Genomic DNA, 72089 nt, shown 5'->3' with positions numbered 1-72089 from the left:
CGGCTCAGCCCCCAGCACAGCCACCTTTGGAGCTGTGAAGGTGCAGTTGTGACTACCCATTGGTGGGGACCTCAGTCCCACTGTTACCACTAGAGGGCTTGTGGGCTTCCGATATCCCAACACTCTTCCCCATCAAGGTGTTTACCCTCCACATGTGTCATATAATGCCCCTGTATGCTTGTGTGTCTTGGCTATTAACCTACCCAACCTACCTCAAAAATATACCTACTACCCCTCCCCAACATCGCACTCTCACCTGAAAAAAAAGGCAATCTGTTCCCACAAAAAAATCTCGCCCCATACATAGCTGTCCATTTTGCACACATGTCCAATGGATGCATGTAATCCAGTCTAATTGGCATCACAACTTATTATTGTGGTCCTCACCTCTCTCTCAGGGGTTTGAGTGTCCAAATCTACCTCCAAATTCAGTGTATATGCACAACTGTTGCTGTAGAAGAAATGGGCAGCTATGGACCTTCCCTACACCCTTCCTGCACATACCTAGCTATTTTCCCTACTGCCTTTCTCCCTTTGTGCCCCTTTATCACCACTTTCCTATCAACCCTTTTTTCTTTTCTTTTAAGGAAATTAGTGCAGAGTTAAGTGTGAGTAAGCACTTTTAAGCAGTAAATGGGTCTAAGCCTGTTTGCGCAGGGGTAAGCACTGCCTACACAGATTAAGCAATTTATAAGCTGAGTATAAGAAACTGTAACTGGAAGTTAGCATTGCTTACCTCCACACAAACCCGTGCAAACCCACAAACCCACTTACAACTACTTTAAAGTGCCTTAATCACACTGTATCCAACAGCCTGTGTTCTGCCCAACAACAAAATAAGCAGACTTTCAAGTCTCAAACACAGGACCCCGCACACCATAGACAATGTGATTTACCACTAAGCCATGCCAGATATACACAAAAATCTGATGTTTTCAGAAACATATCATCCAGCCCAGTCATGCAACAGTTCAGAGAATGTATGTGTGTGTGTGTGTGTGTGTGTGTGTGTGTGTGTGTGTGTGTGTGTGTGTGTGTGTGTAAATATATCAATATCTACACAGATATAACATATCTATATATGTATATGTATATATATATATATATTTAGAAATATATACATTTATATAAATATATATGAACATATATACATGAAAATGCCTGCATTGACACATATATATGTCTACACCTATATGTCTACATATACACAGCAAGCTACATACATGTAAGCAGATATATATCTATGTAGGTGTATACGGACATACTTATATATATGTAAGCAGATATATATATATATATATATATATATATATATATATATATATATATATATATATATATATATCCATATAGGTATATATGGACATACATGTGTAGATATCAATGGGAGACTAACTAAATCATAAATGTCCACATGCACCATTAATCGGGTTGACAGGCCCCAAACAATATACATCTTGTACGAATAGGTATATGCACCCTCCCCCCCACAGCCAAACACGTCCGCCCTGCAGTAAACTACCAAGTGTTGCAGATCCCATAACTAGGTCCTGACATGACATGGGCACAAGATGTTAACAGTACTACATCCCACCTGTATGATGTCAGGCTGGTACTGGTAACATATCATGCAGCTGAACTCAAGCCGCTGAATCACTTACAAATGCCTTCTACCAGCACCTACAGGACTGCATGGATCAGGCAATCCCAAACAAAACAAAGACTCTTTGTACCAAAGGCAAGTGTCCAGTCTGGTGGACCCCAGCCATAAACAAGCTCTACAACAAAAGGAGGAAGCTACTACAAGATAGAGCAAAATCCTTAAAAGGGAAGACACCTTTGATCATTATAAGTAAAAATCTAAGATCTCTCATAAAATCATCCAAGGCAAATTTTGAGAGAAAAGTCGCTAAGGACTCAAAAGACAATCATAAGGCCTTCTTTAGCTATATTAGAAACCTGGGAGGAAACTCCCAGATATGCTCAGAATTAGTTCAAAATGATGTAAAAATTACTGAACCTACAGACATTGCCAACATACTGGCTAACAGGTTCAGTGCAAACTTCTCCCCCCCCCCCCAAAAGGTGAGATATCTATACCAGAGGATTGTAGCCCCCCAAACATCTCTAATGCTCAGGTGAGAACTGCTCTCTCCAAGGCAAAAAACACAGCATCCATGGGACCAGATGGTGTCCCCGGTTGTGTGCTCCACGAACTCAATGAGGAATTAAACCCGCAGTTAGGGCAGCTGTTTAATCTTAGCCTCACCTCAGGATACGTGCCCAAGGAGTGGCGTATGGCAACTGTGGTCCCACTTCACAAAGGCGGTGCCTCCACTGACCCTGGAAATTACTGTCCCATCAGCTTGACAAGCCTGATCTGCAAAGCTATGGAGAGGATCATAATGGAACTCATAAATAAAGACATAGGGGACTTGCAGACTTTGGATCCAACCCAGTTTGGCTTTGTCAAAGGCAGATCATGCCTTTTAAACTTGGTTGACTTTTTCGAAACAGTCACCAAGGCCATTGATGAGGGAAAGGCAGTCCACACAGCCTACCTCGACCAGGCAAAGGCTTTCGACACAATACCCCACTCAGGTATCATTGAAAAACTCATCAGCTTAAATGTAAACCCATACGTCACAAGATGGGTTGCAAACTGGCTAAGTGACAGAACCCACAGGGTCAGAGTTGCTGGCGCCATGTCAGACTCAAAGCCTGTCACAAGTGGTGTCCCACAGGGCTCAGTCCTGGGCCCACTCTTGTTCGGCATCTACTTTTCAGAAGTACAAGCAAACACAGGAGGGTTATGGCTGACAAAATTTGCAGATGACTGCAAACTGGGCGCCATAGTTGAGAACACATCTGACACAGATATCCTTCTGAAGGGTCTTATAGAAATGGATAACTGGTGCCAGAGCCATGGCCTAAAGTTAAACGCCAAAAAATGCATAGTCATACCCTTCGGGAAAAACAAGGTTACCCCTAGCTACCATATAGGCGGCAATCCACTAAGCACAGAAGAGGTTATCAGGGATCTGGGGACCCAGGTTGACAGTAACCTTTTGTTTGACACTCACGTTGCCAAAGTAGTTAGGAAGACCTTCTACATTGCCCACCTGATCATGAAGGGATTCACATCTAGATCAAGGGAGGTCATCGTCCCCCTGTACTCATCACTCATCAGACCAATGATTGAGTACAATGCCCCATTCGGAATGTATCTGACACAACACCTGCAGCAACTGGAAAGGCCCCAAAAGTTCCTCACCAAAAGGATAAAGGGTCTCAAAAATATGTCTTATGCTGCTCGACTGAATGAACTCCAGCTCTATTCAGTCACCGTGCCTGCTCAGAGGTGACCTGTGCCTGACATACAAGGCCATGTCCAACCCAGAATTGATGAACATGCTTCACCTCAAAAAATCTAGATCCCTCAGAACTACAAGGGCGGGAGACTTAAACCTTGACACGGTTATTAATAGGACATGCTGGAGGGACAGATTCATCACCCAGAGACTCCCTATGCTGTGGAACAAAATCCCGGTACATGTGAGGCAGAGCACCTCGCTGGTTTTCTTCAAGAGAAATCTTGACCAATGGATGGGAGATCGCAGATATACCCCAGGGATTATCTCAGTGTCACTGCTTGACAGAGGCACAGCAAAATAATGGGCATAGTATCCTTCAAACTAAAGGGGTGGCGAAAGCCAAAAAACTCTGGGCTAGGCTTATAAATGCCCTTGGGCAGATAGCCTAGTATGAACCTATGAACCTATGAACCAGTACAGTCTGGCTCCCATAGGAAATGTAAAATGTGTAAGCTATCAACATCCCCATAATATATATACACAGACACATATATGCAGATATAGATATACAAATATATATATATATATATATATATATATGTATATATATATATATGTAAAAAAAAAAAAAATATATATATATATATATATATATATATATATGTATATATATATAAAAATAAAAACAAAACAAAAAAACAAAATATATATATATATATATATATATATATATATATATATATCTATATATATATGTACATATATATATATATATATATATATATATATATATGTGTGTATACATGTGACTACACATACACATACACATGCAGAGATATGTACAGTAAGATACTCGTAGTAGGTGCACACAATATGGAACAGTCACTATGACTACAGTTAACACCCTAACAACTGGACACTGGATGAGCCACCCATACAAATGACATATGTTGTCTGCAACATATACCCACAGAGAGGTCATAGGCTAAAACATGTACATATAGATATATATATATATATATATATATATATATATATATATATATATATATATATATATATATATGTATAGATATACATGTGACTACACATACACACGCAGAGATATGTACAGTAAGATACTTGTAGTAGGCGCACACAATATGGAACAGTCACTATGCCTACAGTTAACACCCTAACAACTAGACACTGGATGAGCCACTCATACAAATGACATATGTTGCCTGCAACATATACCCACAGAAAGGTCATAGGCTAAAACACCCTACACAGGTTTGCAGAAATGGAATACCTTTATTTGTGTACTATTACATATGTATATGACATGTCATATAGCTGTTCAGACACTGACATCCATATAAACAGAGTAATGCAACTGTGGAACTGCTGGCAGGAATGGCAACGTGGTATATGTATATGTGCATATGTATCACTATCTGTGCATGTGTAAACATATAATGATCTGTATATGTGTATATCTGAGTGTATATGCATATCTATGTACACGTACACACCCATCTATATATGCCAATATGTCCATATGTAATTATCTATATAGATATCTGGATAATCATATGTACATATATATTCACCATATGTCTTGAACATGGGGTGTAGCTCTACCTCAGCCCTATAGTCCCAACTCAGTAGTGCAAGGGGATGTCAGTATGTATAGCAGGTATATTAGTAGATTATTGCTACTGTAATAGGGATTGTCTGCACAGATATGGTGTGTGTGGAAGGTCACAAATGCTTTTCACATGTGCGCCATTGGCTACTGACAGACATCCTAAGGACATCATAGTACAGTACCACTGCAAGCACATAATGCTCCTGTAAACTACAGCAGAGATATTGGCCAATAGATGTGAACATTCTGACACGCTCTGCACAGTCCAGAGGTATACACAGAACCTCTTAGTGCAGAACATGTGGACCAAGCCTGGCAGTATGGATGTTAACAGCCATGTAGATGGGTATAACACATAACGACTGGTATACATTCACCCCCATAAGTTATGCATTCACACACCCCTGTCTGTCCTGACACATAATAACTGCTAGCCAACAAAAACCACAAAAGGAAGACTGCTTCTGCGATAGCAAAACCAATATAATAAAATCACAAAATCCACAGCATATACATGAGCAAAAAGGCAGTCCACAGATGCAACAGTAATTAGTACAGTTCCAAGATACCGAAACAAACTCAGTAAGAGATACTGATGAAAAAATAAAAACTTTTTATTCGAACAAGCAGTAAGCGCTTTCACCCTGAGGCTTCGTCAGACTATAAAACTTTTTATATAGGAAAAACGAATCGTCAGTTACGTGAACGCATTAGTGAACATGTTTACCACATTAGGGTAGGCTCAGAACAGAATGCTTTGGCCAAACACTGTAAGCAATATGGGTTGTCACATAATTTTAAATTCTTTGTTATGCAAAGTTTTGCACCTAGTGGGAGAGGAGGTAATTTAACTAACTATACTGAGGAATGTGAAATATGTTGGATTATCCGCCGTAGAGCGGATAAACCACCAGGACTAAATGACAAAGTATGTTTATACCCTTTTTTACGCAAGAGGAGATTGTTTAAACCTAAGCATAATGCCTAGGTGTAGTTTTTAGTATTTTTATGTGTTTATGGTATTTGTTCAAGGCAGTTATCATATATTTTATTTTTATGTAAAAGTGATTTTAATATGTATATATATGTAGATAAGTTTGTCTGCTGCTTTAAATTCTCAGTTGTAATTATTTATTATAAGACTTCAATTATTCAATTAGCTGTACTGCTTCCTTTATAAGCACAGAAGATTTTGTTGTTTTATAGTCTGACGAAGCCTCAGGGTGAAAGCGCTTACTGTTTGTTCGAATAAAAAGTTTTTATTTTTTCACCAGTATCTCTTACTGAGTTTGTTTCGGTATCTTGGAACTGTACTAGTTACTATTGCATCTGTGGACTGCCTTTTTGCTCCTGTATATGCTGTGGATTTTGCGATTTTATTATATTGGTTTTGCTATCGCAGAAGCAGTCTTCCTTTTGTGGTTTTTGTTGGCTATTATTTATCATTTATTTCATTTTGATAACCACAAAGGAGGAATGGCAGTTATTCTTGAAGGTGACGTTGAACTGCCGTACACATTGGAACGCTCCGGCTGTTTGAACCGGAAATCCTCCAGGTTCCATGATTGTGTCTCTGGCGTGAACAACTTATTAATAGCGTTTGAACCTAATTTGGATAGTGACTCTGATGCTGTGGAGGAGGAGAATTTAGCTGGACTCAGTGATGACTTGAACAGGTTAGAGACTGATTTTTTAAAATTGAAAAAGTTACAATTGCAGCGCCAGCATTTTGAGGCGTGGATACAGAAACGGATAGTACCGCGTGGGCTACGTATTTTGAAAATGCCCACTTCTGGCAATTTTCATCCAGAATTGCTGTATAAATGGCAGCAACTCAATTTAGAACTCATTTTCAACTATATGAAACTGCTAAATGACTTTCATCGGTCGGAAGAGGATTCGCTGAGGAAAAGAATGACTGAACTATTTAGTTCCATTAGTACTAAGTATGTATCTCCGAAAATGGAGATAGGAATAGACAAATTATTGGACAATGTACTGCTTTTTGAGAAACGTCTTTTTGAACAGAAAAGGAACAAAATTGTGAGAGATGTAAAGGATTTTAAACTTGGCCATGTCTTTACTTGGCCGAGGCAGAACTCTAATACTGTCGTTAACAGTTATTCTGAACAAATATCTAATATTGTCATGAATAAATCTCTGGTTAGCTTAAATGTTAATGAAACTGTAAATGTTGAACTTAATGGGTTAGGAAATGATAGGCCCAGTATTGTGGAAGCTCAGGTACAAAATGGTGAATCAGCTAATTTGTGCAATGAAGCTGTTTTGGATAGGAGTATTAGTAATGTTGCACCTCAGTCTACTAGCTCTAAGGAAGAACCTGTTGTAAGAAGGAAAATAACCAATACAAAAAATTATGTTAACACTGATTGTCCGAGCCCTTTCCCAATAGATCTATTCACCCAACACGGAAGACCAAGATCTGCAAGCAGGGGGAGGCAGAAACGGAAGGGGTCGGGGGGCATCACTCAGGTCCCACGCTGAAAAAGATGTGGGAGAGAGTGGATCCTCACTAGTGGTAAATCTTTCTCATAAAGTTTTGAATGATCATGAACAACAGGTACACAATAAAGGGTTGAGTTTTATACCCAGTACAAGCAGTGCTCTAACAGATGTCATTTTAGACGTCAAAATGTATGTAAGGAAGGTACAGCTACGTTTAGAGTTTGGTAGTAATGATGAATTAAGTAGTGGAAATGAGCATTTGAATTTATTTTGCGTACCTAGTACCTTTACACCGATATTACATCCTTTATTGGATACTTTTTCAAGGTTAGTGGAGAATGATGTATATGAGTATTTTAACAAAGGTTATAGTTGTAGGAATAAGCATACAAAACATAACTTGTCATTTTTACAAAGGAGAGCACTACAGGAATTAACTCAAGATAAAACGATTGTGGTCAGACACGCAGACAAAGGAGGTCCTATTGTGTTGTTGGATCGAAGTAGATATAATGAGAACACGAGGAAAATGTTAGATGAAGGTATCTTCTATGCCAGGATTAATATGCAGGAAGTGACTAATAAAGTATTTAGGGTTTATGACCTGCTGGATGACTTTGTTAAAAGTCGCATCATTACTATGGACCTGTTTAAATATCTTAGGGTAAACAATCCGTGTATACCAGTAATTCAAGGTTTACCTAAAATTCATAAATCAGTTATGAATCCACCTTTACGTCCAATTGTGTCGGGTCAAGGATGGCTTACAGAACCCTTTTCGATCTACCTAGAGTATTACTTGAGACCTATTGTTGATGCCAATAATGTGATTCTTAAGGATAGTAAGCAGTTTTTATTAGATCTGTATAGCTATACGCGAACCCTTAAAGATGATGAGTTATATGTTATGGTAACCTTGGATGTGGTTAGTTTATTTACTGTCATTCCGAATGACCTAGGTGTAACCATAGTACAACGATATCTGAGTAGGAAGTCAAATCTGGGTGATGAAATCGTTGATCTCTTGGCATTATTTCTGGAAACAGTATTATATAACAATGTGTTTATGTTTAATGAAGATGTTTTTCTACAGAAAGATGGCGTAGCTATGGGCACTCCTTGTGCCAATAGCTACGCCAATATAGTAATGTCAGATTGGGAAGAAGAGTTGCTTTTTCCACTTGCCATTTTTCAAAATCATGTAGATTTTTATAAGCATTTCGTGGATGACCTCTTCTTGATTTGGAGAGGTGATGAAAGTAGCCTGTTAGATTTTGCAGAAACCATGAATAATCTGACAGAGTTCCTGAAGTTTACCTTGTGTTATTCCACTTCTAATATATCATTTCTTGATGTTAATATCATGAGACTTGAGAGTGGGCTATTGAACACTTCTGTGCATAGAAAAACATGTTTTAGGAACAGTCTTCTTCATAAACATAGCATGCATCCCAGCTATGTTTTTAAAAATGTTGTCAAGGGACAACTGATGAGAGCCTCTCGGCTGAATCCATTAGATGCAGGTTATGAGTTTGAGGTATTAGAACTTCAAAAAAGATTCAAGGAAAGATGTTATAGGCAGATAGAAGTGGATAAAGCCATTTCCATGGTAAATGATTTGCATACTTCTAGAGCTTGTCCTTATTTCTCGGAGAATGGGGTTGGTGTATTTTATACACCACCAAGAGAAGTAGATGGACTAAAAGTACCATTATATTTTACGAATGACATAGATGTTATTAGGAGTATAGTTATGAAGCACTGGGATACTCTACTACTAAATGAAGATATAAGTAATGTAGTGGGTCATCAACCTAGGTTTTTGTACAAGAATAAGATGAATTTGAAACAGAGGTTGTGTTATCGTTCAAGTGGTTTAAATATTTCACGCACTACTTATATATATAACACTGTCCCTTGTAACTCATGTAGGCAATGTCAGTATATTGATACTGACGATGTGTTTCAACATCCTAATACAGGCTACAATTATTATTTAAAAACCCAAACTAATTGTCGGAGTGAGAATGTGGTATATCTTGCCAGATGTGTACAATGTCCATCGTTTTATATAGGAAAAATGAATCATCAGTTACGTGAACACATTAGGGAACATGTTTACCACATTAGGGTAGGCTCTGAACAGAATGCTTTGGCCAAACACTGTAAGCAATATGGGTTGTCACATAATTTTAAATTCTTTGTTATGCAAAGTTTTGCACCTAGTGGGAGAGGAGGTAATTTAACTAACTATACTGAGGAATGTGAAATGCGTTGGATTATCCGCTGTAGAGTGGATAAACCACCAGGACTAAAGACAAAGTATGTTTATACCCTTTTTTACACAAGAGGAGATTGTTTAAACCTAAGCATAATGCCTAGGTGTAGTTTTTACTATTTTTATGTGTTTATGGTATTTGTTCAAGGCAGTTATCATATATTTTATTTTTATGTAAAAGTGATTTTAATATGTATATATATGTAGATAAGTTTGTCTGCTATTTTAAATTCTCAATTGTAATTATTTATTATAAGACTTCAATTATTCAATTAGCTGTACTGCTTCCTTTATAAGCACAGAAGATTTTGTTGTTTTATAGTCTGATGAAGCCTCAGGGTGAAAGCGCTTACTGTTTGTTCGAATAAAAAGTTTTTATTTATTCACCAGTATCTCTTACTGAGTTTGTTTCGGTATCTTGGAACTGTACTAGTTACTGTTGCATCTGTGGACTGCCTTTTTGCTCCTGTATATGCTGTGGATTTTGCGATTTTATTAACATAATAACTGCCGGTACAGAAGTGCCATGGCCACATACTACCCACTAGATATTGACATACATCTGTACAGCATCCCACTGCTCAGTCTGACATACATGACTTTTAAGGGAGGCCCAGCAGCAGTACATCTGGCAAGTATCTTCACATGACATCTCACTGGGTAAGTACACTAAGCTGCTAGGAATGTAACCCAGCACTGTGCAGGCTACAGGCAGACTGGCTCAACACTGGCCTACATCTCGTATGGGGGAATGCACATGTACCTGCATATATAGCAGGCTCTACAGGCATGTCATAGCACAGGGTAAGATACACCTTTGTGGAAGTGCATAACCACAACCAATGTGAACACAGTCGCAGCCACATATGGTAAGCTAGCATAATATTACAGTATATGGACTATCTGTTCAACACCATCCTCATATGTGCCACTCACACACTAACCCTACATATACTGGGCCGCTACACAGTGTGGTCTGATGCCTGTCTGTGGTATGGGGCATATGTGTTTGGCCCTACAAACATGTAAGCCAATACGGTAACATACAGTGGAGCAGCATGTAATATCAGATAGGATGGGACCTAGAACGATGACATCTACCACAGTCTGTACACAGGCCAAGGTACATATTGACAATATACACACTGTTGACATTCACCATAAGTATACAGACCTCAGTACTGTACCAATAACCACAGAATGTCCAGGTTATGTCATCAAATATAACCCCTACTGTACATAACATGTGTAGCAGTCTGATATCTCACTGGCTTGTTAATAGATATGATGACACTAATTATGGTGTACAGCACATATGCACCTCTTAATGAATGACATATGTACAAAGGTTGACAGAGTTGTGGCTGGAATAACATACACAGGGTCAATATTGACATGTTGCTGTGATAACATCTTACATTTACTGTTGTAACAGGGTTTGTCACAAAATATGTCCTATGAGGGATATGAAGTCAGTAACTGTCCAGGCTTTCAACATCTGCAGACTGCAATCCTCACACTACCTTCTGTAATTCACAGATACATGCACTGTGGGTAACACATGAAACCAAAGGCACCATACACTGCCTAGTCTGCAGATGACCCTACAGATGGGGAGTCCTCATAAACATAGAACTGACGTGACAGGTATTAATACATGTAGGGCAGCCATATCCGCACACACCCTGTTAAACCAACATTACTCCGAATGCAGTATAGCAGCACTTACAGTCTGTAGTCAGGTCAGACACATCCCCCGCCTGTGTGTTGGCCTGTTTCCACAGTGCATGTTGTCAGAGGTAAATCCCCAATCCATCTGAGTTGCTGTTTGCCAAACAACAAATCGAGTTCCTGCTCACAGTGAATGGAAAAGCCCAATACCAACATGATGTTCCTGGATATTGAAGTGTGTTTCCATGCAATTGGCTATGGAAATGTTACCACAGCTGTCCCACATGCACTCAGCTAGGGGAGGGCTGCAATTCATGCAGAGGCCATCAGCTGATCATGAGCATCACTTAAAATGCACATGCTGCTGCCTAAGCAAAGCAGGTGTAGGTCTCCACATCCACTAGTGAGGGAGTGAGAGAGGCAGACAGAGGCAATGACAAGTCAGGGAGGGGTGGGAGAGTAAAAATTAAGCATGCTTGTGTCACATACCTACCAGCACAGGGGTATCAAAACCGACAACTATGTAGTGCTATCACCAGTCCTATGCAGTTAATGGATGCATCACATGGGTTATCTGTTGTGGAGTCCTCAGAACACATATGTGATGGTGAGTGACATCTGCAACAGAGATATGGTAGCTATACAGTAGATGAAGTACACGTGCCTGTCCACATGAACAGGTGCCAGCGTCAACAAAGCCACACTCTCACAGGGACGCACACACATTGACACACTTTGCAGGGCCAGGAATACAGCTCATTACTAGTGAGATTGCCACAACACATTACTGTGCAGGTATCAAATGCACTACACGGGTCATACAAAGATTATATGGGCAAAGGGTATGGGGAGGTATCTGACAGACAGCATACTTCAGTATGCCAATGGGGGTTGTAGTGAGTGTGGATGTGATCATACGCATCATACAATGTACACACAGAGACACACAGGGTGCCGGTACTGACATGCATGGGTGCATTTCTGCACAGGTATGTGGTGGTCGACTGTGCTAGATGGCTATACAAGGCTAGGTGATGGGTATACCTAGGTATCAGGCCACATGACAATGGTCTGCATTGTGGCTCAGGGCTGTGGTTTCTGCATTTGCCCACACAGGTGAGTATTGTATCCACCATCCAATCACCTGGGTGACTATTGCATGTAGGTAATGCTGTGCATCGCTTTCCATGTATGTGTTCCTTAGTCCATGACATGGATGGTGTCTGGGATGTGCAAACCTCCCACATGCATGTACAGTGACATGTGGAAATGTATCTGGGGTGTCAGGCCCATGTTGTGTACACAGATTATCATCAGATGTGCCAGTCTTGGCCACCTTTGGCAAGAACTGGTAATGGACAGCAAGTTAACCCTGCACCTACATTGATAGCATGCTAACGGCATTCCCTGGTGTCAGTGGCATCTGTCCATACAGGGCATGTTTTCAGTCATGGTATGTCCTTTGTGGGTCACGTGATGGCACCACAGGTGTTGCAGATGTCCAGTGGGGAACATGGGGAAGGTGCACTGTCTGCATGTATGTACCTATTGGACAGATGGACAGAGTGCCATGCCCTCTGTAGGCCACTGCAATCACTCCATAGTTAGTATCAGTGGCCAATATGTAGTCTACTGCACACATATTGGCTGTTGCCTCAGCATATGTGTGTGTGCGTGCGTGTGTGTGTGTGTGTGTGTGTGTGTGTGTGTGTGTGTGTGTGTGTGTGTGTGTATATGAGGCATGGGTTGAGAGTGTGCTCTGGATAATACTGGGGTTGCTAACTGTGATTGCCTGGCCTTGATGTCACATGTATGGGTATGGATTTGCACCCCAGCCTCATAGCTATTCCATATCTGTTATCCCTGTACAGTGGACATTGTGATATATACTAGGGCCACCATATGAGAAATTTGCAAAACCCACTCTACATTGGGCCCAGGTGTCACACACTGACACCCACCTTCACACAGGATATGAGTCACAAACACACACACACACACACACACACACACACACACACACACACACACACACACACACACAAACCTATCTTGTCTGGGAGTAGAACCCCTACCTAATTTATTACACTACACAGTTATAGTACGCACCAAAGAGATTACTGGAGTACTTCTTCCCCAACAGTGTATATCACATTGGATGACACATCTGTGGGATTGCCAAAGTAGGACATTCGAATTGTAGTGAGTGTGGCTAGGCTAAAATGCATTGCTCCCTGCACAGACAGTGACACACACACAAACCATCCACAACCGACATGTGTGGGTATAGAACCCCTAACAGTGGTCTATATCACACTACAGCATGGAGCTGTTATAGGACTCACCACTGGGATTACTGGAGAACTCCTTCCCCAAAGGTGTATTTCACAATGAATGACATCAGCAGGATTGCCAAAGAAGGGCATTTGACATGTACTGAGTGTGACTAGCCTTAAATGCATTGCTCCCTACACAGACATTGAAACACACACAATCAACATGTGTGGGTATAGAACCCCTAACAGGGGGTCTATATCACACTACAGCAGTATGCAACTATGGCAAGTGCTACGGAAATTACTAGGATGCACCCTTCCCAGAGGTGTATTTCTAGGTGGATGACATCAGCAGCCTTACCAAAGTAGAGCATTTAAATTGTAGGGGGTGTGACTACCCTAAAAAGCATGACTTTCTACACAGACACACACACACACACACACACACACACACACACACACACACACACACACACAGCTGGAGTTAGAACTCGTACCTAGCTAGTTTATCACACTACAACAGTACGCAGTTATGGGACGCGCCACAGAGATTACTGGGCTGAAATTCTCCCAAAGGTGTATTTCACAGTGGATGACCTCAGCATGCTTGTCATTGTGGGGCTATGGGGAGGGCAGTGTGTGTGCATGGGCCATAACCCATTCATCTAGAGGTTGACATGCCACATGCGGGCACAACCTGGGTCATATTTCACAGGTACGTGTATACAGCTGCTAGATGACTACTTATTTGAACAGTCATGTTGCACAGCTGGCACGTGCACCACATACTCTGTAATGCTGATAGATACCAGTGGCTAGTATCTGCAGTGAGTGATATCTGACTCTCATGTAGTTGTGGCCCTTTGGCTGTGTGCTGGGTGGGACAGGCCTGGATGGCTCCTTGTCACAGTCACCCTCTAGATGAATGGGTTATGGCCCATGCACACACACTGCCCTCCCCATAGCCCCACGATGACAAGCATGCTGAGGTCATCCACTGTGAAATACACCTTTGGGAGAATTTTAGCCCAGTAATCTCTGTGGCGCGTCCCATAACTAGATCAGTGGCCATTTTGGGTCATTTCCTGCCTTTTCCAGCCCCCAGCTATAAAGCACGCTTTAGCATGCTTTAGCGCGATCTAGTGCGGAGTTGCACTAGAGCAGCATCGGGCAGCGCCGGTTTAACAAGGTTAAACTTTTTCTGGCTCCATAAAGTCTGTTCTTCATTTTTTCCCTTAGAACTGCTCTACTAGTAACCTAAACAGTATATCCCTTGACTAAAAAGCGCAGCACTTGTTCCTAAAAGTTTTTTTTTTTTTTTTTTTTTCTCAAAAAAAAAAAAGCTCAGCACTTGTCACTTCTATATTATACAAAGTCCCTCACTTGTGAAACCCCCCCAGGAGTACCCACTTCCTTACTAAGTCCTCTCTTATTCAGTCTCATACCTAACTTCTTAATTTTTCTAGCATGTCAAAGGGCCAGATGCTGGTGTCCTCTGCTGCCCAGTTTGTGAATCTGGGAATATTGAGGCAATGTTACAATTGCCTCATGTACACAGACAACCCTCTCCTCCTCCCACATAACACAAATACTTGCGAGAGATGCAGCTATTTAGCCAAACTGGAGGCTGAGCTCTCTCAACTCAGGACTAGCAAGACCAGACAGGAGGAGAAGGCAACTACACACACCACAAAACCAGCCTCACATAATGCTACCACACCACTGAATCAAACACATAAACACACAAAGACATACTCGGAGGCTCTGAGTAAAAATTTACCTAAACAGCAGAGGCCTCCAAAGCAGACACCCAAACAACTGCTACCTCAAGACACCCCACAAGCAACACATAAACGACAAAATCAGTGTGCAAAACAGTCACAGCCCTTAAGGCCAAATACAACACCAAACATACTTGTCATAGGTGACTCCATAGTCAGACACACTGACGTCCCACTCACCAGGCTGAACAAGGAGAGGGTCACAGTAAGCTGCCTATCGGGCACTAGAATCTGCCACTTAACACAAGCACTCGGGTCACTCCACGGCAAGTACAAATATGACACAGTCATTGTCCATGCTGGTGTGAACGACCTGAGACATACCTCCCTGGACTACATGAAAAGAGACATAGAGGAGCTCTCTGATTATGTAGCCCAGGCAGGTATGACCCTGACCCTGAGCAGTATCCTTCCTTCACCAAGAATGATGCCACAATATAGAGACAAGATGATCAGCTTTAACAATTGGCTTAATGTCTGGTGTCATTCAAAGGGGATCCAGTGTCTGTCTGCCTGGGATGACATGCTTGACAAGCCACGCTGTCGCAAGGGACGGCTTGCACCTGTCACCCTGGGATTCCGGATATTGGCTAAGGCTCTTGCCACCCCATAGTGCCTTTTTAGGCAAGGCTCAAATTCTAAACCTACCACCCTAGAAAACAAAAATGGGAAGAAACTGAGGGTAATGCTGCTCAATGCCAGAAGTCTAAATCTCAAAATGCATGCACTCGAGGCCCTTCTCAGTATGGAGAACATCGATGTCTGTGCTGTAACTGAAACCTGGTTCAAGGCTCCTGAGAGCACCCCGGCACTATTAGGTTTTACCTCATATCATGCGTTCCGGCCCCAAAACCCGGACCACACCACAAAAGGAGGGGGTTTATCCATATTCATAAAGGATACCCACACCTCCAGGTTGGTGGCAACGCACAAAGCTTCGGAAACCATCCAGGTGCAACTAACCATAGGCAAAACTGCTCTACAAATTGTAGCATGCTACAGGCCACTCTCTCAAACTCAGGAACCCCACACAGCCTTCCTGAAGACACTGGAGGGTATAAATGTATCTCCAAACACCATCATATTGGGTGACTTCAACTACCTGAATATAGACTAGGAACATTACTCAAGCCCTAACTTTCTAGCCCAACGGTTCCTGGAGTTCATAAATTCAAATGCCATGGAACAGCTAGTCACTGTTCCCACGAGAGGAGAAAATATACTAGATCTCATTATCACAAACATGGGGACAAAATGCTCCACACCGGAAGTATATCCCTCATTGGTGAGATCTGATCATAAACTAATCTCACTGGAAATCCACATCCGCCCCCACCCCAAGCAAAAAAGACCACAGTGAAGAACTTCTCTAAAGCAAACTTCACACTACTCAAGACTGGTGTGGTATCCTTCAAGGCCCCTGAGACAGTGGAAACCACAACCCAAGCTGCGGAAGCCCTTACAAATGCCTTCTATGAACACCTCCAGGACTGCACGGATCAGGCAATCCCAAATAAAACCAAGACTCTTTCCACAAAGGGCAAACGTCCAGTCTGGTGGACCCCAGCCATTAACAAACTTTACAATAAGAGGAGAAAGCTATTACATGATAGAACAAAATCCATAAAAGGGAAGTCACCCCTGATCATTATTAGTAAAAAAATATGAGCACTCATAAAATCAACTAAGGCCAATTTTGAGAGAAAAATTGCCATGGATTCAAAGGACAATCATAAGGCCTTTTTCAGCTATGTTAGGAACCTGGGTGGAAACTCCCAGATATGCTCAGAATTAGCCCAAAATGATACAAAAATCACTGAACCCACAGACATTGCCAACATAATGGCAGACAGGTTCAGTGCAAACTTCACCCCCCTCTCCCCCCCTAAAGGATAGATAACTATCCCAGCGGAGTGTAGCCTCCCAGACATCTCAAATGCGCAGGTGAAATCTGCTCTCTCTAAAGCTAAAAACACAGCATCAATGGGACCGGATGGTGTCCCCGGCTGTGTGCTACATGAGCTAAATGAGGAATTAAACCCACACATAAGGCAGCTGTTTAATCTGAGCCTTACCACAGGATACGTGCCCAAGGAGTGGCGTACGGCAACTGTGGTCCCACTCCACAAAGGCGGTGCCTCTACGGACCCTGGTAATTACCGCCCCATAAGCTTAACAAGTCTAGTCTGCAAAGCTATGGAGAGGATCATAATGGAGCTCATAAACAAAGATATAGGGGACTTGCAGACATTGGACCCGACCCAGTTTGGCTTCATCAAGGGCAGATCATGCCTTTTGAACTTGGTCGACTTCTTTGAAACAGTCACCAAGGCCATTGATGACAGCCTACCTTGATCTTGCAAAGGCTTTCGACACAATACCCCACTCGGGTATTGTAGAAAAACTTACCAGCTTAAATGTAAACCCATATGTCACAAGATGGGTTGCAAACTGGCTTAAGGACAGAACCCACAGGGTTAGAGTTGCTGGCGCTGTCAGACTCCAAGCCGGTCACAAGTGGTGTCCCACAGGGCTCGGTCCTTGGCCCCCTATTGTTCGGCATCTACTTCTCAGAAGTACAGGCCAACATGGGAGGACTTTGGCTGACAAAGTTTGCAGACGACTGCAAACTGGGTGCCATAGTGGAAAGTGCATCGGACACGGATATCCTTCAGAAGGGACTCACGGAAACAGATAGCTGGTGCCAGAGCCATGGCCTGAAGTTAAACGCCAAAAAATGTATAGTCATACCCTTCGGGAAAAACAAGGTAACCCCAAGCTACCATATAGGTGGCAATCCACTAAGCACAGTAGAGGTTATCAGGGACCTGGGGACCCAGGTTGACAGTGGCCTTTCTATTGACACTCACGTTGCTAAAGGGGTTAGAAAGACCTTCTACATTGCCCACCTGATCATGAAGGGATTCACATCCAGATCTAGTGAGGTCATTGTTCCCCTGTACTCTTCACTTATCAGACCAATGATCGAGTACAATGCCCCATTCGAGATGTATCTCACCCGACATCTGCAGCAATTGGAGAGACCCCAAAAGTTCCTCACCAAAAGGATAAAGGGACTCCAAAATCTGTCATATGCTGCCAGATTGAAGAAACTCCAGCTCTATTCAGTCTCATACCATCTGCTCAGAGGTGACATGTGCCTGACATACAAGGCCATGTCCAACCCGGAATTAATGGACATGCTCCACCTCAAAAAATCCAAATCCACCAAAACCACTAGAGCAAGCGACTTAAACCTTAGCACGGATATAAATAGGACGTGCTAGAGGGATAGATTTATCACTCAGAGACTCCCTATGCTGTGGAATAAAATCCTGGTCCATGTGAGGCAGAGCACCTCGCTGGCTCTGTTCAAGAGAAATCTTGACCTGTGGATGGGAGATCGTAGGTTTACCCCGGGAATCATCTCTGTGTCACTGCTGGACAGAAGCACAACAAACTAATGGGCACAGTATTTTTTCATATAAGGGGTGGCCGTAAGCCACAAAACTTTGGGCTAGGCTTACAAATGCCTTAGGGCAGATAGCCTAGTATAAACCTATGAACCTATGAACCTATGTATGTCTACCATTGGCTTATTATAGTGGGTTGTCCATACATATATGCCTGTATTCCTATCCACTGTGTGTGCAAAGCATGAGTGGTGCATACTGAGGAGTTTCTGCACTAACATCTGCGGCTGCCAGATATGTCTGGTCCACTGGTGTTTGCAGACATGGCCTTCAAAGTGTGTGAGCATGCCCAGTATGACCTTTCAGTATGTTGTTGACTGACATTGCCTTCATTTCTCTAAGTGTGTGGGCATGTCCAGTATGGCCGTCTGTACTGAATGTGTGGATCGAGTCCAGGTAGTTTTTACTGCAGTGCTGACCTTTGTGTTGTACACCTATAGGTAGTGTGCTGTCTCTGCAGGGTATCCATCGATCATTTGGCATTGACTGTTACTACATTTCTGCATAGGATGGGGGGGGCAGACCTGACTATTTCTACATTTCTCCACACGGTTGGGGGGCACACCTGACTGTTACTACATTTCTACGTAGGATGGGGGGGGGGACACCTGACTATTTCTACGTTTCTACACAGGATTGGAGGGACACACCTGACTGTGACTACATTTCTACGTAGGATGGGGGGGCACACCTGACACTTGTACACATGTGCTAGGACTGTACTGGTATGTCGGGTACTCCATTTCAGGCTGTAGTCTTACCTATCATGCTGACTAAGAGGCATACCATTGTACTACAGATCTTATCTTTTAATTACCTAAAATAGTTTCTGACGTCCTACCCTTCGGAACTGACATCCCACTCCCTGACCTGCTGTAGTTGTGTCTGTGTAGGCCTGGGGGGGAGGTTACCCATAGGCCTCATTCAGAGGCCATAGCACAGCCTTTGTTTGTGTTTGTCTACACCTGGCCTGCTGGCTGTGACTGTCGTTGAGTATTTGAACCCCCCCGTGCCTGGCATGTGTGACTCACTTACCTTGTGGGTGTCCCAGTACTGAGGGTGGTGCTGCAGGGCTGCCTATGTTGGATGCACATAGTACACTCCCTACACATGGTTAAGCACAGGTAGAGTAATGTTTGGCATCCCTTTTACTGTATGTGAGAGTCAGAGACAGGTGTTATTCCCTGGGCCCCATCTGTGTCAGTGTATGCGCTATGCGTTGGCTCTTTGCCAAGGTCAGGGCATACTGGGTATGCCTCCTTCTGCCTACTGGGGCAGGCCCAGGTTATTCCTCCTCCAAATCACTTTGTGCCTATGCAGGCCTTGGCAATGGTGGGAGGCTGTGTGGCCCTGCCCCGTGCTGGTCCTGCTGCAGCTGTTTCCACAGGATCATATTGTGTAACATGGCACATACAAGGACAATTTGGGTATATGTAGCTGGTGAGTACTGCAAGAATCCACTGGATGTGTCCAGGCACCTGAACTGTAACTTGAGCATCCCAAAGACATGCTCTGCTATAATTCTGGTCTGTGCGCGTGCCTCATTATGGAGTTCTTGTTCAGGTGTGTGTACATTTCTGATGGGTGTCATCAGCCATGGCTCCAGTGAGTATCCAGCATCCCCCACTAGGTGACCTTCAGGGATATCCCCATTGGCATATCTCTGGTACAGCTGCGTCATATGCCAGATGTGGGAATCATGATAGCTTCCAGGGCAGCCAGCACAAACATTCATTATTATGCCGTGGGTGTCGCACATGACCTGGCAGTTGATGAAGGGGAAGCCCTTGTGATTGATGTAGACCCTACCCCGCTCACCAGGTGGTGCTTTGATGTGTATGTGCGTGCAGTCTATAGCACCCACTACCTCAGGGTATTCTGCTATTTGATGGAACAGTTGCATATTGCTGGCCAACACTTCACATGTATTGGGGAAATATATGTGCTCATCGACATGTGCTGACATGGCATCCAGGAACTGGTGGAGTACCCTGGATGCTGATGTCTGTAAAATCCCAATCATATCCCCAGTTGGCCTTTGGAAGGTACCTGTAGCTAGTATTTGTAGGCCTACACATACCTTGGTATCCACTGGGATGGGTTTCCCTCTATTAGTTCTGTGTCATGTGTGGCTGGCAGAATTCAGCAATTCGCTGTAGGAGGTCCCTACCCACCCTATAGCACTCCACTTTCTCCTGTTCATGTAGCCCCTGGTAGGTTACCCTGAGTCTGTACACTCTTCTCCGTCTCCTCACTGTGGGTTGGTCGACAGCATTCACATCCTCACCACGCTCAGCCTCTTCCACAAGTTGTATTATAGCTATTGCAGCCCCTATCATTTTACTGTTGTGAGTGTTAAAAGTCCCCCTTTTGTTTACACCAGTGGTGTAGAGTTTGGGAAAAAACAGAGATTAAGGCATTTGCATAGTTTATAGTAGTGTTTCGGGCTGGGCTGGTCTGCTGCCTGTGTAATTGGCTGATTCTGATACATTTCACCTGCCAAAAAATGAAATAAGTAGAAAAACCCACAGCAGAATGAACAGGCACGGACCTTTATTGTTGTAAGCGCTTTCGGTCAAGGTATTACCTCAACCTTCTTCAGACATGAACAATTTTAACAACCACCCTACTTTACTTAAATACACAATACTTAATTACTAAATCGCTCCCTTAATTGATCCATTAATTGTCTTGGCATTTTAAAGCAACAGCACATTGTAAGTTTAACTATGAATATACATTAGTTGAATATAAAATAAACTAACCAATGAGTAATATAAATAATATACATAATATGAATAATATATTCATATATGTATGCAAAATGTGTGTGTGTATAATATACAAATTTGCTTAAATATCTAAATATTAACATTTACACTTTCCTTTAAAAGTATTATTACCTAAAGTAATTTAACTCAAAGAAAAACAAAAATAAAGCAAATTTCTCCAACAACTCCAATTGTTAAAATCTCTTAATCCTATATATATCTATACAAATTGTATATATATATACCTATATACATATGTATACATGCACATATATACACGTACATATACATATGTGTGTGTAACAGTAGATTTCATAAAAATAAATAAGTAAATAAATAAATAAACCTATGTTTTAAATAACCAAAACATCTCCCATATGCATTTTGTTGTATAAAAACATTCTATGTATATATAATTAAAATCAAGAATAGTACATAAAAAGTATACCAAATATTTAAATGCTATAAAAGAATTTATACAAAGTTTATAAACAATATTTATAAACAGTGCAGTACGATACACAGCAATCAAAAAACTTATTATCTCCTTAATGCCCTCAGTTTTAAAATACATTTGATTGATGCATACTCGTTTAAACCTGGGGGAATTTGGGCTAATGTTCTAATTTGCCACAACAATTCTTGTTCTTCAAGCCATAATTGCCATGGGCCCCCCCTAACATCAATCTTAACTTGTTGGATAACAGTAAATACAAAATGGTGCGTAGGATGTTCACTTATGTGCCTAGCTAGTGCATTGTTTAGATCTTTCTTCCCTATAGCATAAAGATGTTCATACACCCTTTTCTTAAATGCACGCTCAGTCTTACCTATGTAGAATGATAAACATTCTACACAGAGAGCCACATAGACCACATTTTTACTTTCACAATTAAACTTACCATTGATTTTATAATTATTCCCATTAATATGTACTTCTTTCCCTGGAAGAATGTGTTTACATTGTGGACACATTCCACATTTAGCCATACCAATTTTGGAGGTTGAAGATTTATTACTAGATTTTTCCACTAGTTGTTTTAAGTTGGTCCCCCTCCGATAGACAAATTTTGGCTTAATACCTAGTGTTTTAGCTAACATATTGTCTTCTAATATGATATTCCAGTTCTTATTAATAATACTTCTTATTATGTTAAAATCAATGGAATATGTGAAAATGAAATTAATTTGAGGTGTGGTCTCAGTTGATGGTTTTAAAGCGTTGTGCATGGTGCCACCTCCTAAAAGTGGCTTAAAATAGCCACCTTCTCTTTTAAGCACAACCTCATTCCTTATTTCCTCAACAAGGGCCTTTGGATAACCTCTGATGGTAAACTTCAAGCTCAAAGTATCACATTCTTTTACAAAATCCTGATGGTCAGATGTCATTCTTGCTGCCCTCACGAATTGTCCCTTCAACACACTTCTTTTTTGGTGGAATGGATGTCCGCTTGAGAAGTGGAGAAGGGAATTCGAATGTGTCGGTTTTCTATAAATTTCAGATTTAAATCTGTTGTTGGCACTGTTCTTACTTAGTTTAACATCCAAAAAATTGATTTCGTTTTCTCCTATGGTGTAAGTAAATTGGAGAAAACTTGTCATATTTGAGATGCTTTCTATAAATTGGGGGATCAGTTCTAGTGGTCCTTTCCAAAGGAAGAACATGTCATCCTGGTATCTGTTATACCAGGTGACATTTTCTTGATATAACACATTTTGGAACAAATAATTACGCTCCCAGTATGCCAACACACTATTTGAGAAACTGCATCCACAGGGAGACCCCATGGCTATCCCAGTCTTTTGTAAATAGAACTGTCCCTTAAATGTCACAAAGTTGTTTAATAGGACAATCTCAAGTAGTGTTTCAACTAAATTCATTTGCTCATTGGATGCTTTTTTACTCAACATGAACTCCCTTGTCCATTCAATCCCTAGTTGTTGTGGGATAACGGTGTACAAATCCTTAATGTCAACTACTAAAAATTTAAGGTCCGGATTATACACCAATTTATCAATACACTGTAAAAAAGCCCAAGAGTCCTTACAGATTTGAGACTCACCTTTTAATAAAGGTTTAAGCATACTGTCCACCAGTTTGGCACATGCATTGTCGACCCCTTCCATCGACTATGGGCCTGAAAGGGGGATTAACCAAGTTTTTGTGAATTTTTGGCGTGCCAAACATGGTGGGAATCTTAGGTGCTAACATGTCCAAATACTGTAACATTTCAGAATCTATAGTCCCTTGGATGAAAAGCTCCTCCAAGATACCTTTGATCTTTTTGTAAGCCATATTAATCTCGTTAAGGCTAGATTTTGAATAACTATCAGATTCCAAGTGTTCTAATACTTTTCCATTGTAAAAGTATTCATCCATGAAGACTAATCCGCCCCCCTTATCAGGTGCCATAACCCTTATGTTACATTCATTGAGAAGGGAAATAAATGCTAGCTCTTCTCTAGTAATATTTACTTTGCTACTTTTGGGAAAACTGTGGCAAGAAAGCAATGTTCTTAAATCAATCTCACAGATCTTTTCAAAAATACTTAAGGTATTATGCAATGGGGGATTAAAAACGCTAGAAACTCTATGAGTATTCAAGAGAGAAGGGGTATTACCAAGTCTGAATGCCAAGTTCAATTTACGCACATATAATTTCAAATCTACAATTGTGTTAACAACATTACATTTTCTGTCTGGAACAAATGTAAGACCTTTAGAGAAAAAATCAATAAGATTTTGTTCAATTGTAATAACAGTGTAATTGTAGATTTTAAAGTCCCCTCTTTGGCTGGTGAGGATAGTAGGACCAATTTTTTCACAGCTCTCTATCTCCATCATTGGTTCTCCTTCTTCTTTCTCTGCGATCTCCCCCTGTAATTGGTTGTGGAATTGTTGTTGTTGTTGCTCGTGCCAGGAGGTGAGGCATCTCGCCTCCTGTGAAAACCCTGGTTGTTGTCATTAACAGAATTTCCCCCTTCGCTCTGGTTATGGTTGTTCAAACCTCCATTGTTGTTGTTTGTATGGGTGCCTTGGTTCCTGATACGCTCACTCCTCCTAATAGGTTGCATGTCAACCTCATTGGGAACATGTTGAATCGGTTGTGGTAAAGGGTCTGTGTTACCATTCGCCCCTACTTCTCCCAACCTGGATTGTCCTAAAGGGGGAGGGGGGTACGCTTTATGATTGTTATAGTCTTTTATATCTCTATCAATTTTACGTTGCTTGTTAATAACTAATTTATTGATTGCTGCTTCAATGCTTGTCAAGATTCTGGTGTAATCATATCTGTATCTGATAAACTCAGAATGGTTTTTTAAGAAAGATTCCAACTCAGTTAACTCCTGCAACAGCATATCAACTTCCACATTATAAAAATTAATAAGGGAATTCAAAAATTCTGTAGCCTGTTTATCAAACAGGACTAAAAGCTCTTGATGAAACACTGAATTATTAATCAGTCCAGCAGGGTAACGCCATTGGCGTAACCCTTTGGGAACAATCTTTAAGCTTATACATTCTTTGAGGTACGACACCTCTAGCTGCAGTTTCCTACAGCGATAAAGTTTACTATCAAACATATTCAGTTTATCCAGAAAAATAGTAGTAGAATTTGAACTCACCGATGTTTCTTGGTTGGTCCCCGGGCCATTGTTGTTGTTAGTAAGTGAGCCCGTGAAAAAATCTCTCTTGGCAAGAAAATTCGTAACTGAGGGTATTAAGGCAGAATCACTCGCCCCATTCTGCACTAAACTTGAATTGATTCTCACCATGTTCATTGTACTGTCTCGAAGAATATTAGAACTTTGATTACTGGAATTGACGGTTACTTGTGCTTCATTCGTATGGTTTTCTGTAACCCTTTGTGCTGGCGGAATAGATGCCGATGACGTGCTATTAAGCGTAGCACCGAAACTGGTCCCAGGCACCACCAACGGAACAGGAGATTGATTCCTGGTTACGCATTCGTTCACTTGTTGCGTAAGTTTGTCGACCTTGGTCAAAAGCATATTGACCAACATTGTTAAGTCCATAGGAGACCTGTTACCACTAAAAGAATCACCAGGGTTGTCCTCTTCGTGATGAATAGAGTGTACCATACGCTGACCATTGGAGTTGTTGGCGTTGTTAGTAGTAATGTTTTCCACATCCTGAGAAAACAGTGGTTGAGACTCGGTCCTATCATGCCCATTGATCTGACCCCTAGTAGGATTTCCACACGACATCACAAACTTAGAAAACAGAAAAAACGAAAACTGGCAAAAAACGAAATAAGTAGAAAAACCCACAGCAGAATGAACAGGCACGGACCTTTATTGTTGTAAGCGCTTTCGGTCAAGGTATTACCTCAACCTTCTTCAGACATGAACAATTTTAACAACCACCCTACTTTACTTAAATACACAATACTTAATTACTAAATCGCTCCCTTAATTGATCCATTAATTGTCTTGGCATTTTAAAGCAACAGCACATTGTAAGTTTAACTATGAATATACATTAGTTGAATATAAAATAAACTAACCAATGAGTAATATAAATAATATACATAATATGAATAATATATTCATATATGTATGCAAAATGTGTGTGTGTATAATATACAAATTTGCTTAAATATCTAAATATTAACATTTACACTTTCCTTTAAAAGTATTATTACCTAAAGTAATTTAACTCAAATCAAAACAAAAACAAAGCAAATTTCTCCAACAACTCCAATTGTTAAAATCTCTTAATCCTATATATATCTATACAAATTGTATATATATACCTATATACATATGTATACATGCACATATATACACGTACATATACATATGTGTGTGTAACAGTAGATTTCATAAAAATAAATAAGTAAATAAATAAATAAACCTATGTTTTAAATAACCAAAACATCTCCCATATGCATTTTGTTGTATAAAAACATTCTATGTATATATAATTAAAATCAAGAATAGTACATAAAAAGTATACCAAATATTTAAATGCTATAAAAGAATTTATACAAAGTTTATAAACAATATTTATAAACAGTGCAGTACGATACACAGCAATCAAAAAACTTATTATCTCCTTAATGCCCTCAGTTTTAAAATACATTTGATTGATGCATACTCGTTTAAACCTGGGGGAATTTGGGCTAATGTTCTAATTTGCCACAACAATTCTTGTTCTTCAAGCCATAATTGCCATGGGCCCCCCCTAACATCAATCTTAACTTGTTGGATAACAGTAAATACAAAATGGTGCGTAGGATGTTCACTTATGTGCCTAGCTAGTGCATTGTTTAGATCTTTCTTCCCTATAGCATAAAGATGTTCATACACCCTTTTCTTAAATGCACGCTCAGTCTTACCTATGTAGAATGATAAACATTCTACACAGAGAGCCACATAGACCACATTTTTACTTTCACAATTAAACTTACCATTGATTTTATAATTATTCCCATTAATATGTACTTCTTTCCCTGGAAGAATGTGTTTACATTGTGGACACATTCCACATTTAGCCATACCAATTTTGGAGGTTGAAGATTTATTACTAGATTTTTCCACTAGTTGTTTTAAGTTGGTCCCCCTCCGATAGACAAATTTTGGCTTAATACCTAGTGTTTTAGCTAACATATTGTCTTCTAATATGATATTCCAGTTCTTATTAATAATACTTCTTATTATGTTAAAATCAATGGAATATGTGAAAATGAAATTAATTTGAGGTGTGGTCTCAGTTGATGGTTTTAAAGCGTTGTGCATGGTGCCACCTCCTAAAAGTGGCTTAAAATAGCCACCTTCTCTTTTAAGCACAACCTCATTCCTTATTTCCTCAACAAGGGCCTTTGGATAACCTCTGATGGTAAACTTCAAGCTCAAAGTATCACATTCTTTTACAAAATCCTGATGGTCAGATGTCATTCTTGCTGCCCTCACGAATTGTCCCTTCAACACACTTCTGTTTTGGTGGAATGGATGTCCGCTTGAGAAGTGGAGAAGGGAATTCGAATGTGTCGGTTTTCTACAAATTTCAGATTTAAATCTGTTGTTGGCACTGTTCTTACTTAGTTTAACATCCAAAAAATTGATTTCGTTTTCTCCTATGGTGTAAGTAAATTGGAGAAAACTTGTCATATTTGAGATGCTTTCTATAAATTGGGGGATCAGTTCTAGTGGTCCTTTCCAAAGGAAGAACATGTCATCCTGGTATCTGTTATACCAGGTGACATTTTCTTGATATAACATATTATCACCTGCCAGATAAGCTAGTTCTTCTTGATTACCTTCCTACTGCTGTTTTCCCTTCCCACTGCCTTCCTGTTTAAGCCCGGGTGCGCGCCGTGCAAACAGAGTGCTCACATGGGCACACTGCTGCTATTTACTGGTTTAATTTCTTTTTTCTTCCTGCAAAACCCAGTGCGCAGCACGCACACCCACTTAGGCTTTGTAAGGAGTGCTAGACAGGTTTAGACACATGTCCCTAGCTTAGCTGTGCTAAGCTAGGAGCAAACCCGGGCCACAGGGCTCCAATCCACTTACAGTATGCCTGACACACACCCCCATGATTTCACCTAACTCCTAATTTTGCACCAAGCTATTCCTACTCTTACACTGTTGGGACCTGACTCACATGCTGGGGAAAACTGGGATTCACTAGCCTTCCCCTCATTTGCATAGGATTGCCTGCTAATGCATAGTTACATGTCTCACAGTGAGCCTCCCCCCTTAGCAACCACTACTCACTGGCCACGTTGTCTTCTGCCTGCTATTGACTTGTATGGCAGAATACTGATTTTAGTTAGATTGCTTAATTTAGGTTCATTTTATTTTCCCCCGATCCCGTTTGCATGCCGCTGCCCTACACTTAAACAGCCAAGATCGGCTAAAAAAAATAAAATTTGATTTTCATTTTTTTTTTACTGTTTGCAATGCAAATGGCCTTATACTTGGTCATTGACATGCTTATTACATGATATGCAGCCTTAATTTGGAGCTGTCACAGCTCTGTTTTAGATTTTGCAGAAATGTACTCGGTTACTAACCAAGTACATTTCTACAGATAGCACTAGTCCTGCACGGACGGTTGCAAGCTTCCATAGATTTCTCCTGCAAATGGGGTGATTTGCATACAAGGGCTTAGTCTGTGCAGGATTAGTGCAGGAGTGCTCCTGCACACCCCTGCAGGCTGTTCCTGGATCGCACGGCAGACATATTGCCTGCTTGAGCTCCTGCACTGATCTTGCACACCGTGCAAGCTATAGAGAATCCGGGGGAATGCTTCAGCTGTATTAGTATATTTTTGGGGGGAGTTGTTAGTTCACTTACTATAGGTTATCTAGTCGCTCATTAATTACATATTTTCTATTAATTTTATATTTTTATATGTTCTACAATTCATACCTTTTGGTATGTGTTGATTGCAGTATATGAACTGTTCCCATGGGGCATACCACTTTAATAGGGTAGCGTTTATGTTTTTCATTCAGCAGGATATTTGTATTGTTATGCAAGTTGCCAGAATTTATGATTTTAGTAGCATAATATGGATAAGAGTCTATTTTATACTGTTTTTACAGTCCATAATATTTCTATTTTTATCATAATAATTGTTGTCCATGTTTTACAACCTATTTATATGGAAAATATTAATTTAATGTGGTTGCAATCACTCTTCAGTGGTTCATCTGCTATTTAATGTACATTCTTAATGTTGATTAACTTTCACTATTAGTTTGTTGATAAAGTTTGGCTGTATGTAGCATTTAAATGACATCTCTTGAACATTTTATATGGCTATTATTTGATGTTCTAGTTTACAGTTCTGTGTGACACGTATATTGCTGCTTCTGATGCTATTGCCAAATTTCTAGTATCTGTTTATAGAAAGGTTCTAGGATGTATACAGATTTTAAGTGTTTAGATGCAATGCCAATATTTTCCATTGGACATATTGACAGATGAGCAAATATTATGTGCTATATTTTATTTAGCAAACTGGATTGGCATAACTGTTGTATAATTTTATTTTGACCAGTGACGAGTTATATGAGTTGGTATAGGCTTTTTATAAAATCTTTAAGGAATGATATTGTTTTTTATACAATTTCCAGGGAATGATACTGTCTTTTACAGATGACTCATATGCGTTTTGAATGCGAGAACACAATTAGATTATTCATTTATGTATCGTTTTAACTGATGGATTCTTTAAGAAAGAATAGTTGCTAGTTATGAATTGATGACATAATAGAATTTTATTGGCTCTTCTTAATTGAGATGTTTTTAATTGTTTAGTGTTGAGAAATGTTCAAAGGTATGTCTGAAGAAGCAAGAAGCATATTTGTGAAAGCGCTCACATTTTTGTTATATTAAAGTGTTTCTTTATATCGAAGTTACTATCCTGGCCATGTATCGACTAGTTGGTTTCTACTGTTTTATATATTTTTTTGCTTTATTTGGCCAATGAGTCACTTATCCAAGTTGCTGGAGTTGCTTGTTGTTTGTGTCTTATATAAATGAGTTTGTTTAGGAAAGTTTTTTTGTAATTATGATTAATAGTAATATATATCATATATTTTGTACCTAAATATCCTTGGTAACAGGGATTTAATTAAGAATTGTCAATTGCTGATTAGCACTTAATTATGTGATGAAATTGAGTGGTGGCACGTGTATAAAAAGTTCTGCTTTGGTGCAAAAAGATTATTTCTTGAAGGCAAAAGGCAGAGGTACCAGAAGCACTGGTTAATAAAAGTTCCAGCAGACTGTTGAGCTCAGCTCCTTGGTGTTTGTTTTTGAATCTAGCAGTTAACTGGGCACATGTTTCTGTCATGATGGTCTCCTCCTAGCATATCATATGCAATGAAAGAATCAAACACAGATAAAGGGATAATGTATCACAGTGTTGATGAGAGCAAGGTAAGATGTATAAGCTAGACATGAAAAGTCTTTGCCAACAGGAGGCCAGGACGTCAAAAGGCTACCATTTCTGTCCGCTCTCATTTAATCGATAAATATCTGTTTTTCTTCTGGTAATTCCACAGCACTGGTCTTATCAGTGCCAAGACTCCAAACATTATTACTTTATGTTATCTGTTGCTTGTTCTCTTCCACTGATGCTTGGTTTTAGGAACACAGAAATGAATGTGTGCATACGTAAGGCATTCATTTTTGAAATGATTGGCTAATTCCTTATTTGATGTTAGCTTCAATCTACATGGATCTACTAATTCCACCTTATGGCAGTACATTGAAAATAAGGCCTACAGCAGAGTGAAATATTAGAGGGTTACCACCTTTCCCGCTTTGCGAGGGACAGTCCTTCTTTGGACAGTTGTGTCCTGCAAAAAAATTGAAAAAATGGCAAATGTCCTGAGATTTTAGGACACAAATATTTCCTTTATTTTATGTAATAGTTGCATAAAACAGTTATTCTGTTTCTGAAACACCTAAATGTTATAAGAAACAGAATAAGCAATTAAAATGCTATATGAATAAGCATTTATTTAGGCAAAAAAGTGAAGTTCTGTCCTTTGTACTAGCCGTAGGTATGTTTTGCCTTGCAAAATCTGACATTTGTATAAAAAAATGTCCCACTTTGGGCATTTGAAAAGGTGGCAACCCTAAATACTACTGTTGGACTGCTTACCTTTTTCAGGTTACATCAAGAGGGTTATGGTCTAAGTTTATTTCTTAGGGTCAGCAGCTTTTTCTTTTTATGGTAAAGTTTATCAATACCAGGGTTTCACTGTAGGGGCCTGTTCATAAATTTGGCATTGTTTGTTTGGGGGGATGGGAATGGATACCATGATAAAGGAGTTTAGGTAGAAGTATAAATCAGTGGCACATGAAGATACATTGGCTATGGGGTCCCTGTGAGGTGAAGAATTGTTAAATCTCCTTAGGTAATTGGTGAGCACTAGAAGACAAGCCCTAGCAAAATGCCTGAAGACAGTAGGACTGGAAGACATTTTAGGCAGAGTCCTTCTAGAAAACAGAAGAGCACAGTGGTCTGATTTGAATTTGTGTAAAATATTGGTGCTAAATTTTTAAGGCCCAGTCCAAGAAGACTTGAGCCCCTAGTAGGGGAGGACACTATCTATTTTCAATATTTAGTATTACTACCATCCAACAACCTTTCTGCATATTTGTTTTCTGTGCTGTATGTTTGAATTTTACGGATGTGTAGTTGAAATCTCTCAGAATGATTATGTTCAGTTTGGTAGCTAAGGGCTCTGATTTGTTTAGGTAGGTGTCATAAGCCATGAAAGATGGTGAAGGATGTCAGTAGTTAGCAATGATATGATTGTTCCACTTGTTTATAGATAAGCAGGGTTCTAGGTTGGTATCTTGCTTAACTAATCAGAAGGTAATGAGATTGCAAATGTATATGGAAAAGCCACTAAATGAAATGTGCCTACCCTCAACAGGGAGGCCGAATTCCACACTGACTTCTACTTTTTACATTTTTGTGACTCAATGTATGTGTTAGATAATGTCAGAATGCAACAGTCTGAATTAGAGATTCATTTATAAAGGATTTTAAACACACACCTACTAATATTACTTAGGGTTATATAATATATTACTATATACAAATTAAATATCAGAACTTTAATAACAAGTTGACATAGAGTGTAAATATACAGAATTCAATTTTAAATATACTGACAATAAATAAAAAGACTACATGAGGATTTATTATGAATAATCACATTTCATTTAATGAACATGCAAATAAATTAACCCAAAACATCTAAAGCCTTGGGAAGTTGCAACTCAACACAGCAATACTCCAAGGTCATAAAATACATTAAAAGCTGTATGCAGGGGGCAAGCTCCCCTTGCACCCCATGATGTGGGCAAGTCCTCCCTCAAACTATATAACTCCAGAGTCTCACAATCTCAGAAAAAGGAGGGAAAATAAGAAAAAAACATAACCTCCTTCCATCTTCCCTTCTACTGTAACATTCATTAAACAGTATGCTGTACTGTGTTCATTAGTTTTGTGGCCCCCAGGCCTGTATCCACTATTGTTTTGCCTGTTGTGGTACTTTGTATTATTCTTGAATTGCTGTACTGCACTTGTTAATCTAAAGGTGTCAGTATTTTCTATGATCTGTACTGCTTGTCTGACATGGCTTTTCTAGTGTCTGTATTTTCTATGATTCATATTGTTTGTTCATCATGGCTATTCTAAAGCCACATATGACTTCACTGATGGCATATAGATATTGTACTCTGCTCTTTCCTAATAACTATAATTGCAAAATATTTGTAACTGAACGGCCTGGGCCATGCATGAAAAGGTTCTTCAGACCAGTCCACCAACAAATGAAAATAGATAAAATAACCACATTCTGTCTTATCTTTGCTTGTTTCAATACCTTTTGTATCACTTTTGAATTGCTATACGAAGCTGCTAGTTTTATGGTGCCCATGCCTGATAAATCCTAGATAGGCATTCCTCAACATGGCATTGCTGAATGCTATAAATTTAAATAAGAAAATGTCTACCTTCAAGGCTCTCCTACCCCTTGAAAACATGTGTTGTGTTTACTTCTTAAAACTGTTTTTTTACATTGTTTTGAAATACCTTTCCTTACAATGATACTGATTCGTCATTATTTACAGAGGTCAGCATTGTGCCCACTATTGCAATGTTACACTACACTGGCTCAAAGAGCTTAATACATGGTTCTATCACACTTGTTGATAAGATACAGATATATTAACCAAAATGTCCATATCCTAAATATTCTTAGATTTAGTGGCAAAAGGACTTCAGCATGGAGTAACATGCCACACCAAGCAGTTACTCACTCCTTAGTCCAAAAGATAGGGTTCCACCATTTCCCATTCAGTGCATAGTAATGAGAATTGCCAGACCCCATTGCCAGATTCCAAAAAAAGGGATCAGGCTTGCTACACTGACATCATTTTTCATTGTACATTGAAAAGGTTTGCCAATGTGCAAGGGGGAACAACTGGATAAACCCATTGAACTTAATGGGCTTTACACTGAAGAAGAATCTCCACCTGAATGGGAAACTATGTACTGTGGGCAGTACCTGGTAGAAAGCTAAACTGCCTATAGTAGAGAGTTCAACATATAGGTAGAACTGTACTGCAGGTATCAGGAGTTGGGGAAAGGGGGAACTCAGGATCATGTGCATTCTCTGTTCAGTGTGGTACAGGCCAACCACCAAACTCCTGCTAAGATGGCAGTGTTCTGTGGTTTAAAGATAGATTAACTTCCCTGGAAGCTAGTGAGCCCACATGCCTGTCCATCTTCCTGGATTGAGAGAATGCAGGCATGACAAATGTGCTGGCTGTCATGTCTCCATCCATCACTGTGCCCTACATGTGAAGCTCTTGAGCTGGAGGGCTTCAGAGCCATGGAACTGGACTTGTAAATCAGATTTAGATAGGTTACCTGCCTGCAACACTATGTCTGACATATAGTTTGCTCCACAGAGCCCTGAGATAAGTTTGGGCCATGCTCAGAATAAGTAATGAGACTCTGTAGCATGTTATAGAATCTCATTACATGTTCCTGATGTAGCATAACTGCCTACAGTTTAATACCTTAGTGTTGTGAGGTATTGATTTGGGTAAACCTCCAACCCATCGGGATGATGTCATCCAAGTGATGAGTACATTTCGCATTAAAGGTTATTCACATTCTCTAACCTATCTTTATGCAGTCCAGCCTTTGATATACTAGTGATAAGCTATTCTCATGAATTATTTCATTTAAGCCATACATTAGATGGGCAGTATTTTGAAAAATAATGTATGTTATAAACTGTGTGTCAGAATCTAGATTCTGTCACATATCCATACTTCATTACCATAACTGCTGAAAAATGCCATGTAAAATTATAGCACAAACTTAGACCAACACTGGCTGTGAGTGCAAGATGTAATAAAAATTATATAGTTAATCACAGAAGCCATGTCATCAGCTTATTTTATAAGATAGCTTTTTATAATTCAACAGCTGCATAAAACAAACATGTTCATTATAAAGGCAAGACTAGTATTTATTTACAAATTATAAGAATATAAGAGTTATATAAGCTATGGAACATTTTAGGGAATAAAAAGTAAGGCATTTATAAAACTGGCATTCAACAGAGAAATGGAAGTATTCGGACAAGCAGCAAGACAACAACTGGGGTACAAGCTGATTATAGGAATTACTTCATCAGTGAGGGCCCTTACTGTCAAAACAATAATGTATACAATAAGCCAGAATAAAAGTGTCATTACAGACTAAGAGACAAAGACGTTGAAGTGGACTGTATATTAATCTGGAGCATGGCTAGGTTGGGATTAAAAGACAAAAAAATGAAAGAAAAAGAAATGAAAAGCCCTTATACCTTCAGGCAATAAAGTTAAGCAGCAATACACTCAAGCAAATTCAAAACAAATTCAGCTGGAGACTGAGTTCTAAGTGCTTTGAATACTAGCTTTGTTATAGTGCAAAAAGATTTATGGGAACAAGCACAACCAAGACAGGGTTAGGGTCATTTTTAAGTACAGCTAAAGATTTCTGTTATGATGGCTGCATTTTGTTAAATCTTTTTAAAAAAATCAGTGTGTGTATGTGTATGTTGTTTTATTACTTTATTTTACCATGATACCACAATGTAGCTATTAGCTCTCTGTTTGTTCATAAGTCTTACATATCCAAGTGGCTCAGACCAGGGTAACCTTAAGACTCAGGATTTTATAGGGCTGAAATGGTGCCCATGAATCTGCTGAAGGCTCCTACATGTAATGCAACAAATATGTCTATTGAATGGCATTATGTAGTAACATAACATTTTACTGCAGCTGTCTTTGCTCAGGTGAATACAAGGTGCTGAAGTAATTTGTGTGAACAGTCTGTCCTGTGACTTGCTGACTACTGTAAGCCAGGTAAACGTGACACTGCTTTTAGTTAACAATGCATGCAGGAGCCAGGTGATGCCATGAGTGACCAGCAAGAACACTGTGATGCAGATAAATTACTTACTATTTGTAAGATTTTTGTACAGGCAACAGGATGGAGATAGGGAAGAAACAAAGCCTCAGCATGTCTGAAAGATGTCACTGAACTGGAAACAATGATAACATTTTCAGGGAAAGACAGGGAAAAATCATTTGATTCAGATGTCAAGCAGACAGATCAGTCAGATAAAAAGGAGTCTTGCCTAACTTAGACTGAAAAATCAATTCAGCAAAATAAGTGGGCGTATGAAAACAGGTAGATAAAATTTCAAAAATATGTCAAGAAGGAAAGGTGCTTTTTCTGCAGTCTAATACAATAATACTTTGTATGCTGAGTCAGAACGTTTATCTCTGCACTACATTTTGAAGTGGAAATTAAGTGAAATGGTATTTCTTCACTTAACAGCTAGAAGTATGGCTGCTACATTAAGGATGTGGAATACCCACTCTTACTAAGGCATAAACATAGTGCCTGTATTAATCGAATGGGTTTCTAATGGATAAACCTGGTGTATTTTTTACATGCAAGTCAAGTCAGAGGGAGAAGTAACATTTTTTCATGAAACATAACTGAAGACATAGCAATGCTATCGCAACTTCTGCACTAAACTCTTACCAGCTACTTGCAAAAATCAACAGGGCACATTATTTTTTAAAAGTTTATACAAAATTCTTCCTAAACCATAATCTGCAGGAACGACACATGCATTAACAAAAATGTATTTTTATATTTACATGTCTATGGGTCTGCATGTTAAGGCTTATGCACTCAAACATTTGCTCAAAGGCATCATCCAGTAATATCAACCTATTTTGTTACACTCAACTTATCTCCTCCTCCTCTGGATATAATAATAGAACTAATAAAGGAGCCATCCTAGACTGGATCCTTGTCTCAGATCCTACTAAAATTTCATCATCCGGTACCCTCCCTCCCTTTGTGATCCAAAATACTCCCTCTACAACAATAACACATAACTTCAAACTTGTTACAAACCTATCAAAGTTCAACCCCAACACTTTCAACCACATCCTTAAAAGCATTAACTGGAGCAATCTAAAAACTGTCCCTGTGGATGATGCCTTACACCATTTCAACACTACCTTTCTAAAAACACTAGACAGCCTGGCACCCCCTAGAACTAAAAGGGTTCAAGCTAATCATGCTCCATGGTTGACTAAACCCATCAAAGAATTAATGACAACTAGGAATAAAACCTGGAAGCTCTGACACAAACATAGGAACTACTCAGATTTGTTAAAGTTTAAGCAATTACATAATCAGGTTAAAAAGCTTGTATCTGATGACAAGAAAGACTACTGCTTAAAGCTTCAAAAAAACAACAAGTATAATTCAAAAGAGTTTTGATCCTCAGTTAGCTCCCTCCTACACCCTGGCACAAAAAGTAACGCCTGCCCCCACCCAGACAAAATACCCAATCAAATAGCAAACATCTTCAACTCTTACTTCATTGACACCATAGCTAAAATTACAGCCAACTTCTCCCATCGTCTCCCTTCAACTAACATTCCAAGCCGCATTATTCTCTCTTAACAATACCCCTCACTCTCAACTCCCTACTGCTAACTCATAGGATCAAACTACTCCCTCTTCCTACATCCAGTCCCAACTCTCAAACTCTATACCCAAATTTGGGCTCACTTCTGTCCCTGCATCTATCATAAAAAAACTACTTTTAAAACTAAAACCCTGCACTATCGTGGCAGATGGTCTACCCACTGAATACCTACAAACTACTGCAGAAGCTATTGTGTACCCCATTAGCATACCCATTAACAGCTCTATCCAAGAATGTTATGTTCCCAACCCATGGAAAATGGCATACATTCTTCCCTTCCATAAAGGGGGTACCTCTACCGATACCTCCAACTTCCGCCCCATAGCTATTCTTTCCCTCCTCTCTAACATCTTAAAAAAATGTGTGCACACTCAACCTCTGCAATTCCTTCTCGATAATCAAATACTTTCTCAAACTCAACCTTGTTTTAGACCAGGCCATAGTACTTCTACTGCCCTAATATCCTTTCTGGACCTAGTCAATAAAGCCCATGATGCTGGAAAAATTGTCTCCACTCTATTTCTGGACCCATCTAAGGCCTTTGATGCCATATGTCACTCTCTTCTCCTTTCTCAGCTTTCTAACATTAGACTATCTTCTCTATCTCTTCAATGGTTTAAAAGCTACCTATCTGATGGAGAGCATGCTGTAAAATGGCTCCATGCAACTTCCCCTTAAATCCTCAACCCCACAGGCATCCCACAAGGCTCCATATTATGTCCCTTACTGTTTAACATTTTATCAAAAACCTCCATCTGTCATTTCATCAAGGGTCTCTTGTTTGGTACACAGATGATTCTACTAGTATCTGCTCTGCTAACAACTCAATCCAACTACAACAGATCACTCAATCAGCATTCTCATCCATAGAAACATGGCTATATAAAAATCAACTGTCCCTAAACCCCAACTAAACTGAGCTAATAATATTTACTCAAAAAAAAAATACTCCAGTTATTATATCTTACTTTGACATATTTTCCCAAAGTCATACAAAAATTGAATTAGTTACCCACACTAAGTTGCAAAGTGTCATAATAGATGAAAACCTAACATTTGACCTACACCTTCAAAACAACATTAGTAAGGTTCACAAAAAACTGGGACTTCTTTATAGAAATAAAAACTTCCTCTCCCTTCCAACAAGACAAATACTTGCTTTCTCCTACCTACTTCCTTCTCTTATCTATGGAGCCCCAGTGCTAACCAACCTGCAATCCTCCCTGATGAATAAATTAGAAATATGCTACAACAAAATAGCTAAATTTGCAACTAACCCTTACCATTTCACACACCAATGTGCTCTACTAAAAGTACTAAATTGGCTTGAACTCCCCCACTATCTCGCTTATCTTCAACTAGCTATCACATACAAATTACTTACAAAACCTCTAGACTGACCTTCCCTAAACTCCGTATTTTCCCTCTATAATCCCAAAAGGTCCCTAAGATCAGAAAACCAAAATCTCCTCCAAGTTCAAAAATCCAAACTACCTGCTGGTCAACTACTATACTCTTGGGTAGTAGCCAAAATTTAGAACAACCTTCCTCCTGCCATTCATACCATTCAATCCTCCACTTCCTTCAAATCAACTCTGCATTCTCACCTCTATTCCAAACAGATGTGCAATTGTACCAACCTCCCTCCTCCCATAACCTAATTTATTGTTTACCTTCTCCCTCATTTCCTATACCTCCTACTTTATCTCTTACTCTTCTCTCTTATCAACCCCAAGCTGCTACCTAACTACTCTCGCACTCTATCTTCTATCAACCACCTACTCCCTCTACTATTACTTTCACACCTTTGCCTCTGTTGCTTTTTATATCTAATCCTTCCCTGCCCTAATTCTTCCTCTTCCCTCTACCACTACTCACCTCTACTCCTGTAACATGGCTATTTTTTAGTCTCAGAATGCAGTGTCATCTTAGAGTTCCTCATAATATGAGTTACCACCTCTGTCAAACTTCTGCATTGTATATAACTCTTGTAATTCTATCTAGTGTCTACATTGCATATAACTTTGTAACTTTATCTAGAGTGCCTCATATAGTTAAAATGTATTTCTTAGATCCTGTACTATTGTAGTTAAGCTTATGTAGTGTACTTTTCTTTGTCCTTGAGATCTACTTATTGTAATTGTACTGTTTTTATGTGCATTTTATATACTATATCTTTCTGGAGCTCTTCTCCCCGTGCCGCCACTGAAATGGGTTCTTTTAGGCCCAGTGGTCTTTCCCAGTAAACAAATCCTAATAAATAAATAAATAATAAATAAATTTGATGTTTTATTTTTATTTTATTTTATTCATTTGTTAATCAGGTATATCAATGCGTCATTTCAGGGGCATCCCATGAGTACTGTTTGGTCAAGTGGCTTACTCAGTCACACTATTGGCAAAAAACAGGTGGAAGGAATCAAATTCTTTACTCTTGACTGTAAGAAGTAGCTCAGAATCCTTCTCCTTTGTGCTAACTGCTCAAGGACAGAAGACTGTTATTATTTTTGCATAGGATACTTTTCAGTTTACCTATTTAAATAGCATAAAGCCAGTCATTTTCAGTTGCAAGTAGGTCTACTACAGGTGCTTGCTTACACTTGCTTGAAATAGATAATAACCAACCTACTTGCAACTCGATCCTATGACAGCTATGCATATACTTTCACAGAATCCAGGCTGTAAAAGTCCCACCCATTCATATCTTTAATCCCAGTTCTTGCTCTCTAAGCCAAACTTTAAAGCTCGTGGTCCCTTACTATTCCTAAACACAGTTCTTGTTCCATGCACCTAAAACTCTCAGTTGCTTCTTAACTTTAATTCTAAACCTTGTTCCCTAAACTTAAAAACACTAATCACTCACTAACCCTATCCAGAAACCCTGCTACCTCACCTTAGCCTAAAACTCCCAGTTGTTCACCAAACCTAATCGCAAACCCTACTCCCTATATCTCACAAATAATCCATACCTCAAATCTCAGAGGTACAAGGTTTGATTCCTTCCACTTCCATTCCTCAAAATTATAGCCCTACTATGGAGCATAGGCTGAGATTATGATGAGTAGTCCATCTTTATATTAAAGTCTGATTGGCATGAGTCTGTCATTGACTTTAATTACAACCCTCAAGGTGTTCAAAAGTTTCTCTTATACAATGATTCCACATTATTTTTAGTCTATCCTCCTCCTGAATAGTAGATTCTGGATCCCAGGGCAATAGACTTTACTGTGATGCCCCTCCACCTTATCTTCTGCATTCACAGAATAGCCAGTCTCCTCCATACTATCATTACCTACTTTCAAGCCATGTCCCCTCAGTAAACCTACATTAATAATTTTTGGCAGGTTGCTGGTTTTAAGCATAACGTTTGCTCAGAACAGCTATTCTACATAACCCAGTATGGGCAACTGGGCACCACTTGGACAATAGATTTCTGATCCAAGTCTGCTGGGCTTTATGGCAAGCACACATTGGCCAACAGGAGGTCTACAGGCCTCTTCCACCGTTTGCATGGGTCTCTGGTGTAGGTTGAAGTAGACCAGGTCCTCAACCCCATTAGAAATGGCAAATACTCCGGCTCCTGTATGCCTGTATTGGTGACATTAGTTTTTTTTTGTTCTTTTATCTGTTTTGTAAATGGGCAAGCCCATTGGACACATGTCCCTTTCCAAGGGTAACCTGGGACCACTATCTGGTTAGGTGACGTGCCCAGAGTTATACATTAGGCAAATGGAGGTAAAAGATATCAAACCTTCTACCTTTGGCTACAGGAAGCAGCTCACTAACAATTCAGAGCATTAAGCCTTTGTGCTAACTACTAGTTAGCTGACATGGCCATATCACTTACAGCCAATTTATACATCACTGAATGGCTAGCTCTGGTGCAGCATGCAGACAGTTGTCCATCTTCTCATACCCAAATGATAATCTGCACCACAGCTGATAACTAAAAAGGTCGGGTCACACAACTCTTTCCCCTATAGGCACCAACTACAGTCTAAGCTACCATCCACAGTTCCATTAATTTTTGGGTGCATTCTGACAGACCTCTCAAGTTCAACTGAGAACAAGGAGTTCAAACACAATACCTTCTGTTCTGACTATGGAAATGTCAAGCATATTTTTTGGAGGTACATTGAACTCACAGAGATATAGAAAGAATATGTAAATTCCACACAGAGGGTGACCACAAGTCAGGATTGGACCCTTGATTTTGGTTCTGTGAGGTGAAGATTTTAACCATTATGCCACCATTTAAAAAAGAAAGAATTTACATGGAGTTACAAATATTCCATGTAATATTAGAGAAATGGTATGTGCTATTTCATAATATGAAACACAGTAGTATTTTTATTGCAAAAATCTCTGGACTGAGCAACTGTAAATGGCAAAATTCTTGAATTTAAACTTGATATTGGCACAGAATGTAACATCCTAATTCAGAGCGCCTTCACAGACAATGTGAAATGCACTGTTACATAATCTAAATATACAGTGTTGACTTATTCTAGCAACAGACTAACTCCACTAAGTCAGAAAGAGCAGTTTTGTATTTATGAAATCAACATCTACAATATTTTGTTTGAAAATGTATCAGTATAACCACTGAATATTTTGGTTAAAATGAATTCTGAGCAGCTGTACATTATTATGTGGATACACACAGTTACAGTTATAGTGTGCTAGAGGGCAAAGGTCAGTCAATCAAGACAACCATTCACAAACCTGAGCATTAAAAGAGTTTCATATTGACAGAGACAACCACTGTCAAGGTCATAATGCAGGTAGTTTGCATAATCATACAGGAAGTGATTTGCATATTTGAAAAGGCAATAGTTCACAGATTTGTAAAATGAATGATTAGTATCATTATCAAGCTAAACAGTCACAATCCAGTATGCAGTCAGCCAAAATAGACTAATGCGAGGAACATTTTGAACTTTGACATTCCATTGCATATTTTTGGACAATTGACTTGTTTACACATCTTCATGAACTGCACAATAATTTGTTCTATGTACTAAACTAGATGTTTTACTGAAAATACTGAAAGGTATGGTGTTAATGTTGGTCAGATGAAAAGAAAAAAGTTCCATTTCCTATCCAAATTTGTTACATATTCCATGAATTTCAAAATGTCTGTTATTTCTTTATTTATTTATTGACATTTGATTACCAGGAAAGTCCAACTGGGTAGAAGCCCATTTTCACAGGAGGCCCCGGGAGAAAAGTTCCAAATTATTCCAAAACATTTTAAGAACAATAATATTACAATCATCAAAAATAAAACAAAACATCTGCAGTTTAAATAATTATAAAAAATTAGACATAATATAAAAGTTGGTTAAGAATCTATACAAGGTATATGACAATCATTTAATATTTAGAGAAATTTTTGACAGTCTGTAGAGAAACTAAAAGTAAGTTAGTCTAACAGAAACAGTAATTGCAATATGAAGTGAGGGGAAAAACAGGCTTATGTTGTACTTAGAGAGAAAGTCAGGGAAGAGAATTTGATAGCAGTAAGGAAGTAAGTGAAGAAGGGAGAGTAAGGAGGTATAAGGAATGAAACGGTACTTGCTCACATTTAAATTCAGCAGAGTAATTGTACAAAATCCATCAGATAAATGTTGGAGAGCATACATGAAGCACATTTCAGTGAGTGCAAGGAGAGCAAATAAAGAAATGTTTTGGTCTGAAAATTAATGAATCATAAAATTGATATGCTGAAATGCTGTTTCATAAAAGCAATGCCAAAGAGACAATAATACCACATGCAATGCCTGACAGGCCATAGAGCAAAGTAGTTACTGATGTCTTCCAGTTCAAAGACTGTTATTACCTCATTAGTGATGACCATTATTTGAAGTGCCCTGACATTATAAAGCTATGCAGTACATAACTGAAATTTTGTTATTCGCTTCTTTAAGCAAATTTTGCTTGCCATGAGATTCCAGACAGCCTTACTTCTGAAAATGACTTGTTTATTTTGACCCGAATGAGAATTCAGCCTTGAAATGGCTGATTTAAGATATCCACAAATTAGCAAGTAGATAGTAATATTAACTTTCAAAACTATTATGAAAAAAAAATGCCAGCTCAAAGCAAGCTTGCCACTTAGCTTTACTTGAATACAGAAATGCTCCACTGCATCCTGCTGGGTTATTACCCTCCCAGCTGTTGATGTCAGGAAAAAGGGGAACAACAAAGTGTGTTTTCCACTAGTGCTGTTATAGCCAGGGCAAATACCGAATGTTAACTCAGCTTTGTAAAAGAGATCAACAAAGCAAAAAGGTTAGCATGACAAATCTGCCCATTTATTGTCTGCATTTCATGTGGCAAGTGCCAAATGGCAAGTCCTTAGACTGAGAAGAAGATGGTACCCCAAGAGCCTATATTGTTGAGACCAAAGAGAGATCGTTGCTAAGGGGCTATAATAAAACGTACCTTTACAAAACTGGACTGCTTTTACCTCATAGATGTGAACTTAAAATGAGACTGTCTAGCATGGAAAGTCTGCTGCTGGAAATGACACTGAGCCAATCAGAGAGGCTGTTTCTGATTTACAGAAATGTAGTGCAAACATGACTGTTACAGATTGTGACTCTCCTGATGCTGCTGAGGTTCCAGATTGTGACACTGCATTACCTGACATGTATTAATTATCTATGTCTTTGTTATTAGTTATGAATTTTTCTACCAATTAAGGCTTTGAGATTTTGAAGGCCTGTTAAGACATCTAGATGGTGGTAAGACTATGATACTTCTTATCAGAGCCACAGCTGTCTCAGTTAGCATCCTAGGAAGTTTCCAAACATACATCCCACCAACCGAAGTTCAAGACATTAAAAATGTCCTCAGAACTGCAGAGTTGTAGCAAGGATTTGCTGCTAGCTCATTTCTGCAGTTGCTAACATCTAAACACATTAATTTAGTCAGCTGTGATATCAACCACAACTCCTTAGATAAATGCTAATACTGCACTTGTGTCCACTCGGTAACTCTTGAGGTGCCAATCATGCTTCCTAACAGCTTGCCCCAGGCGTACCCACCCACTTCACCCCATCCTAGCTACACTATTTTTGTTACAGTAGCAAAAACTGATGATTACAACTGCTGCACCTAATTTTGTATGTAATCATTCTTCATATTCTATAGAATGTCATATAACCTTTTGAATGATTCACTCGTGAATTATATTTCACACAACAGCTGCAGTTTAGGTAGTATAAGTATAGTATACCCAATACTATCTGTGTTTTGTACATTTTTTTTTTATAACTTGAGGGAAGGGATATAGTTTACAAATTGAGAGTACAAGTTCAAGGGCAAGTACCCTTAAGCCTAACTTTGGGAGTGTCACATGGTCCTTGCAGTTGCTGTCACAATAATAAACAGAATGGATGCATCCAGGGTGACGCCTGTGTCCATATTTTACCTGACCTGTTGGTATGTCTGTGCTGGTTCAGAAAAAACCCAGAGTTTGCAATTATACAAATCATGCATACTGTGCTCCTATTCACTCCTATCGGTTATCATTTATTTAATTTTTTCACTCCTTATTTACTATTTTATTAACAGAGTGATTGGGCTGATCCAGAATAACTGTCTGAAGCCAATACTAAAAAAAGGCAAAAACTGCAGCAGATAAAAATACAGCAGACTAATACAATCAATTTTACAACATGCAAAAAAAAAATCCACAGGGTTCAGATACATGCTTAGCACAATCACAGTGTGCCTTCCACAGGTAAGGTTATAGCATGATGTGTCCCTAAGTTAATTATCAGTTAACTATGTGGAAATTTACAAACCAGTTCACTTCTGATTTAAAAACACAGTCATGCAAGGCATGTGACTTGCAGTGAAAGAAGAAATCCTGCAATTAGGGCTATGAGTGTGACAAGGAAATCAGATGACCAGACAGAATGCACATGCAGTGCCTTGACACAATACAAGAAAATTAGCAAGCCACTCTAAAGGTCCACTGCAATGTTTAAATCTGTTTTTTTACCATAAAAATGGATGGCAATGATTATAACCAACTGGTGGACCAATACCCCCTATGTAAGATATGCACAAAAATTCATATATTTTATAAGCAAGAACTTCATGGACCAGACTATTGGCAAACCATCTAGAGAACAGAATATACTTGATCTGATCATAATAAACTTAGCATCTGTATCTAACATCTCCAAGGTACTCCCCTCACTGGTCACATCAGACCACAAACTAGAAATCTTTTCCATCAACATTTCCAAACCATCAGGCACAAATATCACAAAATTCACTGACTTTAAACATACAAATCTCCTGAATTCTATGATGAAGTCTCTCAGTTTCAGTATAATGGCATTACTAACCAAATGGCTGAAGACACCGTAGCAGCTGAATCCAATTTTATTCCAAAAAACAATAAAAACTTCAAGTTAAGTGCTTTCTTCCCACTTAATAGGGGACTTCATCAGAACAAATTAAACTTCCCTATCCAGCCTTTTTATATATACATTACTCCACCCATTAAATACCTTGCATTAACACAATCCATTATTTAACTCAATAGCCTTCATAAGTAATACATAAAAATGTAAATGAAAAGGAAATTACATATAACAATCACATATACAAATTCATGAATTAAAACACTGATAGTTTTACATAAATAAATATCCTAACCCAGAAAATTCCTCAATTTTAAAACACTCGAAATACTAACATTTTCATTGATACCTGGGTATTATGTTGCATCCAACTGCAAATTCCATTTAAGTTCACAAATGTCCAGGTGTATGTCCAACATTTTCCCTTGTACATCTTTAATCAATTGTTGTACAATAAGGAATTTAAAATTCTGACTATCAAACTTGTTTATGTCTACTAAGCGCATTAGTCAATTTACATTTCCTAATGTCCATGAGATGTTCATAAATCCTGTCCTTTAGATGTCTACTAGTTTTTCCTATATAGAATGTACTATACACACTACATTTGCGCTATTACAGTTAAAATGACCTTTAAAATATATTTTTCTTCCATTCAAAATATAAAAATCTCCTGCTTCTAAAATATAGGGGCAATAAGAACACATACCACACTTAAAATTACCTAACTTCCTATTAATGTGACTACTTCTATGGGAGCTTTCTAAATATTTTTAAAAGATCTATCATTTCTATACACTATTTGTGGTATTTTACCAACTTTTTGGGCCACAATTTGATCAAACTGTAAAATTTCCCAATTATTCCTAATGGCCTCAATCACATGGTCAGAATCCAAATTGTATGTCATAATAAAACTTAACCCTACCCCTTCTCTTGTTACTTTATCCCTTTGACACATTGTCATTGATCCATTACCTCCCAATAATGAATACTACATACCTTCTTGTCGTTTTTTCACAACTTCTTCTCTGACATTGTTCAAAAGTGTTTCAGGGTAACCCCTCTTGGCAAACATTCTCATTATAAAGTTCACCTCCTCCAAAAAATCACATTCTCTAGTAACCATCCGGGCTGCCCATACCAATTGTCCTTTCACAATGGACTTTTTCTGATGGTACGGGTGCCAACTTACAAATTCCAAATAGGAATTTGAAAACGTGGATTTCCTGTAAATCATTGAAGTCATATAATTTGCTTCAGAACTTATTCTCAAGTCCACATCCAAATATGAAATATTTGTTTTACTTTAAGCACGAGTGAACTTTAAAAATTCTATTGTCATATTTATGTAAGCCAAGAATTTATTCAATTGGGTCTCTGCCTCTTTCCACACTAAAAAAACATCATCGAAAAATCTAGTGTAATACATAATATACTGCCAATATTCACTTGTCAGTACAAACTCTTGCTCCCAATAAGACATGACATATTTGGTAACTATGGCTTTAAATAATGGCTTGTGTTAATGTAAGGTATTTAATGGGTGGAGTAATGTATATATAAAGGCTAAATAGGGAAGTTTAATTTGTTCTGATGAAGTCCCCTATTAAATGGGAAGAAAGCGCTTAACTTGAAGTTTTTATTGTCTTTTGGAATAAAATTGGATTCAACTGCTGCGATGTCTTCAGCCATTTGGTTACTTTGTCTTGGGTTCAGTTTGGTGCTATTTTGTCTACTTGTTTGGTCAGGGCAGCAGCATGGAGAATTCCAATTCCAGCTCCAGCAGTGAAATAGTGGGTTTGTTGGAGCAGATAAACCAGCAGTTAGCTGAACATACATTGCAAATTAAATCTATTATGGACAAACAGCAAGGTACTGGTAACATATTTGGTAGCTTGGGCTACCCCTTATCCCAGCCAACACAGCCCACACAAGGTATACAATTGGAGCAGTCTGCTCTAATTACTGATGGTGTACATCTAAGAAATAATTCCATCAGGCTACAAGTGGAAAATATTAATCCAACTGATGGAGTGAAAGCCTGGTAGAATAACAACTTTGACTTCGGTATCGATAGGGGTCAAAGTATTCAAGGTATGCAGCAGTCCCAAACTTTAGTGGATAGACTTAAAGTGTTTGAGAAAGATCTTTTGACCTTTAAGAAGCTGCAATAGGAAAATTCATATTTAGAAAGGAACATTGAATTAAAACAAGTACCTCATGGTCTGCGACTATGAAAACATCCCAATGGTGCAGAAAATAATCTGGAATTTGTTAATGACTTGCATGTTTTGTTTGACCATATGGGTCTGGAATTGATGAAGCTTATGGTCAAATACAATAAACAGGCTATGGACATTTTAGTTAAAGAACTTGATGAAAAGAACAACTTCATCCAAAGTGATTTATTGTTTGATAATTATCGGACTAATTATGACAATCTTTTCACCAGTGTGGACAATGTTTGCACTAGTCTATTTTATCGTAAAATTAATAAAATCAAGAGGGATTTGGTGGAATACTCAAAAGGGAAGGTTTATCCGCTTTTCCCAGGTTACCAAGGTAACCATGGTGATGAGACCAATGAACAATCAGCAGGTGGAGAGGAAATGACGTAGAATCAGAGGAATTATCAAGGCCAACGTACTTCAGCACAAGCACGCCCTTTAGACAATAGCGTTTGTCGGTCACGAGATTACAAGGGAAGGAACAGCAGGTACAGCAGATGGGAAACCACCAGAGAGATTATGTCACACAGGGGGCCTAGCCGAAAAACTCAAAATACCACAATCAACAGCGGAAGTGTTAATGGACATGGCAATGGACATTTTTAATGAAGTAAGTCCTGTAGTAAACACAGACAATGAATTACTGGTGACAATGCTGAACTGTTTGATAATGATATACAAGATGTGGTCACCAGTAAAAATGAGATGTTATACAATTTTATTGAACAGTTAAATATGAATGAGTCGTTAAATGGTGCTATGGGCGAAATAATTGATGACAATTGTAATATGTACAATGAAAGTTATATTATGAATTATGAACCGTTTAATGAAATGTTACATTGTATTGAACATGATGAAAGTGTTGAACTTAGTAGTCTGATAGATCAATGAAGAGATTTGGACACAATTTTGTGTAGTTTTGATAAAGTGATGTCCCCTAAAAAGTTTGGTGAACCACAGGTGATATTTAATACAGCAGCAGACTTCAAAGTGTACAATTATTCTAGTAAATGCATAGATTCTGTACATGCAAATTTCTTGGCAAAAGGGCTTACATTTGTCCCAGGTAGGAGGGCTAATTTAGCTGATACATTAATAGATTTGAAAATGTATATTCGGAAATTAAATCTGAAAGTTTGGTTTGATAATACAAACTGTGATAACGGTGTTTGTAATGAAATTAAGTTAAAAAAGCCAAGTGTATTTAATTCACCTGTTAATAATTTGATAGGGATGTATGAAAAAATGTGTGAAAGGGATATAAGAAGAAATCATAAGAGGGCAGATTGTCAATATAATACGAACTTGAGTAAAGATGAACAAGCCCTTTTATTTAATTTAGCAAATGATAGCGACATTCGAATAATGAAACCCGATAAGGGTAATGGTATAGTAATTATGGATAGGGGTGATTACTCCAATGGTATGAACATATTGTTAATGGACAGTACATATGTAGAAAGTTCCATTAATGAGATCCATATTACTAATAAAAGGCTGGACTTATTACTTGAAGACATGTTGCTTCAGGGGCAAATAGATGAAGATGAACATCAGTATATGAGAAATCAATATCTTATGATATCTAATATTTTTGGAATACCTAAGATTCATAAGGGTTTAAAAGATTTAAAATTTAGACCTATAGTTGATATTTAGATGTCCAATTTCAAAAAGGGTTAAAGTTGTTCCCCTATATATGCAAGGATTTGTGGCAATTTTTAGAACATTTAAATAAAATTGAAATAGGGGAGGATGTAATAATAGTTACCATTGATGTATGTAATCTATTTTCTATGACACCCCATGAGCAAGGATTAAGTTGGTTGGAAGTCCAGCTTTTCAAAACTAGAATGTATAATCAAGAACAAGTGAATAAATTAATTACCCTGATGGAGGTGGTTTTAAGAAATAATTTTGTGTATTTTGAAGGACAATACTACAGGCAGAATATGGGTGTGGCGATAGGGGTGGCATGCGCCCCCATTTCTACCCATTATGTCATGATGTTTTTGTTAGTGAGGAAAGGGGCAGAGACCCAATTGAATAAATTCTTGGCTTGCATAAATATGACAGTAGAATTTTTAAAGTTCACTCATACTTACAGTAAAACAAATATTTTATGTTTGGATGTGGACTTGACAATAAGTTCTGAAGCAAATTATATGACTTCAATGATTTACAGGAAATCCACGTTTTCAAATTCCTATTTGGAATTTGGAAGTTGGCACCCGTACCATTAGAAAAAGTCCATTGTGAAATGGCAATTGGTACAGGCAGCCAGGATGGTTACTAGAGAATGTGATTTTTTGGAGGAGGTGAAATTTATAATGGGAATGTTTGCCAAGAGGGGTTACCTTGAAACATTTTTGAGCAATGTCAGAGAAGAAGTTGTGAAAAAACGACAAGAAGGTATGAACATCTCATGGACATTAGGAAATGTAAATTGACTAATGCGCTTAGTAGACATAAACAAAAGTTTGCTAGTCAGAATTTTAAATTCCTTATTGTACAACAATTGATTAATGATGTACAAGGGAAAATGTTGGACATACACCTGGACATTTCTGAACTTAAATGGCAGATGCAGTTGGATGCAACATAATACCCAGGTATCAATGAAAATGTTAGTATTTCGAGTGTTTTAAAATTGAGGAATTTTCTGGGGTAGGATATTTATTTATGTAAAACTATCACTGTTTTAATTCGTGAATTTGCATATGTGATTGTTATATGTAATTTCGTTTTTTATGTATTACTTATGAAGGCTATTGCTTTAAATAATGGATTGTGTTAATGCAAGGTATTTAATGTGTGGAGTAATGTATATATAAAAAGGCTGGATAGGGAAGTTTACCAATAAACTAAAATATCGTCTTGACTTGTAAATGAAAAACCAAGCCAGCTCCGAGAATTTTTAAGCCCTTTAATTGACCGAGCAAACAAGACAACAGTGAATAAAACCATAAACAGCAGTAAAAAGTGTTGGTAACTAAGCACTTTCACCCGTAATAACAGTCGGGCATCATCAGCGTAGCAAAACCTGTCTAAAATCTCAGCTTTTAAACTAGCTCAAAAAATATAATAAATAATAAATCAACAATACATTAACTTACTTATATAAATCCTGTTAATGTTACAAATGTACAAATTTACTGTGTGCAAATGTACAAGATTTAATAAGTAAGTTAATGTATTGTTGATTTATTATTATTTTTTATCTGTCATACAACATTGAATTTACAAATACAACTATCTAGTTAGTCAACGATTATGTTTGAGTTGCTATTGGTTCTAATTTGGAGGTGGGTGATTTTGAGCTAGTTTAAAAGCTGAGATTTTAGACAGGTTTTGCTACTCTGATGATGCCCGACTGTTATTATGGGTGAAAGCGCTTAGTTACCAACACCTTTTACTGTTGTTTATGGTTTTATTCATTGTTGTTTCATTTGCTTTGGATAGGGAAGTTTAATTTGTTCTGATGAAGTCTCCTATTAAGTGGGAAGAAAGCGCTTAACTTGAAGTTTTTATTGTCTTTTGGAATAAAATTGGATTCAACTGCTGCGGTGTCTTCAGCCATTTGGTTACTTTGTCTTGGGTTCAGTTTGGTGCTATTAGTTGCAACTGGGCAAATGTATTACATTGGCAGTTCCAACTAGATCCAGGTGAATGGGGCAGGCTTAAAAGTAAATCATATGGTGGACTTTAAGCATTAAGAAACTATATAATAAAAGGAAGAAACTCCTAATCTTATATAACAGAACAAAAAACTCCCCAAATTAAAAATAATATCAAACAGCTAGATAAGAAACTAAAACAAGAAAAAATGAAGGCAACCCATGAACTCAGAATAGCTACAAAAGCAAAAGACAACTACAAATCCTTCTTTAATGTCAGAAAAATAAGAAATAACAACCCAAAGTTTCTCCAAGTTTATTCATATAGTACTTCCTACTCCATTTCTGTGGATACTGCTATACTGGCAAATAAATTTAATGCCAATTTCACCCCAGAGACATTTATTCCAAGTCCACTTATCCTTGATGGAATCATGCCACCAACCTTCCAAAAAAAAAAAAAAAAAACACACATTGAAGGTAGTCTCCAAAACTATGAATACCTCTTCCATGAGGTCTGACAACATACCCAGTTGCCCAATTAAGAACACTATACAAGCATTAGCAGACCCACTCCTCAACCTCTTCAACCTGAGTCTTGTAACTGGCTTTGCCTACACATGCTTGTTGTTTGTTTGCTTGTTATTTCCCTAGAATGCTAATTCCACCTAAAACGCGGCTTCTCAGCGCTTCTGTGGATCCCTAGTGATATCTGCATTGCTTACTGTACTTATTTCCTTGTTTCACTTGAAAGAAAGTTACTGTTTGTCGTTTTTGCATTTAAGTTACCTGGAACACATTGCACTTAAGTTACCTGGCACTTGCTCACTAAAGCAATTATATAAGTCAGCACTAAAAATTAAAAGCACTACACCCTCACTCCCCATTGGCCCTTGTTTTCAATTATAAAGGAATTCCCAATATTATTCTAGCATGTCCAAAGGTCAGTTGTCAATCTCCTCTCTGGTCCAGCTGGTGAATCTGGGAATCTTGAGGCAATGTTACAACTGCCTCATGTACACAGACAGCCCTCTCCTCTTCCCAACAAATTCCAACACATGTGAGAGATGCAACCATATAGCCAAACTGGAGGCTAAGCTCTCTCAACTCAGTACTGGCATAACCAGTCAGGAGGAGAAGGAAACCACACTCACTACAATTCCAGTCTCACATAGACCTACCACGATAGCAAACCAAACACATAATCACACAAAAACATACTCGGAGGCTCTAAATAAAGATCTGCCTAAGCAGCAGAGACCTCCAAAGCAGTCACCCAAGCAACTGCTACCCCAAAACAAAAAAACGTGCAACACATATCTCACAAAGCCAGTGTGCCAAACAGTCACAGCCCTTAAGGCTAAACAACACACCTGATACACTTGTAATAGGTGACTATCATCAGGCACACTGACGTCCCGCTCACCAGGCTGAACAAGGAGAAGGTCACGGTGAGCAGCCTGTCGGGCGCTAGGATCCACCACATAACACAAGCACTCAGGTCACTCCAAGGCAAGTACAAATATGACTCAGTCATTGTCCATGCTGGTGTGAATGACCTGAGACGTACCTCCCTGGACTACATGAAAAGAGACATAGAGGAGCTCTCTGAGCATGTAGCCCAGGCCGGTATGACCCTGACCTTGAGTAGCATCTTACCCTCACCAAGAATGATGCCACAATATGAAGACAAGATGATCAATTTCAACAATTGGCTTAAGTACTGGTGTCATTCAAACGGGATCCGATGCCTGTCAGCCTGGGATGATATGCTCGACAAGCCACGATGCTTCACTAGGGATGGCTTGCACCTGTCACCCCTGGGCTTTCGGATATTGGCAAAGGCTCTTGCTACCCCCATAGTGCCTTTTTTAGGCAAGGCTCAAAAGACAAACCCACCTCCATAGGTATCACAAGGGATAAGAAACTAAGAGTAATGCTACTCAACGCCAGAAGTCTAAACCTCAAGATGCACGCACTTGAAACTCTCCTTAGCATGGACAACATTGATATCTGTGCAGTAACAGAAACCTGGTTCAGGGCTCCCGAGAGCACCCCAGCACTACCAGGTTATACCTCATACCATGCTTTTTGGCCCCAAAACTTGGACCGAACCACAAAAAGAGGGGGAGTATCGATATTCATCAAAGATACCCACACCTCCATGTTGGTGGCAAAGCATGAAGCATCAGAGACTATCCATGTGCAACTAACAGTGGGTAAAACTGCCTTCCAGTTTATAGCCTGCTACAGACCACCCTCCCAAACCCAGGAACCCCACTCGGCCTTCCTGAGAACACTGGAAAATATAAAGGTCTCTCCAAACACCATTATATTGGGCGACTTCAACTACCCAAACATGGACTGGGAGCATTACTCTAGCTCCAACACCCTAGCCCAAAGGTTCCTAGAATTCATAAACTCAAATGCTATGGAACAACTTGTTACCACTCCCACAAGAGGGGAAAACATACTGGACCTGATCATCACCAACATGGGGACTCTATGCTCCAGACCAGAAGTGTATCCCTCACTGGTAAGATCAGACCATAAACTGATCTCACTGGATATTCACATCCTGACCCCACCCCCTGCCCAGAAAACCACAGTGAAAAACTTCTCTAAAGCAAATTTCACACTCCTCAAAACCGAGGTGGAATCCTTTAAAGCCCCCGGGCCTGTGGAAAATTCGGCCCAGACCACAGAATCCTTTATAAATGCATTCTATGAACACCTTCAGGAATGCATGGATCATGCAATCCCAAATAAAACCAAGACCCAATCCTCCAAAGGCAGACGTCCTGTCTGGTGGACCCCATCCATAAACAAACTATACAATAGAAGGAGGAAGCTACTACATGATAGAGCAAAATCCCAAAAAGGGAAGGTATCTCTGATCAGTATTAGCAAAAAACTAAGGGCACTCATAAAATCGTCTAAGGCCAGCTTCGAGAGAAAAATTGCACAACTAAGGATAATCACAAGGCTTTCTTTAGTTATGTTAGAAATCTGGGTGGGAATTCCAAGATATGCTCAGAATTAGTCCAAAATGACAAAAAATACACTGAACCCACAGACATTGCCAACATCCTAGCTGACAGGTTCAGTGCAAACTTCTCCCCCCCTCCCCACCAAAAGGGAAAATATCTGTCCCAGCAGAGTGCTGCCCCCCTGACATCTCAGATGCTCAGGTAAGAGCCGCCCTCTCCAAAGCAAAAAACACAGCATCAGTGGGACCAGACGGTGTCCCGGGCTGCGTCCTACATGAACTCCAAGAAGAGCTAAACCCAAACATAAAACTACTGTTCAATCTCAGCCTTACTACAGGATATGTACCCAAAGAGTGGCATACAGCAACAGTGGTCCCTCTCCACAAAGGTGGTGCCTCAACGGACCCTGGAAACTATTGCCCCATAAGCCTGACTAGATTGGTCTGCAAAGCTATGGAAAGGATCATCATGGACCTCATAAATAAAGATATTGGGGGCCTACAGACACTGGATCCTACCCAGTTCAGCTTTGTTAAGGGCAGATCCTGCCTCTTAAACCTGGTCAACTTCTTTGAAACAGTCACCAAGGCCATTGACGAAGGGAAGGTGGTCCACACAGCCTACCTGGACCTGCAAAGCCTTCAATACAATACCCCACTCGGGCATTATAGATAAGCTCACCAGCTTAAATATAAACCCCTATGTCACTAGATGGGTTGCAAACTGGCTCAAGGACAGAACCCACATGGTTAGAATTGCTGGAGCCATGTCAGACTCCAAACCAGTTACAAGTGGCATCCCACAAGGCTCAGTCCTGGGACCTCTCTTGTTCGGTATATATTTCTTGGAGGTGCAGGCCAACACAGAAGGACTGTGGCTGACCAAGTTCGCAGATGACTGCAAACTGGGTGCCATAATCGACTCTCCAGCCGACACAAGCATCCTCCAAAAGGGCCTCATAGAAACAGACAACTGGTGCCAGAGCCATGGCCTCAAGCTAAATGCCAAAAAGTGTATAGTCATCCCCTTTGGCAAAAACAAAGTGCCCACAAATTACCACATAGGTGGTAATCCATTAAGTACAGAAGAAGTAATTAGGGACCTGGGGACCCAAGTTGATAGTAATCTCTCATTTGACAACTACGTGGCCAAAGTGGTTAGAAAAACATTTTATATAGCCCACCTAATCATGAAGGGATTCACATCTAGATTAGTGGAGGTCATCGTGCCTCTTTACTCATCCCTCATCAGGCCCATAATCGAGTACAATACCCCTTTTGGCATGTATCTTACCAAACACCTGCAGCAACTGGAAAGACCTCAAAAGTACCTCACCAAGAGGATCAAAGGGCTCAAACATAGGTTCATAGGTTCATAGGTTCATACTAGGCTATCTGCCCGAGGGCATTTACAAGCCTAGCCCATCGTTTTGTGGCTTAGGCCACCCCTTTAGTATGGGGAACTATACCCATTATTTTTCTGTGCCTCTGTCGAGCAGTGACACTGAGGTAATCCCTGGGGTATATCTGCGATCTCCCATCCATTGGTCAAGATTTCTCTTGAACAAGGCCAGCGAGGTGCTCTGCCTCACATGTACCGGGATTTTGTTCCACAGCATAGGGAGTCTTTGGGTGATGAATCTATCCCTCCAGCACGTCCTATTAATAGCCGTGTCAAGGTTTAAGTCTCCCGCCCTTGTGGCTCTGATGGATCTAGATTTTTGAGGTGAAGCATATTCATCAAATCTGGGTTTGACATGGCCTTGTATGTTAGGCAAAGGTCACCTCTGAGCAAGCGGTAGCGACTGAATAGAGCTGGAGTTCTTTCAGTCGGGCAGCATAGGACAGATTTTTGAGACCCTTTATCCTTTTGGTGAGGAACTTTGTGGCCTCTCCAGCTGCTGCAAGTGTCGGGTCAGATACATTCCGAATGGGGCATTGTACTCAATCATTGGTCTGATGAGTGATGAGTAAAGGGAGACTATGACCTCCCTTGATCTAGATGAGAATCCCTTCATGATAAGGTGGGCAATGTAGAAGGTCTTCCTAACTACTTTAGCTACATGGGTGTCGAATGACAGACTACTATCAACCTGGGTCCCCAGGTCCCTGATAACTTCTTCTGTGCTCAGTGGATTGCCACCTATTTGGTAGCTAGGGGTAACCTTGTTTTTCCCGAAGGGTATGACTATGCATTTTTGGCATTTAACTTTAGGCCGTGGCTCTGGCACCAGTTATCCGTTTCTGTGAGACCCTTCTGAAGGATATCTGTGTCAGATGTGTTTTCTACTATGGCCCAGTTTGCAGTCATCTGCAAACTTTGTCAGCCATAACCCTCCTGTGTTTGCTTGTACTGGAAAAGTAGATGCCAAACAAGAGTGGGCCCAGGACTGAGCCCTGTGGGACACCACTTGTGACAGGCTTTGAGTCTGACATGGCGCCAGCAGCTCTGACCCTGTGGGTTCTGTCACTCAGCCAGTTTGCAACCCATCTTGTGATGTATGGGTTGACATTTAAGCTGATGAGTTTTTCAATGATACCCGAATGGGGTATTGTATCGAAGGCCTTAGCCAGATCGAGGTAGGCTGTATGGACTGCCTTTCCTCATCAATGGCTTTGGTGACTGTTTCAAAAAGTCAACCAAGTTTAAAAGGCATGATCTGCCTTTGACAAAGCCAAACTGGGTTGGATCCAAAGTCTGCAAATTCCTATGTCTTTATTTATGAGGTCCATTATGATCCTCTCCATGGCTTTGCAGATAAGGCTTGTCAAGCTAATGGGCCGGTAATTTCCAGGGTCGGTGGAGGCACCGCCTTTGTGAAGTGGTACCACAGTTGCAGTGCGCCACTCCTGGGTACGTATCCAGAGGTAAGACTTTGATTAAACAGCTGTCCTAGCTGTGGGTTTAATTCCTCATTGAGTTCATGGAGCACACAGCCGGGGACACCATCAGGTCCCATGGATGCTGTGTTTTTGCTTTGGAGAGAGCAGTTCTCACTTGGGCGCTGGAGATGTTTGGGGGCTGCAATCGTTTGGTATAGATATCTCTCCTTTGGGGAGGGGAGAAGTTTGCACTGAACCTGTCAGCCAGTATGTTGGCAATGTCTGTAGGATCAGTAATCTTCACATCATTTTGAACTAGCTCTGAGCATATCTGGGAGTTTCCTCCCAGGTTTCTAACATAGCTAAAGAAGGCCTTATGATTGTCTTTTGAGTCTTTAGCTATTTTTCTCTCGAAATTTGCTTTGGATGATTTTATGAGAGCTCTTAGTTTTTACTTATAGTGATCAAGGGTGTCTTACCTTTTAAGGATTTTGCTCTATCTTGTAGTAGCTTCCTCCTTTTGTTGTAGAGTTTGTTTATGGCTGGGGTCCACCAGACTGGATGCTTGCCTTTGGTACAAAGAGTCTTTGTTTTGCTTGGGATTGCCTTATCCATGCAGTCCTGCAGGTGCTGGTAGAAGGCATTTGTAAGTGATTCAGCGGCTTGAGTACTGTTTTCCGCCGGCTCGGGGCCTTAAAGGAGACCACACTAGTCTTTAGAAGTGTGAAGTCGGCTTTGAGAAGTTCTTTACTGTGGTCTTTTTATTTCAGGTGGGGTGGGATGAGGACCTCCAGCGAGATTAGTTTGTGGTCTGATCTCACCAGTGAGGGGTACACCTCCGGTGTTGAACATTGTGCTCCCATGTTCGTGATGATGAGATCAAGTATGTTATCTCCTCTTGTGGGGATGGTGACTAGTTGTTCCATGGCATTTGAGTTTATGAATTCCAGGAACTTTTGGGCTAGGTGTTTGGGCTTGAGTAGTGTTCCCAGTCTATATTAGGGTAATTGAAGTCACCTAGTATGATGGTGTTTGGTGATACATTTATCCCTCTAGTGTTTTCAGGAAGGCCATGTGAGGTTCCTGAGTTTGTGAGGGTGGCCTGTAACATGCTACAATTTGCAGAGCAGTCTTGCCTATGGTTAATTGCACCTGGATGGTCTCCGATGCATCGTGCGTTGCCACCAGTCTTGAGGTGTGGGTGTCCTTGATGAATATGGATACCCCTCCTTTCTTGGTATTGTCCAGATTTTGGGGCGGAACGCATGATATGAGGTAAAACCTGATAGCGCCGGGGTGCTCTCAGGAGCCTTGAACCAGGTTTCTGTCACAGCACAGACATCGATGTTCTCCATACTGAGAAGGGCCTCGAGTGCGTGCATTTTGAGATTTAGACTTCTGGCATTGAGCAGCATTACCCTTAGTTTTTTCCTTTTTGTGTTCTAGGGTGGTAGGTTTAGAATTTGAGCCTTGCCTAAAAAGGCACTATGGGGTGGCAAGAGCCTTTGCCAATATCCGGAATCCCAGGGTGACAGGTGCAAGCCGTCCCTTGAAGCAGCGTGGCTTGTCCAGCATGTCATCCCAGGCAGACAGACACTGGATCCCCTTTGAATGACACCAGTGTTTAAGCCAATTGTTAAAGCTGATCATCTTATCTCTGTATTGTGGCATCATTCTTGGTGAAGGTAGGATACTGCTCAAGGTCAGGGTCATACCTGTCTGGGCTACATAATCAGAGAGCTCCTCAATGTCTCTTTTCATGTAGTCCAAGGAGGTACGTCTCAGGTCGTTTACACCAGCGTGGACAATGACTGAATCATATTTGTACCTGCTGTTGAGAGACCTGAGTGCTTGCGTTATGTGGCGGATTCTAGCGCCCGACAGGCAGCTTACTGTGACCTTCTCCTTACTCAGTCTGGTGAGCGGGACGTCAGTGTGTCTGACTATGGAGTCACCAATGACTAGTGTGTCTGGCATTGTGTTTGGCCTTAAGGGCTGTGACTGTTTGACACTCTGACTGTGAGGTCTATGTGTTGCAGGTGTTGTGTTCTGAGGTGGTGGTTGTTTGGGTGTCTGCTTTGGTGGCCTCTGCTGTTTTGGTAGATTTTTGATCAGAGCCTCCGAGTATGTCTTTGTGTGTTTATGTGTATGATTTGAGGTTGTAATGGTAATATGTGAGACTGGGTCTATAGTGTGTGTGGTAACCTTCTCCTCCTGACTGGTCTTGCCAGTCCTATGTTGAGAGAGCTCAGCCTCCAGTTTGGCCGTGTAGTTGCATCTCTCGCATGTATTTGTGTTTTGTGGGAGGAGGAGAGGGTTGTCTGTGTACATGAGGCAATTGTAACATTGCCTCAATATTCCCAGGTTCACCAGCTGAGCAGGAGAGGACACTAGCAACTGATCCCTCGACATGCTAGAATGAATAGACAAAAAAAACTTTAAAAAAGATTCCGGGGGACGTGGGTGATCGACAAATCGGGGTTGCCTTTTGGGGTACTATCTATGACAAGAGTGCCGTATCAAGGTAATAAGTACTGTAGGAGCAAGTGCTACGTTTAACAGATAGAGAATAGTCTACTTGGAGTCAAGTAGAGATGATCTTTTAATTATAGGATACGCTGATTAGATCAGTAGTATAGTTCGAGGAAGGTAGTTTTAAGGGAAAATTTGAAGAGTGGACTTTAGGTAGCCGAATAGTTTAAACCTGCTTAACCGGCGCTGCCCTAGTGTGCAACAGTAGCAACTCCGCTAAATCGGGCTAAATCGGGCTAAATCGGCTAAAGCGTGCTTTATAGCAGGGGCTGGATAAGACAGGAAATGACCCAAATTGGCCAACAAACCACAAGTCACTGCCCTAAACCACTCCTCCGAGGACAAATGAAGGAGTTATGGAAATGACCCCTAGTGGCCAATAAAACTACAGTTTCAAGTCAGTAACCACCTCTCCGGGGCAGGAAGCTGCTCAATGTTAGTCACTCCCACTGATAAACACAGAGACCCTCCTTCAGCCCAAGCAAAATGGCCTCACAGAAACTTTCAAACAGTTCAGGAACAGCAAGCCTGTAACTGAACTTTTTAACTCTCAGAAAAGTGGGAAAAAAGCAAGATTTTTTTTTTTTTGTTTTTACAGAGATAGCAGAGGTTCACAAGTAATATCAAGTTATAACAGTGCAGTAAATGACCCCACACAAGAGTGCTAGGTCAAGGACAGAAAATATGCAAGTTTTAAGAAAAACGATTTAAAATTAAGTGCAAACAGGAAATTCAGCAAACAGCTTTTGGTTGTGCTCTAAATACAGCTACTAATACAGAAATCAAGTTTAACAAGCCAGAAAATGCTCAAGCTAGGCAGCTATGCAGAAAAACTTAGCAAATAAACAGAGAAAAAATACTTAAAATCTCAAAAGTGGCTCCCTTCTTCTCTCAGCGTTTTTTCCTCTTGGAGGGTGCTTCACCAACAGCCAACAAGCCTGAAAAGACGCTCAAACCACGAGGCAACTAGGTTTTAAGAGAGGAAGATGAAGGAGTTATGGAAATGACCCCTAGTGGCCAATAAAACTACAGTTTCAAGTCAGTAACCACCTCTCCGGTCAGGGAAGCTGCTCAATGTTAGTCACTCCCACTGATAAACACAGAGACCCTCCTTCAGCCCAAGCAAAAATGGCCTCACAGAAACTTTCAAACAGTTCAGGAACAGCAAGCCTGTAACTGAACTTTTTTAACTCTCAGAAAAGTGGGAAAAAAGCAAGATTTTTTTTGTTTTTGTTTTTTACAGTGATAGCAGAGGTTCACAAGTAATATCAAGTTATAACAGTGCAGTAAATGACCCCACACAAGAGTGCTAGGTCAAGGACAGAAAATATGCAAGTTTTAAGAAAAAAACGATTTAAAATTAAGTGCAAACAGGAAATTCAGCAAACAGCTTTTGGTTGTGCTCTAAATACAGCTACTAATACAGAACTCAAGTTTAACAAGCCAGAAAATGCTCAAGCTAGGCAGCTATGCAGAAAAACTTAGCAAATAAACAGAGAAAAAATACTTAAAATCTCAAAAGTGGCTCCCTTCTTCTCTCAGCGTTTTTTCCTCTTGGAGGGTGCTTCACCAACAGCCAACAAGCCTGAAAAGACGCTCAAACCACGAGGCAACTAGGTTTTAAGAGAGGAAGATGAAGGAGTTATGGAAATGACCCCTAGTGGCCAATAAAACTACAGTTTCAAGTCAGTAACCACCTCTCCGGGGGGCAGGGAAGCTGCTCAATGTTAGTCACTCCCACTGATAAACACAGAGACCCTCCTTCAGCCCAAGCAAAAATGGCCTCACAGAAACTTTCAAACAGTTCAGGAACAGCAAGCCTGTAACTGAACTTTTTTAACTCTCAGAAAAGTGGGAAAAAGCAAGATTTTTTTTTTGTTTTTTTACAGAGATAGCAGAGGTTCACAAGTAATATCAAGTTATAACAGTGCAGTAAATGACCCCACACAAGAGTGCTAGGTCAAGGACAGAAAATATGCAAGTTTTAAGAAAAAACGATTTAAAATTAAGTGCAAACAGGAAATTCAGCAAACAGCTTTTGGTTGTGCTCTAAATACAGCTACTAATACAGAAATCAAGTTTAACAAGCCAGAAAATGCTCAAGCTAGGCAGCTATGCAGAAAAACTTAGCAAATAAACAGAGAAAAAATACTTAAAATCTCAAAAGTGGCTCCTTCTTCTCTCAGCGTTTTTCCTCTTGGAGGGTGCTTCACCAACAGCCAACAAGCCTGAAAAGACGCTCAAACCACGAGGCAACTAGGTTTTAAGAGAGGAAGATGAAGGAGTTATGGAAATGACCCTAGTGGCCAATAAAACTACAGTTTCAAGTCAGTAACCACCTCTCCGGGGCAGGGAAGCTGCTCAATGTTAGTCACTCCCACTGATAAACACAGAGACCCTCCTTCAGCCCAAGCAAAATGGCCTCACAGAAACTTTCAAACAGTTCAGGAACAGCAAGCCTGTAACTGAACTTTTTAACTCTCAGAAAAGTGGGAAAAAGCAAGATTTTTTTTTTGTTTTGTTTTTTACAGAGATAGCAGAGGTTCACAAGTAATATCAAGTTATAACAGTGCAGTAAATGACCCCACACAAGAGTGCTAGGTCAAGGACAGAAAATATGCAAGTTTTAAGAAAAAAACGATTTAAAATTAAGTGCAAACAGGAAATTCAGCAAACAGCTTTTGGTTGTGCTCTAAATACAGCTACTAATACAGAAATCAAGTTTAACAAGCCAGAAAATGCTCAAGCTAGGCAGCTATGCAGAAAAACTTAGCAAATAAACAGAGAAAAAATACTTAAAATCTCAAAAGTGGCTCCCTTCTTCTCTCAGCGTTTTTTCCTCTTGGAGGGTGCTTCACCAACAGCCAACAAGCCTGAATGCCATATGCTGCCCGGTTAAAGAAACTCCAGTTCTACTCAGTGGCATACCGCCTGCTCAGAGGCGACCTGTGCCTGACGTATAAAGCCATGTCCAACCTGGAATTAAAGGACATGCTGCACCTCATAAAATCCAAATCCCATCGAGCTACATGCTCGAGAGACTTGAACCTCAGCACTGAAATAAATAGGGCATGCTGGAGGGACAGATTCATAACTCAGAGGCTCCCTTCACTCTGGAATAAAATCCCAGTCCAGGTTAGGCAGAGTCCCTCATTGACTCTCTTCAAGAGGAATCTTGATGAGTGGATGGGAGGTCGTAGGTTTACCCTGGGTATCACTTCTGTGTCACTGTTAGACAGAGGCACAGTATACTAACCTCGAAAAAGGACATAGCAAAATTAATTTAAAATGGGTGGCGAAAGCCAAACATACTCTGGGTAGGCTTATAAATGCCCTAGGGCAGATAGCCTAGTATGAACCTATAAACCTATGAACCTAAGAGGTGCACATCTGTTGTTATGCCACTCCACAAAGATATAAAGGTGGCTCCACTACTGATCCCAGCAATTACAGATCTATCAGCTTAAAGAGTCCTATATGCAAATTGCGAAACCATGGAATGTATCACAAGTGACTTAATTAACTATGATATAAAACATCTTGTGAGACTTGACCTCAGCAGTTTGGTTTTGTCATGGGCAGATTCTGTCTAATGAATCTTGTGTACTTCTTTGAGCTGGTAACTCAGTCCATAGACTGTGACCAAGCTGTCCATACAGAGTACCTTGACTGTACCAAGACATTCAATTCCACACCGCATACAAACATAACAAACAAGCTGAAGGAACTTCAAATTGACCCATATGTGGCAAGGTGGATAACCAAATGGCTTAGTAACAGGACTCACTCAGTAAGAATAGGGGTGCATCCTTTGAGATAATGAAAATGACCAGTGTGTAGTTCCTCAGGGGTCTGTACTGGTACCATTGATATTCAGTATCTGTTTCTTTGATTTCCACTTATTACGTGAGGATCTCTGGTTAATAAAGTTCACAGATGATTGTAAGCTGGAAATCGTCATCAAATCCCCCATACAGGCACTCTGACAAGAGCTTACACTTGTCACTAGCTGTTGTAGTAAAAATGGGCTCAAACACAATGCCAGAAAGTGCAAGTCTGTAGAATTTTGTAAACATTCCCTGGCTCTAGTTTATAACATCGATAATGAGTGAGCTAGGTACTTGGGTGGACATCTCCATCATGTTTGACTATCACATTGTAACATTTAGAAAATCCTGTTACACTGCACAGTTCATAACAAAAAGTATTTCTTGAAAATCAAAAGAAGTCCTTACCTTCTTGTACTCCACACTGATTAGACCCATCACTGAGTGTAAACCCCACTTTGGGATGTATGTCACTAAACATATCAATCAATTGGAAAGACCCAGGAAGTTTCTAACTAAAAGGATCATCGACTTAAAAGATCTGAACTGTCAAGAAAGACTGGAGGATTTATCTCTATACTTAATTTTATACAGACTCCTTAGAGGTGATCTGTGACTTGTTTATAGGGCTATAAGGGGTCCAGTAATCCAATAACTCTTATATCTCCATAAATCAAACAGTCCTTCAAACACTCGGACCAGAGATCTAAATCTGTTCCAATAAATGAATAAGACATGGAGGAGGGAAAGGTTTGGCATGCAATGCCTACCCCTTCTCTGGAACAGATTTCCTCTACAAGTTAAGCACACACTGTATGCCTTTAAAAAGGAGCTGGACAGTTGGATGTGTATTCATAAATTCACAACTGGTATGTCTGGCCTTGCTTTCCTTGGAAAGATATTCATGGGCAAAGGGTGAGTACTGGCAAGGTAGCAATGGCTTCATTACTCCTGTGATCCTATGATCCTATCCAATGATCCTGTCTATGTACCTGCATGACACAATCTTCAGCAGGAATGGAGGTATCTGCACTGTAACTGAAGTACATCTGCCTTTAACCTGTTATGCTTGTGCATGCAACTGCTCTATCTGTCTTTATATAGAGTCATATTAGCCATCTATGGCTAAACAGTTATGCTGTCAAAGGCATGGCATGGGCAAGGTCACCCAGTGGCACTATTAATGTTGATGGTAGTCGACTGTGGAGTATTGTACCTTGCTATTAGCTGTGAATGGCAACTTCAAGGTTGTCAAGGAATCTGTTAAATTTCTTTTTTTGAGTGAGAGACACTGTACAATAGATAGACAAACACTGTCCATGAGTATGTAGAATGTGTCTGCTACAGCCCTCAGACACACATACTGATTCTTGCTTATAGTTCAAAGGGAACACATAAATTGCATCAGAGTCAGTGTTGATAGCTGCTGCTGTGCTCATCATTACATACATTTTCCTTTTTCTTACACAGCAGGAAGCTAAGAAAAGGAAAGCAAAGGAAATGCAAATTCTTCCATGCAGAGAATGAGATCTTGCTGCAGGCCCTCTATCTTCGTGGTTGATTTCATGATCATGCCTAGCGGGGTGCATTAAATAACATCAATGTTGTCTGTGGCCAGGGAAGAAATTGTGAGCAAATCAGACACTGGGCCACAGACATGATTAGTCATGCATAAGCTCGTGCTGGCCAACTGGCACATGAGCTAAGAACTATGGGAGGGGTTCTACTGACCAACCTACCTTTACCAGAGATGGAGGAGCTCCTCGCCTCTCTGCATGGGGATTCTGAGTCATATGGAGGCCACAGTGGAGTCTTGGATATTGGAGTTTGACCACCCTCTGAGAATCACTTTTGGAGATGACTAAGGTACCTATGTTTTTACATCAATAAATAGCTGCATGCTGTGTAAAAATGTTGTGCAGTGTTGATTAAATGCAGTGTAACTTTTGTTCATAGAGATATCAGGGCTTCAGACTAGAAGACCACCATTACAAAGTAAGTTAGCTATTATTAAGTTCTGACACTGTAAATAGTGGAATTCATCCATTGGCTTTCAGATAATGGTGATGGATCTTATTTATTGTGGGTATCTGATTTTGGTCTTTTCACATGTGAGGTTTTATAAGTCTCTTCCACTGTAAAAATCACCCTACACAAATGGCTAATAGAAGTTGCATGTATTCCATTTGTGGGAATTATGGCTACTGCCTGGGTGGTCTGCAGACACATTCTGAATTAACATTTTATTAAACAAATGTTGCTGTTGGTAAACTAGCTGGTGGTTTTATTCACGTTTTGGATTTCTTATTGTGTGGTGCTGACATTCTGAATTATAACCTATACATTACATACCACCTGGCAGATGATGGAGTGAAACCCTTTTGGTTAATATAACTTCTTTCCCATTCCACTGCTATCTGATGATGGAGATGACTCAGATTCTGACAACGATGGCAGAAAAATTTGGGCATTGTCAGGAGCATGGTGTCTATGTTGGCTAAAGATAATGTGGAGTTCCAATCCAAAACCTTTCAGTGGACATGGTCTCTGTGCCTGTGGAACCCACCTCAGATACACAGGATAACACAGAAGAACATGAAGTCATAAAATTTTTCCTAGGAAGGTATGTCACCCCTGCAATACAGTCCACATTAGTTACTGCAAGCCACAGTGAGAACAGGAAAGAGAGAGGAATCATGCCAGTGGCTGTACATGCCATGGGAACTGTCCCACATCTGAGCTAGCTGTCATGAGGTTCATGATCAGTGAATGTGTAGAGCCATCATACAGGAACACATTAACAACAGAACAGTCCTTGCTGTGTTCATAGGTGTTTTACAAGGTGTGTGTGATGACCTGCAGGAGTTCATGTACCACATGTGTGACATTGTGGGCATGTTGCATAGGCAAGTTGTATGGCCCAGGTCTCCCTGTGTGAATATCCAGTGTGGCAGATACACTTCCCATGGTTGTTCCACATTTATGTCTCCTGTGGTGAGGACTGCCATGGAAGAAGGAAACCATGGTAAAGCACAAATAATGCCACTACTTCCAATCCCCCATCCAGTCTAGAGGGAAGTAGAGTAAAACATGGACATCCACAACAGTGAAGACCTCATGCAGCAGTGATACACAGGACATACCATCACTCAGAACCATAACTCTTCTTCTAGGCAAGGTCTGAATAGTGTCTATGACCCTCACAGGAGGGATGTTCCCATAGATAGCGGCATGCAGGATCTGCACACCTCTCCTGTAGGAACCCTAGACCTGTCCAGTAAGATCTCACCACAGTGTTGCAATACCTGCTGAGGTTGTGTCCAAGTACACAGAGTCATATATCGACAAGACCCAGCTCCATATGTACACACAACAATGATGACAGTCTACCCTCCCTGCCCAGAGTAACCTAGTATATGACACCCACAGCACCAAGTTAGCTTTAATCATACCAATGTAAACACACACACATGCACACACACACACACTCACACACACACACACCTGCCCATGGATGACATTTGACACTGTAGCCCTCTCCACCTTTGTAAATGGTGATAACTGTGCCCTGCCCTCTGTCCTCTGTTATTCAGGTAGCCTATTTCTAATGCGCAGTGTGGCTAGTCTATGCATGGAAGAGCACAGCCTAGGTGAAAGTTTCCATACATCACAATTACTTTTCTGCATACTACTTTATTTTGGCCAATCATTATTAACTAGCTACTGCCTCTTAACTAGTGCCACGGCATGCTGCACTCAACTTTGTCTAGTATAGTCCTACCCATGCACCTTGTTCATCCACAGGGTCCTAATCAGGCTCCTCCTCCACTGCCTAGTGTGGAACTTCTTCCTTCTGAATGTGTCTGCCCTGCTGCAACTGTTTGCATAAAATTACATTATATAGCATAGCACAGACTGAAAATATCGGAGAACATGTGCCAGGACAACCCCAGATACATCCAGGTAGTGGAAGTGGTCCTACAGCAGGCAAACACAAGCTTGATGACAATGATTCAGGTGTAAGACACTACATAATTTTAGCCATTCTCTGTGATGGTCTGGGGATTTCTGATAGGTGTCATTAACCATGACTCCAGGGCATATTTGAAATGCTAGAAAGAAAGATGCCCCTGTATAAAATCACTGCACACAAACAGCTGATAGAAGTTGCATGTTTGCCATTTGTGGGATCTGTGTTGATTGCAAGGATGGTCAGCAGATGCAGTCTATATTTTTGCCTCATTGTTTCAATTGTTTGGTAGTATTTCACGTTCTGTATTATAATCTGTACATTATAGATCACCTGGCAGCTAATGGAGTTGAAACCCTTGTGGTTAATATACTTTCTTCCCTGTTCTCCATCAGGGGCTTTTATTACAATGTGGGTGCAGTCTATGGCTTCTAGTACCTCAGTGAAAGAGCTTATGTCATAAAAAGTACATGTGGTGGTGGAGAACTCCTGTGTGCTTCATACAAACTACATATGCTCTACCACATGCTATAACATGGCATCCAGGAACTACAGCAGTATCCTTGAGGCAGATAGCTAGGATACACCAACCTTGTCCCACTAGTCACTGAAATGTCCTTGTAGTGTTTGTGAATCCACATATATCTTGGTGTTCACATGGATAGGTACTCCATGCCTCCCATGAGCCTGCAAATGATGACAACACATCTTAACCTGCTCTTGTGTGGTGACTTTATCCACAAGGTAGAGGTCCACAATTTCAGTTTGTTGATTACGTGAAATGATCGGTATGGATGGATGACACAATACCATCAAGGGTAACAACACACAACATTGTGACTACCAGCAGTGAGAAATGTCTTTGCATGCGTAGGTTTGTTAAAGCTGTTGCTATCCCATACATTCACCTCCTATAACTCCAAAATTTTACTAAGGTCATTAACTGTGGAAGTAGTGCCTTTAGTCATGTTATATATACAATTTTGAATCACTGCCATATTCTTTACTCTCAAATGCATTCACAGAGGCACTCTTTTCAATAATGATGTTCATTACCATGTTATTATACCACTATTGGCATACTGAATTGCCTATATCATGCACATAGATGTTCAATATGCAAAATCACATACTGTGAGAAGGAGTTTTTTTCTGAATCCCAGGGATAAGTGAAACAAATCAGAACTCTTAACTTTAGAAAATAAAATTATATGTTATTTCCAAAATTCCATAGTACTTTAGCACTATTGTCCTATAAGGAGAGACAATTTTACAATAGGTTAGCATTACTAAACTGCCTTAAAAATAGCAAACACAGCAACAGAAGTAGGATTATACAAAAGAAAATACTTGATAGCTTCGAAAAGTAGATATTTTCTCACAAATGTAAGCCTGCCTTGTCTCACATAAACACTGTAAAGAAATATTTTTTAATTGTATTTTTGATCCTCCCTAGTATTGGCTATCTGGCTTTGACCAGTCCCAAGTCACTTATTCCTTTCCTCCTCCTGTATAACCAATTATCACCACTCAGGGACCATCCCTTTAAAGGGAAACTTTGTCATGTGGGACTCCCATGTGTTATGTGGCCAACAATGAAGGGTGAGATTTGGAAGTATATGTGTGTATATATATATATATATATATATATATATATATATATATATATATATATATATATATATATATATATATATATATATATATATATATATATATATATATACACACACATATATATATATATATATATATATATATATATATATAAACAAGTTCAAAATAAATAAATGAATAATATTGCAATGTCTTTCCATCTGCTTGTTAGTAAGTTTGTCTTTTTTTTTCTTCTCCCCAGGATATCACCTGATAACTTCAGTTGACCCATTTATTCCAGGTGGGCAGAAGTCAGACATTCCCAGGCTAGGCTGAGAGCTCTATGGACCATTTGTCCCAGACCAAGAATTTCATTCAGACTTCCATTCCTCAGTAACAGTTGGTTGGTAGGGAGCAGACCAGCTGGCTGGTCCTGGGAGCAGACTATCCTCTACCCTTAGGACCATCCCTCTTCCCCTGGCAGCTCTTCTGAGCTCTGCCATTGCTGTGTCCTAAGGTGAAGCATTCCTCCACATGCTGAATGCCCCTCAGCTACCATTGTAAATGCACCATGACAAGGTGGTCTTAGCAGGATCTAACTCTACTAGGTAACTCCTGCTAAGTGTCGCTCTTGCTACCTTCCTCGTCCAAGGATGGGAAAACCAGAAGTGGAAGCTCACTCCCATCCTCTCACGGCCATGCCTATAAAAACCTCAAAAGCTACTTGAACTCGGATCATATGTGGAGAGGTCAGGCTTTTAGCCCTCTGTGGTACATTACTGTCCACATTTAAGAAGTGTATCTTAAGCACTATATGTGATATTATCACCCAGTTCAGCATCCTGTTGCATCTTTCTATGTAATGTTCTGTAAGATGTGTGATGTTCTATAATGTTCTGTTAGGTTTGCAGCATTACAAATACAGATGTTTCAAGCACACTGGATAAACTGAATTTATTCAAGTGATCATGCCACAAATACAGAATATAATCTCATGTAAACTAGTCGTTTAATCTTTAAATTCTAATGAACATACAAAGTATGACTATTAAAGTAATACATGAATTGTAGATAAGTATATTAAAGTTAAGGTAACGTACTGGTTTATTCTGCTGTTATCACTATTGTACATTATTGTAGTTTACAAGATGACTGCTCTCTGTCTACCATTTCAATTATTTATATTACTATATCTGTACATCTTTTACTGCTCTGGTGAAACTTTACATTAGGACTCACCTTCTCCTAGTCATAGGCAGTAGGCAGGCATACTTGATTGACAGCTGTGTACTCAGCATTGACAGGCACTGTGTAGGCATAATTCACATCAATCAAGGGGGTGCTGCCCCCTGCTGTATGCAATTTTAAGTTACTTGTGGCCTCACTATGTGGAGTGCATGGGAGGGGAGTGGAAGTCTGTGACGTACATTACTCTGTCTTTTCAATCTGTCATCTCCTAAAGATCACCATGAATATCTAATAGCAGGGCAGGGCAAAGGCCTGGGATGACGTTGCTAAAAATGCCATACATATGGTGAGTCCTAAAGTAAAATATCACCATTGCTCTTTAACTAAGCCCATGTTGTAGTTGATAGGAGTCAACTGAAAAGCCTACTTATGTGGTTAACAACTAGAAAAAACAAACAAACAAGTAAATAAAACTGATACTGTGCCTAGGTCATGACTGAAAAATGCCCAAGTACCAGCCCACCTACCCCCCCCCCCCATTCTGTACTTAACATAGCATATAAAGACAGACTACAGTTAGAACTATTTGTATGCTCTGCTGTTTTCCTACTTCTACTAAACTTTTTCTCTTATACATTCTTGTTTTCCTAATTTCCACAGAACTCCTTGGTAAAATTGGTTTATTTTATTTCAGTAAGAAAGGTATACATTAGTCAGAGTACCTACTGCCTTTTCTTATTGTTTCCTGACTGAAAAGAAAGTATGACTAACTACTCCACTGTTGTAAGTGCAAATATAGCTGAAAAGCGTTCTGGATCCAATAATTCTTACCAGAAATTAAAATGATTTAAAATAACCACAAATTTATTAAAAACTTCTCTTAAAAACTGTAAGTTAAGCGCTTTCATCTATTACATAGACTTCTTCAGAACATCTCCTCAACTTCCACACTTGATTTAAATATAACATTCAATTGTTGAACTAATCAAACAATTAGCAACAACTTACTCTTCTTAAAGTGCACTGTGCAAACTGAAATTCATATAGCTATTCTAACACACTTGTCACTTCTATCGAACATGTCACAATCAAGTTACTTGTTTGTAAACTTAAAAAATGACAATTATTTTAAACCTCACACTTTTGCTTCCAGTATGACCTTCAATGATATGCCATCATTTATTCCTGGGTGAATAGTAGAATTCAACAAAATTTGCCATCTAGTCTCTTTCTCATTCAACCTCTTAGTAATACTGCCCCCTCTAGGATTCCCTTTTATTTGCTCAAGAATCACAAATTTGAATTCTTTACATCCAGGACATTTTTGTAAATGTCTGTATAAGGCATTTGTTTCATCTTTTTTCTTTATACAGTACATGTGATCGTACATCCTGTTTCTAAGACACCTGTCAGTTTTTCCCACATAGAAACATGGGCATGTGGTGCACTTAGCTAAGTACACCACATGCTGGGTACGATAATTGCCATACTGGAAGTGCACTACAGTCTGATTTATATTATCCAACTTTATCTCTGCATTTTCCATAATAGCGTAACACTGATTGCAGTTGCCACATTTGTGTGTTCCAGAACCCTTTTCAGCAGATTGAACTAATATATTTCTTGGTTGCTACTGCTGGAGTTTCTGTATTGTTTCTCAAGTGCAAATATAGCTTAAGGCCTTTCTATAT

The sequence above is a fragment of the Protopterus annectens genome, chromosome 6.part0, assembly GCF_019279795.1.
Source record: "Protopterus annectens isolate FY-2018-M chromosome 6.part0, PAN1.0, whole genome shotgun sequence".
Lineage (NCBI taxonomy): Eukaryota > Metazoa > Chordata > Ceratodontiformes > Protopteridae > Protopterus > Protopterus annectens.
This window is presented reverse-complemented; position numbering follows the sequence as displayed.